We start from the raw sequence: 72,089 nt of genomic DNA, 5'->3' as shown, positions 1-72,089 counted from the left end.
TTCACAGCAGCGGCTGTATGGTTCACCAGCAGTGCCTGTATGGTTCACCAGCAGTGCCTGTATGGTTCACCAGTAGTGCTTGTATGGTTAACCAGCAGTGCCTGTATGGTTCACCAGCAGTGCCTCTATGGTTCACAGCAGTGCCTGTATGGTTCACCAGCAGTGCCTGTATGGTTCACCAGCAGTGCCTGTATGGTTCACCAGCAGTGCCTGTATGGTTCACCAGCAGTGCCTCTATGGTTCACAGCAGTGCCTGTATGGTTCACCAGCAGTGCCTGTATGGTTCACCAGCAGTGCTTTCTTCCTTAGTAGTTCGTTCCTGTGTTCATGATGGACATCTCTTGTTCACAAACATGGCTGGAAATATCTTCCATCGCCTTTTCGAAGAACATATGTCGTTTTCTTCTCAAAAACCCTTTTTTCCAGCATTTCATATTAACTGACCGAAGATGAATACATCTATCATGGGCTGCAACACCTTCCAGTAGCCCAACAGGGGAATTAGATCACATATCTCAAATACTTCAATCCTCTTGACTCTTCTGGGAGTAAAGTTTGCCCATCTCAAAAGGGGAGAAATATTTGAAATATGAAGGAATATTTCCACCGTGGGACAATATATTGCTCTGTGTTCCAAACATAAATATTCAAGGTATCAGAACAGCAATTCTTTTAGTACGATGACGCGATTCAAACTTTAGCTTCAGAGGAACAAGGCAAAAAAATCCCATTTGCATATTCATAGTTTGATTTACAATAGGCATATCACAGTACAGAAAATAGACACTATATACCATTATATGTCGGATCGATAGATAGATAAGTAGATAGACAGATAGATAGATAGATGAGAGTGAGAGAGATAAATAGATAGATAGAGAGATGGGTGAGTGTGTGTGTGTGTGTGTGTGTGTGTGTGTGTGTGTGTGTGTTGTGTGTGTGTGTGTGTGTGTGTGTGTGTGTGTGTGTGTGTGTGTGTGAGGTAGAGTTGGCTAATCGTTATCTCTAGACAATCACGACCTTAATGATCCTAGCAGTTAATATGTCTCTAACACAAGTAACCAAGCAAACAACTTCCCTTTGGATTACATGTATTACATTCGTTTAGAAATTACATTTGTCAACTCACCACAAAATATTTCGGGACACGATTCCCATATTGATCTTCATATGTTTGTCCAAAATGTATCTTTCCTCATAGTTGTACATCAGAATAACAGGACACAGTTCTGAAGGTTCTCAAATTAAAAGTAAGGAGGAAAAAATGTTGTAAAAGCAGTTTAAGATTAACGCATTATTTTGGGAAAGTTTCAGCTGATGAACTTCTTCAAAACAGAAACGCCTTAGGATCAGAAGTTATGTGTTTCCAGTGTTAATTTCTCGTTAATCACTTTCCTGGAATGCAGTGGCTCAAATGAAAGAGAAACAAACTAACCTTCAGTTTCCTTGTTCACGAAATAATAAAAAAATCTACGAATTTGGGGTAAATATATCGTCCTTCATCAGGCTCATTCTTTATATATATATATATATATATATATATATATATATATATATATATATATATATATATATATATATATATATATGGTAAAAAAAAAAAATCCTAGTTTCTCATTTCAAAATGTTACCGGACTAATTAACACACAATTCACAAACATAAAAATCTCTACCAGTTTGCTAACTCAAAATTCTGTAACAGAAAAGACTACTAACTTGCCAACCTATATTTTATCAACATACCGAAATATTTACAAATTTCCAACTCATATTTCATTTATAAATAGAATATGAACTTTAATCCTACATTTCACAAAATATTAAAATGTCTGCGGACGTGTATCTTCATATTTCACTGACAAAACTCTACGGGTCTGCCCACCCGTATTTCACTATCAAAACTCTACGGGTCTGCCCACCCATGTTTCGTTAACAAAACTCTACGGGTCTACCCACCCATGTTTCATTACGCGCCAATTAATCGACAGACTTACCCACTTTTCAGTCTTGTATAATCTGATGCTAAATTCCCTCATTAAAATATAACATCAGCGCATGTTTTATGTATTAACAAGATTTTTTTTAACAACAGCCTCTCACTTGTTCTTGTGTGGAAACTGGACATTATGGAACACGTCACGTTCTCTGCCCACAACTTTTTCAATTCAAGATATTTCGCTACGTACTCGATTTTTTTTATTTTTTTTTTTTTTTGAGGGGGTTTCGTTTATGACAGAGAGTCTTCCAAACTCTGAATCATTTGGGAGCTGGCTATGCCGTCTATGTGTGACAAGAATAACCACTGAAACAGTCATAGATATTAGTAACGTATTCTCATAGTCTAAATCTTTTCCAGAACTTCATATATCTCACAATTCTCTATTGGATACATTCCATCAAACAGAAACTATCTAACATTTCAGTTCAGGGAATATTGACCATTCTCGAGTTAGCTAAAGGTAATCGACAATATTCCACACCACAAGGTAATTCTTCGACGAGTTGGATCTTCTCAGCTCCAGCACTGAGGTCAGTCCAGCTCAGGAAATGCCTTCGGTTTCCTCTCCATAGAGATCAATACCAGCCCAGGGCAGAGGAGTCATGTCTATTGACATTTCCTTCGAAATGCGCCACCTCAGCTGGCGTTAGGTTATCACCCAGCACTTCATCCCAGGCTCCCTCATAGAACTTTCAGAAAATGTTATTCGGTTAGTCCACACTTCTGCATATTTGATTTAGTCGGTTAAGAGTAATTCCTGGATATTTAACGTCTCTCTTTATTCAAAAAGATATTTATCATAATGGTATAAACTATCATGATCACAATCTGGGTGGATATTTTGAGATTACGAGCGAATATTCCTTTGCCTTCTACGTCGTATTCGGAACTCCACTCCTCAGATTCTTTTTTCCATTTCGATACTTGATCTCCAAAGGATATTTTATGGCGTTTTTATATGGTCTTGAATACGATGACTATGATCTCCGTCAGTCTCCCGCGCGCGTGTGTGGCTGTCTGTGTGTGCGTCTGTTGGTGTCTCTGTCTGTGATAACTATTTGTGTGTCATGGATAGAGTTTTACGCTCGTGTTTTTTTTTTTTTTTGCTTTCCTTTGTCTTTATATATACCATGCTATCGGTCTTATGAGTATAGACACACACACACACACACACACACACACACACACACACACACACACACACACACACCAGCCTAAGCCACATGCCCATTTATCGATCAACTCCAAGGGGAGGATGAACAGCTGGGTTGGCTGTGGGTCAACCACCGTGCCCTGGACTCGACCCCCATGCGGACCCAAGAGGGATTCATATCAGTGACCATGTGTGTGTGTGTGTGTTCTTCATGGTATATCCTACTATCATTCGCTTTCCTCTACCACGTCTTTCCAATCACTTTACAAGCAGCGTTCTAGAAACCTCATAAATCTATTTAATAGTTCTTTACACCTCCTAATTCTCCCATTACTCTCCTCATTTCTCTCATGTCTCACACACTTCACCCAGTGCACTTAACACTCACAGCAATAACCTTGGACTTCTCACACAACTCACAGACACATTCGTTTTCAATTCCCTGAGAAAGCACGTCTGCCCCCCACGGTGGAGAGGGGGGGGGGGTCTGGGGGCTAGGGCAAGCCCCAGGTCAGCAGTGTCTGGCTGAACTTACCTGACCCAACCCAAGGAATAGGATGGATAGATAGGTAGATACTTACATACATACATACATACATACATACATACATACATACATACACACATAAATACATGAATACATACATATATATATAGACATGCATACATACATATAAAGACAGATATTTCTGTATAATGTAACTGAATTCCACATTGATCTATTTTCATATATCACACTTTATACATTATAGTTAAGGACTTATCCTATAACGTACGTTCTTCCATTGCAAACACAATTTCATCTCGTTCGTCTATATTTATGTAGTAGTCAGACATCCTTTCTATATTGCTGAAGGATTCTCACCCATCCTTCCTCCTGCACTATTGTCCTACTCCTTCCTCCTTCACCATCCTCCTACCTCTCTTAACAATGCTAATCTTCCAATCTCTTCAGTTCTCTATCCATTTTTGTCTCTTCAAATCTACATACCTTAATTACATTTTTGGAGTTCTGATTCCACTGCAGATGTTCAAATTCCACTTTAGATATTCCGTTTCCACTTTAGATAATGTAATTCCACTATTGATATTCTAATTCCACTTTGGATTTCCTGATTCCACATTCAATATTCTAATTCGCCTGTACATATTCTAATTCCAGCTTGGATTTTCTAATTTCACTTTTAAACATATTCATTCAGTTTTAGATATTCTGATTCCACTTTAGATATTCCACGACGGATATTTCATAACTAGTTTGGGTATTTTAACTGAACTCTCAACATGCTAAGTCGAAGTTATATATTCTAGTTTCCACTTCACGGAAATGAATTGTTTGAAACTCACTCAAATGGAGCCTACAAGGGGAAAGAATCTTCATTTTATTTTTCTTAACCATTGTTTTGTTGCAAAAACCATTCGGCACACACACACACACACACACACACACACACACACACACACACACACACACACACACAACACACACACACACACACAGGTTAACATAGTGATTAGCCAATCTCAAACCTTGGCACCAGTAGAGAGTCTTGCTAACACAGGGCAGAGAAGCGCCACTAACCAAACAGAGTTTGACTACTAACCAAACAAAAGTTCACAGCTAACAAAACAAGGGCTACTGCTAACCAAGGAAGGGTGAGGGGAGGAGTAATACTAACCAGAGAACAGGTCACAGGTAACCAAAATTAACGGGAAGATCCTTCCCATCGCAAAGTACCAACCACATATCAACAGGTCTTTAACCATCCACGAATGTCCTTCCTTAAGGATACTCCGTGGTCGGCAACACATTGAATCCTTTAGCAGGATTGCCCATAGGATCCCATGAACCCTACGGAGGCTGGCTAATCTTTGCTTCCTCTGGGTTGACACGGAGTACCAAAGGTCTCCCTAAAGATTCCTAAAAGACTTCCAGAAGACTTCCAAGGGAATCCCAAAGAACTTCCAGTTGAGCGAGTGCTCTGATCCAGACGTAAACTGCTAACTGATCGAGCGGACTCACTCCTAAGTTTGGTCATGAAAGAAAGGAAGCTGACGATTCTGAAGGTATGGAACCATCAGTATAAATCCTCTTCTTCCAGGCTTCAGAAGGCGTTTAAGACTACACATAAAACCTGAAGATATATATATGAAGAAATTCTGAAGCTTTTGAGTCTAATCCATAACTTTGAGTTACAATCTTTTTCACTTTAATCCGATATCTTTCGAAGACCAAAAGAAAATGGTAAAAAGTTTGTTGCGAATTACTCTCTGAGGCATCAAATCTGGTAAGCGACAAAGCCCAGTTTCCCCACCGTAGTACACGAAGCATTGAACCTAATAGTCATCAGGTTCAACACCTGTGGTTCATGAGCTATCGAAGCTTCGTTTCACATTTTCAAACTCATTGAGATATAGAATCATCCAAATAACATGTTCATTTCTTTGTAAAATGCAGTTTATTCATACATTATTTCAACTTCTCTCATTTTCTTTACGATATCCACGCCAGTTCATTATCATTTTACATTATATTATCATTAGATTTTACGTCAAAATTGATGATATTAGCTTCATTACGTACTACACCTGCTCGTTCGGTGACGGTCATAAAAGAATTTTATTTCTGAAATGTACTGTGATATTGGGTCGAGGGTCAAATTTCATCAATTGTTTGTATCATTTCATGAAACAGAGAACTACACCGAGAGAGAGAGAGAGAGAGAGAGAGAGAGAGAGAGAGAGAGAGAGAGAGAGAGAGAGAGAGAGAGAGCCGGAAAACTTCGAATCAAAAACACTAAAAGAAAAAAATATCGTGGAACACTTTGTCGTCCAGGTCTACACCTCCTTAAGAGGATACGAACTTGAAGCCTCTACTACTGGCGGTCCATATCCTAACACATGACTTCATCAACCTTACATATGGGGGGGGGGGGAAGTCAGCTGACATCAGAGGCTTCACCCCTACACTTGGCCTCATGACGTCTCCATACATCATCACACATCATGATATCATCCGCCGTACATCAGGAGTGATGAAGTCAATTAACATCTCCCCAGGTCAGACTTCATCTTCTATCGAAAACATCGTCTCGCCTGAGAAGTTCTCGTACCCAAGACCTGCTTAATTGGATGGTCGACATTCCTTTACGAATATCTGGCAGTAAAAACGCTGAACTATGCCAGTGTCTTACTAATACTTTTCATAGAACAAGACATATGTCTTTCCTACGTCCATCTATTGTCAAATTCTCTGTCACGTTTTGAATTATAATTCAGTGTAATACCTGACACACCCACATGACAACTTGAATTTCAGTATATCTTTAGTATATCTTAAAAGAACCTACTGGGAATATGCTTAAAATGGACTCCTCTGGTGTAGCGATTTAGCGTTCCTAACCGTGACGCATTCACGGACCACCAGCCCACGGTCGAGCATGGCATAGCTTCGAATCCTAATTGCGGGTAGTCAGTCCACAGTCAACCCAGCTGTTCATCCATCAAGGGTTTAATCGATAAGATGGGTGCCTGGCTCAGGTTAGGGTATATATGTAGAAATACATAACCTTGATGGGATGGCCTTGGTTAGGGCCTCAGCTGTCCGTGCCATCTCAGCTAACATAAAAAAAAAATACTTGAATTCCATCAACAGTTTCATTTCAAACTTTATAATATCCCAAAAACTTATTTTCGTGATTTCATGTCAAAGGAAAATTCGGAAAATAAGATTTTTTTTATATTCAAAATTTGAGTCAGTGAATTACACTCGCTCTTACAGGGAGGTAAGTGTCTGTACCATGTCCATATGGCTGTACTCAAGAAAATGTAAATGATTCTCCTCAAAGTAGCGTATATCATTTTCCTGTAACGAGTGTAAATGACTTTCCTGAAGCAATTGTAAACGGTTTTTGAGAATGGGAATCACCTTATCATATCTACTGCTTGAGATGTATTTGGGTGTTCTCAGGCGCTTGTTGAACTACAGCTGTAGGAGCATCGTCAGGCTATTGTATAAATACAGCTGTAGGAGCCTCTTCAGCTACAGTAGTGGACCTACAACAGTAGATGTATTATCAAGTGGTTGTAGTGGTCTTATAACTAGTAATTTGGTTTGGATATTGTAGTGAAATTGGATCCCAGGAACGATTGTTTGGGTGGTTAAGGGTCTGACCCTGTAACTACGCTGTTAGATCAAATTGATTAATTAGATTATATCATTTAAGGCAAACGCAGACTCAGTCTCACACATGATTACTAGATATTGTAGACGTATACCATACAAAACTAATTAACAAGATCATGTTCATTAATTAGATTATATTGATTAAGAACTTTCTAATTAAACTATATCAAAAAACATAGAAGTTTAAGAATCCAATTTAGTTCAATTACTTCAAAAGCTAATCTTACATTTTTCAAATTTACTTAGATTAACTTAGTTTTTCTAAAACCCATAGATATGATACACATCTAAAATACACATATCGCTAACCAATCACCGATAACATCCAGACCTATCCAATCAGCGTCGGTCTGTGAGACTGCGTATGCTTTCATCCAATGAACGCCAGGAGTGAGCAGGTTCTCTCAGCCAATCAGCGAGAGCGGTATTGGACGTTGAATACACTAACTGCCAAACGGCCTCGTGTATTATCCAGTGGTGTTAATGGCCTCTTCATAAATCTCTTTATTTACATCCATACATGTAAATATATAAGTAGACATGAGGTGAATATGGAGGTAAATGTACAGTGAAATATAAGGCGAATATGGACATAAACAAAGATATATATATATATATATATATATATATATATATATATATATATATATATATATATATATATATATATATATATATATATATATATATATGTGTGTGTGTGTGTGTGTGTGTGTGTATGTATGTGTGTGTGTGTGTGTGTGTGTGTGTGTATGTGTGTGTGTGTGTGTGTGTGTGTGTATGTGTGTGGTAAACAAATCCGTAGCCTGGAGTAAACTGTAAACCGGTTCCACCAAACTATCTTAAGATCACAACAATAATATTTATCAAAATGTAAGTATGATTAATCGCAGGTAAGAGCGGGACTACGTGATGTTTCCCATGGAACATCAACCATCTTTCGACAAGAAATTCCCGGATATTAAGGTCTGGATAGTGCTATACTCCTAATGAGGTTTAGAATACTCATTTTTTCTCCTAACAGGCGAGTAATGTTAATCCTGGACCTGTTATCTTCCCGTTATAAGAGCAATGAGATTTACGAAGACAAATGACTTCAAACAGAGTTCCTGCTGAGTTAATAGTAGGAAAACACAGTGTTGCATTGCCACAGGGTTGCATTACCACGGGGTTGCGTTGCCACGGCGTTGCATTGCCACAGGGTTGCGTTGCCACGGCGTTGCATTGCCACAGGGTTGCATTGCCACAGGGTTGCGTTGCCACGGCGTTGCATTGCCACAGGGTTGCATTGCCACAGGGTTGCGTTGCCACAGGCGTTGCATTGCCACAGGGTTGCATTACCACGGGGTTGCATTGCCACGGGGTTGCATTGCCACAGGGTTGCATTGCCACAGGGTTGCCTTGCCACAGGGTTGCATTGCCACAGGGTTGCGTTGCCACGGCGTTGCATTGCCACAGGGTTGCATTGCCACAGGGTTGCATTGCCACAGGGTTGCGTTGCCACAGGGTTGCATTGCCACAGGGTTGCGTTGCCACAGGGTTGCGTTGCCATATAGCAAATGGCGTGTTCAGAAATCTGTACACTACAAAACAGCTCAGGTGTGGCGTTGGGAAATTTGTTTGTTTTCAAGTTTTCTTTGTCCTCGTAACTTCGTGTCTAACTGTAAATTTCTTCGTGATATTGACGTGAGATCTAGCAAGTTACTATAGGAAGCTAGTAAACAAGTTCAATTCCTTGTATGATATATAATGGAATATATCTCTGTCTTTACAAAATGTCAGCTTTTACTTTGCACGTCGGCACGACCTCTGAACACGACAGTACGACCCTTCAGCATGTAGGAACGACCTATGAGCATGACGGTACGACCCTTGGTTATACGATGACCTGACCTTTAACAAGACCATTAACGGTCAGAGCTAAATGTAGGAGGAACTCTTTTATCTTTCTTCTTCCAGTTATAATCATGTGCTTGGCCAGGCTATCATGCAGAGCTACGACAAAGGCAAGCACAAAGCAGTGTAGATGTATCGTCTGCATGATAAGCCAGGACAGGAAGACTTAATCCGGGTCACATTAGCACTAGGAGACCCCAGGGTAACAACTGAATGGCTTTTGTCAGTACATAACCCGGATATTACAAGATGATAGATAAGTCAGTGAATAGATGATATATATATATATATATATATATATATATATATATATATATATATATATATATATATATATATATATATATATATATATATATAATCAGTGACGTAACATGTCCTGAAATCTCTATTCAATAGGGCTTTATAGAGCACCATTTTGAGCTCTATCTTGACTGGAGGAGCTCAGCTCTTGAAATTAAGAATGAGAGGTACAGCAGAAGAAGACAGAGGCAGCAAAACTAGCAGACAGAGGCAGCAGAAGTAGCAGAAAGCACCAGAAACAGCTGGAGCAGTTGAGAAAGATGGTGCAGTAAGCTTCGACAGAGGTATATATTTAAAGTGCCTGTGAGGTGAGAACATTGATTTGAATCCCGGCTTGTACCGCTCCCGTCCCCACCCCCACCGCAACCCCACACACTACCCCACCACTAACCCCAACCAACCCTCGCGTAACCCCCAACCCAGCCACTACCTTACCCCCCCACACCCAGCTGTGGGGAGCAACAGAAGAAGAGTTCCTCCTCCACTCGCGCCATCCACCGGTGTAAGCAATGTTCAAGATAAACAGTAGATAAATAGAAGTATTTTAGTGTCTTCAGACACTCGCTGCTTGCAAGCGGTCCATGTGCTGCTTGCTAAAGCTTCCTGTGCCTTTCCTCAAGCAGCGTATGTACTGCTAGGGTTAAGAAGAGGTAGCGCTATTCTGCTGTAACATCCTGCTGTTCTAGAAGGAGTTTTGGAAAGATCCAAGTCTGTACTTCCTCCCCAGAGGATATCCTTTGTCACTGTTCTACATGAAGTGATGTTTTACGCCTCATTTTTCCGTACATCAAAGAAAATCGTTTCTGCGAACTCGAGAAGGAGAAAGAAATATGAGAGAAATCCCGTGATCTGCGTGGTGATGACAGGCGTTTTGTAAGGGCCAGGTCAAAGGTCGGGACATCTTACGCACTGGGTCGTACCGTCGTGCTCAAGGGTCGTACCGTCGTGCTCAAAGGTCGTAGCGTCGTGCTCAAGGATTGTACCGTCGTGCTCAAGGGTCATACCGTCGTGCTCAGGAGGCAGTGCTACCACCGTGTTCACAGACTTGTACCACCTAACAACCTGGTTTCGTCCTTGACTGTTAAATAAGAAAAATTTTTTACAAAATATCACAAGTTATAACTGGCCATTCCATGTTTACCATCAATACTAGATTGCCTGCAATTGCTTCTGGTTTGAAGAGAGGTAATTTTCCATCCCCTGTGGGTTACGTCTCTTATGCTTTAAGATATATCTGCCTATATCTGTTTATTCACTTTTTTTACTACATATCTATCGTCTCTAACCCTCTATCTATCTATCTTTCTCTTTTCTATCTATTTGATTATCTAATTGTCTATGTAATTATCTGTCCGTCTATCTATATATTCATTCATCTATCTATCTGTCTATCTGTCTACCAATGTATTCGTATATCTATCTATCTATCTATCTATCTATCTATCTATCTATCTATCTATCTATCTATCTCTCAGCGTCTCGTCACCTTCCTCCCAACACGAGAGACGTTACAGGTGTGAGACCCACACCAACATTACCCCATGGTAGGAGACAGTGTCCCTGTATGTGTTTATGTAAATCTCTCTGGCTGAGGGACCTGAGCTGTTCCTCATCACTTTCACACTGTGTCCCAGCTGAGTGTCCCATCTGAGTGTCCCATCTGAGTGTCTCTCATCTGATTGTTCCATCTGAGCGTCTCATCTGAGTGTCCCATCTGAGCGTCTCATCTGAGTGTCCCATCTGAGCGTCTCATCTGAGTGTCCCATCTGAGCGTCTCATCTGAGCGTCCCATCTGAGTGTCCCATCTGAGTGTCCCATCTGAGTGTCCCATCTGAGTGTCCCATCTGAGTGTCCCATCTGAGCGTCTCATCTGAGTGTCCCATCTGAGCGTCTCATCTGAGTGTCCCATCTGAGCGTCTCATCTGAGCGTCCCATCTGAGCGTCCCATCTGAGTGTCCCATCTGAGTGTCCCATCCCCCTCAGTGCCCATCATCAGACTCCACAGTGAGAATCACTTGTCCTAACAGAAAGCTTAAGAATGTTTATCCCACTTCAGGTAAATGTGTTTTTGACCCTTAAGAACATAGCATATACTCCTGCAAGAGGGATCTAACCCTCAGTGTAAGGGATTTAGCCCTCCTGTGACTCTGTAAGGCAGGAAAACCCAACTTTATCGCCTTGGAATTTGGTCATTACGGTCGCCTTGAGGAGAGTGTAATGCGCTGAGTTTGAGCTAGCGAACTTCTGCTAATCTTTTCCTGATTACAGAGGTGATTGACGACACTGATCTCCAAGTTATTACTCGACAGACATTGGCAATACTGACCATCCTTCTTGCGATTAAGTAACTTGTTTACGTAAATTGTTTACGTAAACTGTTTACATATGTGTAAAATAAACATGTGCGGTGATATTACGTTGTGTGAGGTAGATATTCATACTGATAGATAGATACATAGACATACGATTAGATAGATACATGATAGATATAAAGTTACAAATATAGATAGATAGACAGGGAAGAAGAGAGAAAGATACACAGACGATGTTAGATAAATAGATGAATACAGAGACAGATAAACTGATATATATATATATATATATATATATATATATATATATATATATATATATATATATATATATATATATATATATATCACTGTAGTGAACTAATCTTCACCTTGGCTCTGGTCTCGCCTCTAATCACCTGGACCAACAGGACTCCTCCCATGGCAGGTAACTGAGCTGAGATTAGCCAATCAGACCAGAACTCTGGCTTATCAAAGTGGTAGGAATTTCTGACAATTAATGAACCAGACGCCCAGGAAGTGCTTGGCTGAGCTTCATTTACTTATACTTGTATATGTATATGGTCATAACGACCTACTTGAAGGTAACAAGGTCGTGTTCGAGGGTCGTACTGTCATCCTTAAGGGTCGTACCATCGTGGTCAAGGGTCGTGCCTCGATCCTCATTGGTCGTACCGTCGTGCTTAAGATAGCACTCTCCATGAAGTCATCCATCCTGACTCTACCGCTCAGTAGCGCCAGGAGAGTCGTCCTGCCATCTTGGACTCTACCCACACTTTTGATTATAGAACTAGAGGAGCGTCAGGCGTCCACACTGATCCACCAAGGGAACCCAACTCTCTCTCTCTCTCTCTCTCTCTCTCTCTCTCTCTCTCTCTCTCTCTCTCTCTCTCTCTCTCTCTCTCTCTCTCTCTCTCTCTCTCCGTTCAGCAGCAGATCCTCTCATAATTGCTTCTTGGATTCGAATGCCATTTTCGTCAAGCAGGACGACGGTACTTCACCAGCATATAATCACTCACATGCTACACAAGACATCCTGTGTGGGACGCGCAAGACAGACGTAAACGTATGGTTTTTGGAGTCACATCACCCGTTTTCTTTCATGTACGTCCACCGAGTCAGTTTACATGGAAGGGAGACTATCTTGAACCAGATATGTTTGCTACAGAGTTCTTGTCTGCGAGATAACTCAGAGATCACTGATCTCATCTTGTTCAAACTTCGTCAAAATATTAATGGACATTAGAGGTATAAAGAATTAGATTTTGAGATGCCTGCATCTATCTCTAACAACAATATAGAAGGAACTGACACTCGCATTACATTGTTTGGTGAAATAAATGTTTGCTGTATAGATTGCAGACATTTGTAAATAATTTATTCTCTGTAATTTCTGTAATACAAAACATGTCTCACTCAAACGTAGGTAGACCTCAGACTTGAGATATATACATATGATAAGAAATTACAGCATAGATGTATTTTGAAATCACTCCTATGTAATGCAGAGTTGCTATATACACCAGGCAATCAGATAATACTACTGTAGCAGGAGACATGCAAAGTTCAGCGAGGAAGATAAAGTCAAACATCACAAGAAGCTGCAGTTGGCTGCTCTCTCTGCTTTACTCAAAGCATCTTAGCCCTTAAGCCTAGCCTCACTCACAAGCAGAGGCAAGGGAGGGTAATATCAATGCATCAAACAATGTAATTAGTTTATACATCATTAGTCTGCGCCAGTCTAATGAGGCTTGATACCCTTTGGCACCAATGTCGTCCCGCGTGAGCGGAGATGAAGGCTCCTCCATCGCTCTACCACCGATACATCTCGTCTCTGGACGCTCTCTCTCTCTCCATCTCTGCCTCATCACGGGTCGCTAAGAAATCTATTGGGATTACATTAAGCAACGATGTTAACGGTAAGCCATTCACCACACGACGAGCGGCGGGGGCGCAGGGTGGGTGTTGATGGCACAGTGAATGAGACTTTCTTCACGTGGGAGACGCATTACCTAACGTGCAAAATGTGAATGAATTAGATATACGAGCAAACCATTGGTGTTTCCTTCGTTGTCTCGTGTTGGCTCAAACTACAAGCATGGTCGTCACTTGGTCACTAAGGGACCTAAAGTTAGAAGCTTTGTAGGAGATGATATCATACTTATACTTATTAATACAGACGACGTAGCTACGGAACAGCTGAGGATAAAGATAATGTATAGCCTATTTGATATATTGATCAGCATGTCAGGAAAGGCCACATGATGGGAACATATGACGTGTTCTACCTTCTGTGTGTCACACACACACACACACACACACACACACACACACAGCAACATTCAAGGGAAATTGGTGAATGCAAAACTTTCCCCTGCCTTCATCTGAAGTTTGAAAATGAATGCAAAACGAAATAATCCTTGTGCAAGACATTATAAAGGTGGGAAAACGCGATGTTATGTGACAAGAAGATGGGAAACACGGCAAGAGGATGGGAAATACGATGAGGGGTGGGTACATCAAGAGGATGGGAAACACGAGGAGGATAAAACAGGATGGGAAACACGATGGGAATACTGGTGGGAGATGGGAAACGTGATGAGGATATAAGAAAGTAGAATATGATTCTGTAACAAATATTGATAAATGAGAAACCTATGAGCAGAGCCCATGGGAATGTGGCCAGTGCCCATGGAAGTGTGAACCCTCTCTTAACACAGACTCACTGAGTGGGTGAGTGTGTGTGTGTGTGAGGTGCGTGAAGCATGATATACAGAGTGCGTGAAACTGTGGAATACATGAAGTGTGTGAAGCGTATGCGTAAGATGCATCAAGTGTGTGATTTGCACGAGTAAGGTGCATGGAAGGTGTCGAAGTGCGTGGTAGAGTGTGCGATACATGGGGAATGTCAGTTGTAGCGAGATTCTCTTTGGGGTTTAAGCGCCAGTGTGTGTGGAGGGAATTTACCGACGTGTTGCTGGATTGGCGCGCGGCCTGGGAATTGCAATGAGGAAGGCCTTGACTGTTGCAGAGAGAGAGAGAGAGAGAGAGAGAGAGAGAGAGAGAGAGAGAGAGAGAGAGAGAGAGAGAGAGAGAGAGAGAGAGAGAGAGAGAGAGAGACCGTGTCTCTCACAGACTGACCATCTGCACCAAGGATTTTAAAGCCCACATACAAATGCAATGTTCTCTTTGTCTTGCACCGTTAATAGACTTATGGTGTACAATGAAGGGTACAATAAGGGTACATTGGGAATACACTGATGCTATAATGGGGTACAATGGGGTTAGAATGGGGGGGGGGGTACAGCTAGTGCGTGGAATGCAATGGTGGATCAGATAAACCACATGAATATTTCTATGTACTGTCAAGCCAGAAATAAAACGGGAAGTTGTTATGTAATTGTCATGAACGAATTATTTTCCACAGATCAGTGAATTATTTGGAACGTAAGTAAACACCGTTATTCATATTGTAGGACTAGCGTTATATTTCCATTTAAAAACTGATTAACCAAACGCCAGGTAATACTGAAAAATCCAATTATTGTTACAACTACAAATTGGTTTGTGAAATTGATAACCAAAAATAGGGTAGACTTGACAAGCACCAAGTTGGCTAAATAACTTACAGCTGAAAGTCTGCTCTTTCGTCAGTAAGAAAAACATTATGAGACAATACAAAAGTGGGTACAAGAAAGTGCTTCCTCAAACAGTTAGAAAGAAAAAACTCACACCATATCCCAGTGTTGAACAGAGATGGTTGGAAATCTCCAAACATACAGTAGCTTCTGCAACCTCAGTGAGCCTTTTCATCATTATTTTTTTCAAAACAGTGGGTAAACGTGGCCAGAAATATGCAAATATTGAGGGAAACAAGATATTATGTGAGGGAGACCATCTCTGATTGACTTTAGTTTGGCTGGTCTGTGATATAGACTTGACCAACACAATGCGCTTACCCTCAGCTCATTGTCGAAGTGTTTCTTTTGTGTCACAGGAGAGAGAGAGAGAGAGAGAGAGAGAGAGAGAGAGAGAGAGAGAGAGAGAGAGAGAGAGAGAGAGAGAGAGAATCTGTGTTGCTGCAACACCCTTGTGAATACAGCCTGTCGAAGCGTTGGTTATATGCTGCGGGTATTGTAGAAGTCGGACTTGGGTTTGAAAGACATATAAAGGAAAAGTTTTGATGTGGTGTGGTGCGCTCTCTCTCTCTCTCTCTCTCTCTCTCTCTCTCTCTCTCTCTCTCTCTCTCTCTCTCTCTCTCTCTCTCTCTCTCTCTCTCTCTCTCACACACACACACACACACACACACACACACACACACACACACACAGAAGAGGAAAAAAAAGATTTTCCAAAAACTTCAAAATTTTCAAAAATTCCAGAGAATAAAGATTCACAGTCCAAAAGTTACAAAAAAAAATGTAAGGTCCGAAAAGGCCAAAAAAAATCTACCAACGTCTAAACTGTCGAAAAAAAAAGGAATAAAAGCGTACCGGAAAATGATATAGAAAAGATACAAAAAATACAAAAATGTCAACAAAGTCAAAAAAAGCAAAGTGCTAGAAGTGTAAACACATCTAATAATTTGTAAAAAGAAAAAAAAGTACAGTTAAATGATAACGTTTATAAACATAATTGTTTGAAACAACGTCAACTTTCCCAAATTTTGCAGACTTCATTAATTATTCCACTCTCGATTATCAGAATTTCCTCCATACTTGTATCTTTTAAAGCTTCAGTAAATCAAATCACATTATCACTTAGCACAAAAAAGCGTCCTTGTGTATTCTTAAATTCTTATTATCTAAAATAAAGCAGTATATCCCTTAATCATCCATACGTATAGATCTATCTTCACTATATTTTCCCAGCAGGCACCGAAAGTTCTTAAGGTCTACTATGTCATTGTGATGTAGGGCGGTCTTAAACCTAAGGAGACTAAAGGTATATATTACAGAGGCAAAATCACTCCGCTGGCCGGATAAAACCGCTTTAAAAAGGCTATATATTACACAGAGGGGGAAAAAATGGCATTTGCATTTGAATCTTGAATTAGAAATTGAAATAGAGTGGCTTAAGGTACGTGGATCAAAGGAGATAAGGATTTTACGGTGTTGTGGTTTATTGTTCGTCTTTTGTGTTGTTAGTGAAGAGTAAACCGTATATCAGGGTTGTGTGTTGTTGGTCGTGTTAGTGAAGGAGGCCCTTATAATAGGGTTGTGTGTTGTTGGTGTTGAAGGGGAATCTTATAGCAGGGTTGTGTGTTGTTGTTGGCGAAAGGGAAGCTTACATCAGGGTTGTGTGTGGTTATTGGTGAAGGAAGGCCTTACATCAGGACTGTGTGTTGTTGCTAGTGAGGGAGGGACAATTATCAGGGTTGGAAATTGTCTATGACGCAGTGAAAACCTTATACCAGGGTTGTTTGTAGTTGATAGTGGTGGGAAAAACAATATTATCACAGGAATAACCTTATACTGAGCCTTATAACAAGGTTGTGGGTTGGCTGAGTGAAGAGAGAGCCTTACACCAAAGCTGTGGCAGTAGACGGTGTGTACCACATTGTGGAAGAGTTCCCAGTTGCAATTTGCATTTAGAATGAATGTACGTGAATACTGGCGGCTGAGACGGCTCATTTGCTGTGAAGACATGAGGAGGAAGAGGACGACGAGGCAGCTGAGACCAAAGACTGAGATAACTTTATCAGGTCTCTTAAGATCTTGCCTGAGGAGAGACTGATTTTTGTGGAATTATTTTTTTTCTTTTTTATTTTGCTAAGGACAAAGTAATTCCTAAAGGACCGTTTAGCAGAGAACAGAGTGATTCCTAAAGGAACGTTTGGCTGAGAACAGAGTGATTCCTAAAGGAACGTTTGGCTGAGAACAGAGTGATTCCTAAAGGAACGTTTGGCTGAGAACAGTGATTCCTAAAAGAACGTTTGGCTGAAAACAGAATATTTCTCATGGCTTCGTTCTTTCTTCCGAAATCTACTTTTGTAACAGATTTTTCTTTACTTGGGTAAATGAATGGTAGCCGTAGTAAGTGAATGACAGCTGAGGCTAATGAATGATGACTCATGAGAAATGAATGATAGCTGAAGGAAACAGTCATAACTGTTGCTGCAATATGACCTACCAAACTTTGATATGGTTGTCATAACATCAGTGGAAGCTAGAAATGACAGCACATATAGAAAAGCCACATTTGCTATAAAGTATACACCAATACGGTGATTCCTATATTAGTATATGTATAGAAAGTTGATAGTATAATTGATCCATAATATATTCATATCTTCCAATCATCTTATAATATAATCCTCACCTGAAATTACCCCATAGAATATATATCACCTACAATTATACCATAGCATATTATTTACCTCCAATTATCTCATAGAATATTCTTCACCTGTGATCAGCAATTACCTACACTGTCTTGTATCATGCAATGAATGTTATTCTTCATGCTCCATGACAATGCCTACAAAATCCGCATACAAGAACATAACACAAATTCTGCCGCACACACAGAAACCACACAACTCCTACTTGCGCTGCGCTCGTCTCGTAAGTTGTATGAAGGAAAATGTTATACACTCTCTATACTCTACAAGAATATATATATATATATATATATATATATATATATATATATATATATATATATATATATATATATATATATATATATATATAAACCGGCTCATCCTATTCCTAAGCACCGTTAGATAAGGAAATCTATTTATCTAATATTTATCATGAAGTCTTTACTCGCCATTATAGATGTTGGTTGAGTGACAACATTAGCCTAGAAATTGGATCTTATACACTTTCAAGCCCTTTGACCTTACTTGACCCAACCTACAGTAATGTGACCCTTCATGAAATGTCTTTTTTCATGTGGGAAATAATTTGTATTCATTTATATAGATTTTATGCATCTGTAGAGAAAGGATCATTATTATGAACACAAGATTCATGTACATAATAAAGCAAATACAAATACATATGTTGCTTTGCAATAATAATTATCAAATTATACATTTGGAACAACCTGGGCGTGTAGGTTAATCTACATATGAATTATGTAGACAGCTTTATGCATATGTAAATGCACGTATGAGCGTTTACACACACAAACACACACACACACACACACATACACACAATGTATTTTTAAAAGTTACATAATACATGGCTATATACGCATACGAGTTTTTGTAAGTAATTCGTATATATATATATATATATATATATATATATATATATATATATATATATATATATATATATATATATATATATATCTTCTTTTTCTTTCATACTATTCGCCATTTCCCGCATTAGCGAGGTATCGTTGAGAACAGAGGACTGGGCCCTTGAGGGAATATCCTCACCTGGGCCCCTTCTCTGTTCCCCTTCTCTTTTGGAAAATTAAAAAAAAAGTGAGAGGGGAGGATTTCCAGCCCCCCGCTCCCTCCCCTTTTAGTCGCCTTCTACGACACGCAGGGAATACGTGGGAAGTATTCTTTCTCCCCTATCCCCAGGGATATATATATATATATATATATATATATATATATATATATATATATATATATATATATATATATATATATATCAACATCCATATTCATCGTGGTCGCTATTTGCAGCTAAAGTTAGCTAGATACACATAAACTTAGCGGAAAATAGAATTAAGATGGCGACGACAAAACTAAACTTGATTTTCTCTCACTGTTTCAGGTTGGTTAGAGCAGTGACCTCCAGTGGACATAAAAAGCAGTGAAATCACATGAAAGTTGATCCTGTGAAGCAACGTTAAGACAGCATAACTCTACCACAGCATAACTCTACAACAGCCTAACTCTACCACAGCATAACTCTACCACAGCATAACTCTACAACAGCCTAACCCTACCACAGCATAACTCTATAGCAGCATAACTGTATCACGGCATAGCTCTACCACAGCATAACTCTATCGCAACATTATCACAGCATAACTATCACAGCACAATATCATAGCATATCTTTACTACACCATAACTCTATCACAGCATCGCTATCACAGCATAACTCTATCATACCATAACTCTATCAGAGCATAATTCTATCACAGCATAATTCTGTCACAGCATAACTCTGTCACATCATAACTCTATCACAGCATAACTCTAATACGGCGGAACTGTCTTATCCAAAAAAGTGGTAAAGAAATAAACTTCATGTGATACAAGACGGAAAATCCCTTTCAAAAGACTAGAAAAACAAGACCCTATGATCAGCGAGGAAGAACTGTGACCAGTCAGGAGGAAACACACACACACACACCGGGGAATACTCGGAGGATAATACTTATATTTACGACGATGTTCATCTCACACGACTGGTGACGTCTTTCCAGCAGGATGGTCAGGGTGCTGCCCCCGGGCTGCTGCTGCTGCTCCTACCCCGTCTGGTGGCTCCTGATCTGCTGCTGTCTAGTGGGTGAGTGTCCTACCCATCCCACCCCACCTCTCTCTCTCTCTCTCTCTCTCTCTCTCTCTCTCTCTCTCTCTCTCTCTCTCTCTCTCTCTCTCTCTCTCTCTCTCTCTCTCTCTCTCTCTCTCTTTTTCCTCGGCCACAGACCCCAGAATTCGAACCCATGCTGACACATGGTCAGCAACGCTAACCGCTACACCACGGAGGCCCACAAGAGAGAGAGAGAGAGAGAGAGAGAGAGAGAGAGAGAGAGAGAGAGAGAGAGAGAGAGAGAGAGAGAGAGTGCCGTCATCTACTATAAAACTGTTTTCTACATTTTCTACTCTTGCTCGGTAAATGTTTGGTCCAGGTCAACAACACTAGTATATCCAGACTACAGCTGTAAATGATCTATTTACAAATTAGCGAGAAAGATGTTGTTTTACAGGTAGACACGTCGTGTCACTATGGTCGAAATGCCTCTTATTAGGCGTCAGAATAGCATTATAGTCCCCCATAATGTTTGTATATATCATTTTTCAATTGGTATGGATTTCGGTGTTTGCAGAACTTTATGGACCATGAATTAATGCAGATATATCGCTTTTATTTTTCAGGATATGCCTCACGTAAACATTAAATGGTCGAAATGAAAATCTATTTATATTTAGGACATTTAATTGCAATTGTCTTATGGGGAACTATATCAAAGTCTGATATGATACTAAGTGTGTTACCGGACTCCGCCTACTTGTCGTTACACCGCAACTGAAAATTCACCTTTGACGAGGATGAATCCTCGTTAATGGATTGAAAGAGACACACAGCCTTGTTCATTAACTCTCAATGAGTCCACCACTTCCCTGCTACTGCGTGGAGTGCAGCCTCGAAGATACAGAGGTCCAGCTAAGTTCCTCTGTGATTGTTTAATAATGATAATGATAACTAGTCATAAGTTAACGGGAACGTTCCGTTTCATTTATAAGGGACGCACTGAATGGTAAGGAACAGGCAAAATGCAGGGGGTTGAATATCTGGTTGGCGAGAGAGAGAGAGAGAGAGAGAGAGAGAGAGAGAGAGAGAGAGAGAGAGAGAGAGAGAGGGATGACTACTAAGAGAGCACGTCTCTAATTCTAAGAAATTTCCCTAAGAGTTATGAAGAGAGGACTAGACTCTGGCTCTCGCCGAACCATCTTTCCTTAATAGAATAAAAACACGAGACGGAACTTCTCTACAAGCGAGCGTCTCTTACTTAGCTCTGATGGCCAATGATGGAGAGGGGCGGGTTTTGGGGCGCGAACGAATTATGCAAACTTAGAACCACTTCAGGATATCCTATAAAACAATTTCCCAGCTAAAATTGGAGAATTGGAACCCATATACCAGCGTCTATTGTTAAATGATTTCCTTAAAGCCAGACTATGAACGCCCAAAGCGTACGACGGATAATTCGTATATCAGATAATGGTTGGCTTACGACCAACCCATCTGAATGGTATAGCATTATCTGCCCTACACTGTGTACTGCCAGTTTGAAACAGTCAAATACGTCGAGCTGAAATATACCTGATGGTCATGGTATTCCTCAACGAAGAGACACATATGTGTAGAACATATCCTCCAACATTATATAAAAATATATTCATATTCCTTTTTGATTGACGTCTGGAACTTATGAGACGTAGTTTTACGTGCCATCTGGATTGGCTTAAGTGTACCGATAGTGGTACGTGTGCCATCGGTACGATAGAAAACATAAACTGATACATGAAAGAAAATGGGGTGCTGTGCATGGGACAAAAATGCAATAAGGTTCACTATAGTACATAGGCTGTGTCTCTGGAACTATAATCATCCTCCTTCTCTATTCTCGTAGCTTTCTCTTCCTCACCACACTCCCAGGAAGCCCTCCAAAATAGAACTCCTCCAACGTTCTCCATCTCCCAGAACATCTCCCTCCAAACAACAGTGAAGAAAGAGTTCTGAGGCGAGTCACCGGTGAACAGTGCAACAGAGGATCATGATCTTGGCATGATCTTAAACCCATGAAGAAGGGGTTCAAACTCATTATCAATAAGTGGTTATGTCTATGAAGATGACGTCATAAATTGCACTGGCAGGTGATAGGCTTAGAGCCCAAACAAGCAAACGACCAGCTATTACACGAAAGCTTCTCCTTCAACACTCCTAGAATCAATAGACTAAAAGAATTAGTCATGAAAAATATATCATTATGTAATTTGCATGAATGGTTCAGTGGATGTTTCTATAAACATGTCGGTAATTTTCTAGCCAGAAGAGATATACCCTCGTTAGAATTTCCCTCTCTTATGATTACATTCAGATTACAATTAAGTGTATCATCCAACTTGTGGTGTATCGAATGATATAATCATAATTACCGGTTTTATAATTAGGGATGAGGCTAATGATTGATATCTTAATTGATACAAGTTGGTATCATAAATCCAGAATACATATGATCAAAGAAGATTACAGCGTATCTATGTATAAAGAAAGGCGAGAGAGAGAGAGAGAGAGAGAGAGAGAGAGAGAGAGAGAGAGAGAGAGAGAGAGAGAGAGAGAGCGTTTTCTTTCATTGTATACATAGTACTCACAACCCGTTTTTTGTCATATCACTTTTACCTCCTTTTTTTTTTGCAGGCAAATTCTTGCTTCTTTTGAATGGAGATTTTCATCTATTGTAGAAATATCACTTGCTAGTATTTGCACAAAATTCTTTACGCAAACTTTACGATTTCCTTTCAAAAAAAAAAGAATTCTAATTCACATAACAATGCTTACCACTGCAAATTGGAAGCCAAAAAAGACAATAAAAGCAAATAACAGAATCACTTGTATCTTGTTTTCATTAGAAAATATAAGATCCAATTCTCATAAAAAATGGGATCACGTTTCTGAAGTTTGATTTTCATTTTCTTCAGCAAACACAGCGTGCCAGGATGCACTATACTATAACGTATTTCACCTTACCCAGGCTTCTTTCTATCCTGTAGGAACAGTTCGGCTGAAAATAGCTTACAAGAGCTGAAACTCATTGTGAATTTAAAGAAAACATCATCTGGAAATTCCATTGATTATTCTTATTGATGTAGAAACATTTCTTGATATCATTTTTGCTATCTAAGTATGTAGAAATATTTCTCAGTATTGGCTTTGCTATTTAACTATATAGAAATATTTTCTGATGTTGGTTTTGCAATTTAACTACGTAGATATATTTCTCGATATTGGTTATGCTATTCAACTATGATGAAGTATTTCTTAATAGTGGTTTTGCCATTTAACTCTATTGTCATGTACATGGAAGATATCACATAATTCCAGCCTTGTAATCATACTTTCTCATACGTTGAGCCTGAGTGTGGTAAAGCTAACAACCTCTTCTACATTTCTCCAGAATATTTTCTGTACAAACACTTAGGTAAAGGCGCCACAGTGGTGTAGAGGTTAGCGTTTCTGGTTTTCTAGTCCACTGGCTTGGGTTCGATTCCCGACGCGGACAGACTGAATTGGAATACTGGAAAGGAGTATTCTGTGTGTGCTGCATTGTATGCCTTGGGTAACGAATCTCCTTTACAGCTTACCTTACACTTTACCTTACAGCTTACCTCACTGCTTACAGCCTACCTTTACGCCTGCCTTAACACTTCGCACTTGGCTGGTTTGGATGAATCTTAGGTCTGAATAGTTAACTACAGAGAGATAGAGAGAGAGAGAGAGAGAGAGAGAGAGAGAGAGAGAGAGAGAGAGAGAGAGAGAGAGAGAGAGAGAGGTAATGATAAAGGAGATAGAGAAAGTCAGAGAGAGCGAGTGTGTGGACAGACTGGTAATACTGAGGGGGAGCAGCCCGTCTAGTGAAGGAAGAGGGTTTACCTCGGATGTTAACACAGAGGCATCAGGGTACAGTTAAGTTGTCCACATGACGACTGTCATCCTTCAGCCACAGCTGCTGTCATCCTATGACACACCCCCGTCTCTCCTGCCAATTACCACCCTTCCTCTGACAGCTGCCGTCATTTCTTGGCAACACCCAGCCTCCATTGACAACTGCCACCATTTCCTGACAGCTGCCATAGACAGCAATCAGTTTTAGAATTCAGTTCACATAAAGGCTTCTGACCAATCAGGATCGAGTCCACTCTTAAAATATAAGTTTTATCATCCAATTCCATGAGCTGTATTGGACAATTCTTAAAGCTTTACCGTCTAATTCCTTCTCATTTAGATTAATTCTAATATTAATCTAAGTATCTTAAGATTCTATACCTTCAATCATGTCAAAATCAGCAGTAAAAACAGATTTCTGTCATCATGATGTGATTTAGTAAATTAAACAGAGGGACAGGGAGAGAAAATAAATAGAAGGATAAAGAAAGAAAATAGTGCAGGAGAGCAGGGAACTGGTCAGTCAGAAGGTGAGGCGAAGCACAGAGGAGAAAAATGATTGGGGTAGACAAATTGAAAGAGAAGAACAAAAGGTGGGGTGAAAATGAAAGTTAGGGTCATTAAATGGAGAGAGAGAGAGAGAGAGAGAGAGAGAGAGAGAGAGAGAGAGAGAGAGAGAGAGAGAGAGAGAGAGAGAGAGAGAGAAGGTTAGGATGTCATTATTGTAGAGTGATACATATCTCTTGTGTCTGCAGCTAATTACTTATACTGTATTTCCTTGTCACACAATTGTTTCTATAGTTATAAAGTCGTTTCCAAGCCCATGTAGCTGAAGATAAAGCCATGAATACCTTTCTTAATTGTTGACTGGAGGATCAGATTGCATGAGGTGAGGAGATTAGAGAGGGTTTGTTGAAGGGGTCTTTAGGGTGTCGGTTGGAGGGACGGGTTCTTGGAGTTGAAGAATCTTGAGGGGATCAATTGAAGGGTTTAGGGAAGTTTAAGGAAGTTTAGGGAAGTTTAGGGAAGTAGATGAAAGTACAGGACTGTAATCGATAATTGACTGTGCCCCAGTCCTTTATTATCAATAAGTCACATAGTGTGATGTTCGAGGAGGATCTCATGGCCAGACTGGCATTGTAATTAACATGGAAGGGCTCATTAACTACAGCCAAGCTCGTTGAATAGAATTAGGACCCGAAGACAACTTAATTTATGGATGGGGTTACCTAACTCTACCTAACCTAACCTAACTCTACTTAAGATACTGTCATTCAAACTGCCACCAGGGTAATCATCACCAGGGTAGTCATCATATGGTAGATGCATCGAATTAATAACTTGGTACAGCAAATATGTTTGAATCTTTCCGTGGTTTGGGAATGATTCAAATTAGCGGAAGAGAATTGTCTAAAATTTCGGGTTAGTTATGCAAACTTTCAGAAGAGGTTCTGGCGTTTGAAGCCCCCAACTTTTAACGAAATTCTGAAATTGGCGGAATGGCTGAGCATGACGTGTTAAAGTCGTCCCCACCACAGCTATAGAGGGGCATCCTCCCCGCTAAAGCTAAGTTCACAGCAAAGCTATGGAGGCCTCCTCTCTACTACTACGTCTCCCCTCCACAGCTATACGAGGCCCCTCGATAATGATACGCCCCCACCACAGCTATAAGACGCCCCCTCTGTAATGACACGTCCCCACCACAGCTATAAGAGTCCCCCCTCGCTAATGATACGCCCCCACCACAGCTATAAGAGGCCCCTCTGTAATGACACGTCCTCACCACAGCTATAAGCGGCCTCTTCGCTGCTGATACGCTCCCACCACAGCTATTCCTATATCCTCAAAATAACTATCACAGGTAAGCTATTCAATCGTCTCCAGGATACCCTATTTTGCCGTCTTTTTATTTCTTTTTCGTTGTACTTTTCAATTCTTCATACATTCGCCAACATTTAAAAAGTGAGCAATTATTATTCATTCTCAGTTCATTAACTAGTACCATCTTTGAATAATCAATGTCTTACTCTCTCTTCCTTCACATCATTCATTCATCATTCATGACCCTCTTCACATTCATGATGAAAATGCAAAAAGTAGGTATTTCAATACTTTCTCCAGTAGTTTTAGTAGTTCTAACAAAATCTATCTTCAGTATTTAAAAATAGACGAAAATGCACCCCTTAGCAAGAGTCTATATCTCCTATTTCCCGTCTACACCATCTCAAACCACGATAGATATTGGCCATTCTTGGTTTACATAATGGTTGTGTACGTCAAGTTTACCAAGTTGTGTGGCGGCAGAGAAGGTTTTGCTCTGGGGGAAAAGTTAGTGTAGCCATATGCTCCAGGCTTCACTGTCAACCAGGAGGAGTTGGCTGGAAGCTGAGGTATATTAGTCTGTCTTTAATGTGGTTCCTGGGTAATCCAGAGTGATGGTGGGCAGTGTGTCTCTCGTGGGATAGGCTTTCGGGGGTCCAGGAGAGAGAGAGAGAGAGAGAGAGAGAGAGAGAGAGAGAGAGAGAGAGAGAGAGAGAGAGAGAGAGAGAGAGAGAGAGGGAGAGAGAGAGAGAGAGAGAGAGAGAGAGAGAGAGAGAGAGAGAGAGAGAGAGAGAGAGAGAGAGAGAGAGAGAGAGAGATAACGGAAGGTTGAGAACCAAGAGGAGATTTACCATGATCATTATCAGTTCGCTTCCTTCCTCCACCACACCTACATATACTGGAAAAATTCTCGAAGTCTTTCGGGGAACTGCTCATCTCTACGTCATCAAACTGGTTTAAAAACTTAAATGTCACACCTTGCTCTTCTCTCTTCCATGGTGGACAAATCTAAGCCCTCTAACTTGTTCCTGTAACTCAGTTGTGTTAACTCTGGTACCATATGTGTTGCCTTCCTCAGGACTTTCCATGTTAATGTTTTGTGCTTTCTTACGTCTTGCGATCTAACCTTAAAAGTATTGTTTAGTTTCATCATGATGTGGGATACGAACAGCTTCCTGCGTATATTCGCATCCAGATACCTGAATGTAAGTTGAATATTCCCCATCAGACAGTTTGGTTCCTTTACTGTTCTCTTACAGTGAGATTTTGGCGCTAAGACGAGGACGAAGTCGACCCCCAAGACCAGTCTTAGGTCTTGCTGGAATATATTCCTATTAAGGTCTTCTTTCCCTGTGCCCCATCTTCATCCCTGGCATCACTCGGATTCCGTTTCATACATCAAACCAATTTTGGAGATTGTTTAGATTGCCTTGCAGGAGGTTGCAGTCCTCCTCATCATCCGCCAACACATTCAGGCAGGACTCCAATCGACCAGTCGGCCATTGACATAGATCAAGAAGAGCAATGGAGGCAGCACAGAACCCTCTGGCACCTCACTTGTGTGTCTGTGTCTGTCTCCTCACTGCCTGCATCCCTTCCTCCCATCTGCTCACTCACCCCTGCGTGGCCGTCCCATGCCATAACTTCCTCTGTCGTTGAATCAACACACATTGCAGCAACTCATATCCCGAGTGAGAGGCCTCATCATTCATCCACGATGAGTATTCCTGGAAGCTTGGGTATCACAACATGAGTCAAGGCTCATCACCCAGCTCGATCAAGTACTCATTTGTATTTGATTGTTGATGGATTCGACCATGGAAATTCTCCTAATGATATATATATATATATATATATATATATATATATATATATATATATATATATATATATATATGATCAAGGGGTGGTATTATCGTGTTCAAGGAGCTGGATATTAAAATTCCTCATATCCACATTATGCTCACTGAGTACGCTGTTTACCCCCACAGCCTGGGTAAAATTAGAGTCCAATCATTTAAGCTGACACCGGAGTTCCTTCACATATCACAAACTGAACCAAACAGTTTTCTGCGGTGAAGGAAATAATATGTTTTCTTTCAAGAAAGTTCTGAAATAAGTTTACGTTTCTCTACAAGTCAACTGAGCCGTATTTTCTCGCCGGCAAGAATGATATTTGTAGTCTATCTAGTGTAAACATTGCTGAAGATAAGCTTTCTCAAGGGCGAAAAAGCTTAATATGGGTCAGATCGCTCGATAGATTACATTGCTAATAAATGCAAGAACCTAAACTAATCACGAATAAGCATTTTGTGGGATTTATGGTAACATTTTGGGGTGGGGGGAGGTGATGATAGTGGAGAGAGAGAGAGAGAGAGAGAGAGAGAGAGAGAGAGAGAGAGAGAGAGAGAGAGAGAGAGAGAGAGAGAGAGAGAAAAAAAAAGCTACACCTCGCAATAGACAAGACAATCTTTCCTCCCCCGCTATCCTCCCTCACCCCCCACCTCTCTTCCCGTTGACCTTACCCCCCCCCCTCTCCCCTACTCCAAACATGAGGCAGCCTACAACACACCTCCAAACACAACCTCCCAGGGAATCGAAGCCGCGGATACGACGGTGTGACTAAGACCAGCAGCGCCAGGTGCTACAGCCAGTGTCACAAAACCGAATTTCCCAAATCAGTCCTCCATCTGCGTCCCGACCTGACCTTGTTGCTGAGATGGAACACAAATACATGGCTTCGGTAACGGCGTCCCCTAAGGCAATGTAAACAAGATTTCCGCCATTGAGAGACAGTGGATGATACCCTTTATCTCGTAGTCAAGACAGTGACACACAAGACTAGCGTAGCATACCGGTAATGTGAACTTATAGACGCAGAACTGGTGGTGTATAGAACCACCCCGGTATTATAGAAGGCTTGGCTATAGAACCGGTGATGTATAGGGACCATCCTGGTACCATACAAGACCTGGGTATAGAACTAGTGATGTATAGAGACCATCCTAGTATTATGCAATGCCTGGGTATAGAACTAGTGATATATAGAGACCATCCCGGTAATATACAAGGCCTGGGTATAGAACTAGTGATATATAGGGACCATCCCAGTACTATACAAAGCCTGGGTATAGAACTAGTGATATATAGAGACCATCCCAGTACTATACAAGGCCTGGGTATAGAACTAGTGATATATAGGGACCATCCCGGTACTATACAAGGCCTGGGTATAGAACTAGTGATATATAGGGACCATCCCGGTACTATACAAGGCCTGGGTATAGAACTAGTGATATATAGAGACCATCCCAGTACTATACAAGGCCTGGGTATAGAACTAGTGATATATAGAGACCATCCCGGTACCATACAAGGCCTGGGTATAGAACTAGTGATGTATAGGGACCATCCCGGTACCATAGAAGGCCTGGGTATAGAACTAGTGATGTATAGGGACCATCCCGGTACTGTATAGCTGGTAAGGTACATGTGTCGTCCTGGATGTATTCCAGGCGTGGGCGCTGGTGGCAAGTGGCGAGGTCGACGACCGGAGTTTGGAACGGCAGACGAGAGCGTGACGGTCCGGGAGGGTCAGACTGCAAGGCTGCCTTGTGTCGTGTTGCACCTTAACGACAGGGCGGTAAGTGTCGTTTTCCTCCTCAGCGACAAGACGGGTAAGTCCCATCTCAACGACAGGAAGGTGAGTGTCGTCGTGTCCTGTGTTTTTCATATTCATTATTTCATTTACGTGTCGTCGTTTGGTTCTTCTTCCGTCTCAACGACAGTCATTACCAACACGGTCTGTGTCTCATGTCGTGCTCCCTCATCCTTGTTGTCGTAACCTATGTGATGTTATGCACTTTCTTGCTCCAAGTTTTGAAGATGCAAGAAAGGAGTGTTTGTGTTCTGTGGTGAATGTGATGGCGTTTCTATGCATCGCATTCTTTGTCCTCAGTCGTTTCTTTTTTGTGTGTTCTGTCTTTGTCGTCAAACTTTTGCCTCGTGTTCTGTGTTCTTTGCTGAGTTCTATGTTCCTAACTCTTTCTCTGAATTATATTATGATAGTCCTCTGTCTCACAGACAGGCTGTTCTCTGTGTTCTGTGTTATACTCTGTATTCTCTGGTGGGTTCTATGTCGGCCGTTCTCTGCTCTGTGTTAAATGTGTTTATTCAGTTACGGTTTCTAGTTCTATGTTCCCGTGTTCTCTAGTGTATTTCCTATCTTCTGTGTTATATTTCATAAACACTCTTGTATTCTGTATTCTTTATCGTGTTCTACACATTTTGTGTTTTATACTTTAATTACTGTTGTATTTTGTATTCTCTATCTTATTTTGTATCTTCTGTGTTGTATTCTACACCTGCAGGTGTATCACGTGTTCCTTAACTTCTGCTGCTCATAGTCACAATGCTCTTGTCCTTAGTATCTAAGAGTGCGTCATAGCGGTGAGTGCGTTTTGTCTCCCAGTAAGTGAAGAAAATGAGAGAGAGAGAGAGAGAGAGAGAGAGAGAGAGAGAGAGAGAGAGAGAGAGAGAGAGAGAGAGAATAAGTTCTAACAACGCTCTCTGATTACGCAATTTGAGTAAATTCACAAAAGTCCCCCACCCCCCCCAAAAAAAAGATCAAAAATTTTAAAACTTTTACCTGACTGGAATGCAGAGTTCTATATTGAAAGGCAGCTTATCTAATCAGAACATTTCTTTCATGGGCCGTGTTATCAGCCATAGTATACGATAAGAGTCATATATGATAATCATCACAGATCACTCGCGAACTTTGGTTTCCATGGACGCAAAGTATATAAAAATTCACCGCCAAAATATGAAATTTATTACCAAATTACAAATTTTATCACCAAATTTATTACCAAATCACAAATTATATCACCAAATTTATCACCAAATTACAAATTTTATCACCAAATTTCATTACCAAATTACAAATTTATCACCAAATTATGAATATTATCACCAAATTTATTACCAAATTACAAATTATATCACCAAAATTTAAATTCCACCACAAAAGTATAAATCTTATCTCTAAGATATAGATTTTTAGGACGGAAGTATAAGATCTATCACCAAATTATAGATATCATCACAAAACTATAGATCTTATCATCAGTGTACACACAGTGGAAGTTTTCTATTGTTTTTATTAGAAAAATGACACAAGCTTTTGGCCACCTTTATTGATATATTTGCAAGATGTTCCGGCAAGAAATTTATCGAGGCCACAGATGCAGCAGAATGCAATTTAAAATTCAAATTGTACTATCATGCAAGGGTGTCAACGAAGGCGGTAGACACATACATAACAGGCAGATACTATTTTCGACTTTGGGGTTCAGTTAGGTTAAGATGTTTGCATTGTGACCTTGTGACATTCCTCTGTGTGATCCAGTACGTTGCTGGAGAGGACTTGTTTGTACAGATGAGGGAAGCGTAGGTTGAAAGGAGTTTGTTGTTATCAAACTAAGCGAGTTAGTCCTGAAATATATCCATTTACATATGCTGGAACTATAGCTTAGATGTCTGAGCAATAGACGTGTATTCTATCAACTGATGTGAATAGACAATCTATGTAAATTAGGTATTTCGTTACCTATACTATTGTCTATTGTCTTCATTCAGGATGATATAGATATGTGGGGGTATATATATATATATATATATATATATATATATATATATATATATATATATATATATATATATATATATATATATATATATATATATATATATTTGGGGAACAGAGCGAGGCCCAAAAGGTTGGGCAATAGAAAGGTATGTAGGGAATAGAACCAGAGTCAACAGACTTGGTAATAGAGGCGTGCGTCAGACAACACCATTCCCATAAGACTGAGCAACAGAGAGGTAAGTGTAGAACAGAACAACCTCCTGCATTAAGTGGGCAATAGCCAGGCGTGTGCGGAACAGCCCTGGGGGACCTCAGAAGACAACAGACATGCGACAGGCGTCCTCAAGCGACGGTATTGAGTCGATGTGTAGGATGTTCCCCAGCTAATGTGTTGGCCTGACGACAGCATCGCTGGCAGGAGGCGACGCGGGAAGCAAGGAAGAGGAGGAGGAGGAGGAGGAGGAGGAGGAAAGGAAGGAGGAGGAGGAGGAGGAGGAGGAGGAAAGGAAGGAGGAGGAGGAGGAGGAGGCAAGGATAAGCAGCCACGAGGGTACAATACAAGATGATGGAACAGGACAAAATGTTGGCAAAGTTATTAAGGACGTGACTGATGTGCAGAAGGTGGAAGAGAAATAGAATGAATGGGATGGGAAGACATGGGACAGAGAGGAACAGGAGAGAACAGAAGAAACAGCGATAGATATACTGAACAGGTGTCACAATAGCAAATGATTTCACGTTACGGATTTCATAAAGTAACGAAAAGCAATGAATTAGGATGAACGAAACTTAAATGGATGTTGGGAAGTAAATGCATCCTCAAAATGTAGAGATGAAAGAGAATAAGATAGATAGAGAAAGCAAAACTACGGAGAGTGAGAGAGAAAGAGAGAGAGAGAGAGAGAGAGAGAGAGAGAGAGAGAGAGAGAGAGAGAGAGAGAGAGAGAGGTCAGTGCGGGTTTAAAGCAACAGTCCAATCTCGGCCCAACATGCCCGCGAGAAATGAGATTTCCCGACACGAGGGAGTTGAGTACTTTATAACCTGTGTTAGGTGCCATCACCACAGGAATCCGCACCGGGAGATGCCGGACAATATGGTGGGAGGATTGGGTAATCCGGCATGCCTCAATCCTTAATCCGGCACACCTCAATCCTTCTAACCTACATGCCAGAAATTCGAGGTAAAAACGCTCCGCTTTTTTTCTTTTCCTTCCTTTAACTTCTGTGCATCAACAATAATTCGTTAGCGATACATTTGTGAGGGAAATGGCGTGTAGGCGAACCATTTCGGCGGAGGAAGGCAGGTCATGCGCGAAGGGGCTGGGTCAGGCAGAGGCATTGCATGTGCTCGCCCTCCCTCTATCTCTGCCATCTGGAGGATCATCGTTCACAGACGATGCAGGAAGGAGGCGTGACCTGTTCTCCTTCTAGAACACGCGAGAGATGTTTACCTCGACGTATTAATGTCTTATTAGTCGGTCAGGGAGTAGGACTTCCCTGACGAGCTTGAAGATCTGGGAGGAGGGAATCCACGACACAAACTCTGTAGTGGGAACTCAAGAAACGGTTGGGACAATATCATCCCACATCCCAGCCAATGATCCCGTCCTTCCGGCGCCAGACCTCGCACAGACAGACATTTCTCTGTCGTTAAAACTCTTCTAAAACATGTTCTGCCATGGTCTCTTGTGATGTAAACCTGTATTGTCTTAACTGTTGTTTGATGTAACATATTCTCTCATTCGTAGTGATGTCTCCATGATGTAGGTGACTGAAGTTTACAGTACGTTAAACCTAATGTATTACCAGCCTCCAGTAATAACACTCTTGAGTACACACTTGTGTTGAACGTTCAGATATCTTTAAGATTTCTAGAATCATATTTACTTGAGGAAACACAGGAAATAAAGATCTAGAAGAAGGTGAGGAAATTATAAGGAAGTAATATGGCAACCAGGGTAAAGTATTGTATATTCTGAAGGTATAATGTCACTTCTATTTTCTCATCTCATTATACTTCTGTACGTGGAGTATATTCCTGGTTTAATACCTGCTTTAGAAAAGCACATAATTCTGTTCGTTTCCTTGTGTTTAGTTTACGTCTGTGGCTTCTTCATGAGTAGGAGTGACTTCAAATCTATTTCAACACGAACAGTTGAGTTGAATGATAGGAATATCACAGGATCTGCGTGTCTTTCTCCACTGCACTGACGTATCATCTGTATTTAGATAAATATAGTAATTCTGTAGGACACGTGATCATTATCTAATTTTCATACTGCAGACTCATAAAATAGATAAACAGATAAATAAGTGCAGGTCCGTAGGTAGATTAACAGATAAGCTGATATGCATATTATGAACATTCACAAAACGACATTGGTCCACAAAGTTTGCTGATGTGAATATGTATTCGTTTTGATCTCTGTACATCAAAAGTTCAGTATTCAATCTGGAGTTCCCGTATATCAGCACCTCTCATCTTAATGACATTCCACAAACTCTATTTCACCAGAAGTTTGCTGAGAGAGAGAGACTCTCCCTTCTTTACAAGCCGTGCGCCAGCTTCCAGTAACGCTCTCTGTCAGGTTCCAGAAAAGCCCAAGGTGTTGGGAGATAAGGGGAAGATAAGATCCACATTTTTCACCTTCGCTGGAAATCCGTGACGCCAAAATGACTGAACTTCGCTGACCTCGATTGGGTGCTCGGAAACTCTTTAACCTCTCAGAGCGAGAGAAAGAGTTCGAACCCTGCCCAGGGGTCGTCCAGTCGTACTCAAGGGTCGTACCGTCGTGCTCGAGGGTCGTGCCGTCGTACTCAAAGATCGTACCGTCGTGCTCAAGGATCGTACCGTCGTGTTCAAGAGTCGTACCCGTCGTGCTTGGAGACCATACATTCGTGCTCAAGGGTCGTACCGTCGTTCTCAAGGGTCGTACCGTCGTGCTCAAGGGTCGTACCGTCGTCCTTAAGAATACAAGTAGGTAAGGTGGCTCCCCGCTCAGGGGGGGTGGGGGAGCTAGAGAAGATGATGGCCACCAGGGGAAGACAAACCCACCGAACGATGACCCAACTTCCGAAAAATATCGAGAGTGAAATCACGACACATTTCATCCGTGATTATATAACCCGGGAAACAGGAACTTTGGCCAGTCAGAGATACCGCCTCCGAATGGCCATCCGGATCACCTCTCCGAACAAAGGAGCTCACCTCAAGCTGTTACGAAGCAGGAGGAGGCAAAGCAGTTCCACCACAATCGCTTCAGACCAGGAAAAAACAGATCAGGTTCACTCACGGTGATTCAGACGAAGGACGATTCAAAACACCTCGATTCTTGAACTGTTTCATATCAGGATGAAACAAAGCAGCTTCATCTGAACTGTTTCAGACCGCGACGAAAAAACAAACCAGCTCTACTTACACTGTTTCAGACCACGACGAAACAAACCAGCTTTTCTTGTACTGTTTCAGACCAAATCAAAACAAAACAACTTTCCTTGTACTGTTTCAGAAGAAAACGACCCTCGAGGCAACGAATGATGCTGTTTTCTTTCCTTCAATTCCCCCAACCGAAACAATAAACGAATAAACACCGTCCACGTCCTGAAGATCATAAATACTGGAGGTGCGGGAGGAGATGCGGTAGGGGAAGCGGGAGGGGAGGCGGGAAGAAGGGAAACAAACAAAATAACAACAATGTGAGACGGTTCTGATACAGTCGACGGAGACGGGAGAGTGTGGGAGGACCAACACAGAGTGAACATGGAAGAAAATGGAGGAGATGAAGGAGGAAGGATAAATCGCTAATGTATAATAACACAAAGAAAGGAAAGGAAAAAAGAAAGAGTGTTTATACGAACACTGACTCTAACATACTTCATCGCCGGCCACAGTGAGACTGATTATCCACACCATCAGCACCAACATGACCCTCCATGACCCCCACCATCACCCCCACCATCACCCCTCCATGACCCCCACCATGAGCCCCTCCATGAGCCCCTCCATGACCCCACCATGAGCCAAGACATTTACTGATAACGCTTAACTCATGTCCGAGGATCGGTCTGACGTCATGCGGTGTAGCTGACACAAATTCATGGGCGAACTTTTCACCAGGAGTGAGGCGAGGTATACATTCTTCTCAACAGCATCGTTAAAGAATATGATGATTTACCAACAATACTCGTTAAAAGCGATGGCATAAATACGGCTACAAATAAACCACACAAAAACTTTAAGAAAAAAAGATATTCCTTTCTTTCTGTGTGATTACTGGGGAAGTGTCTCCCCACACCACTACACCCCCTGTGTTCTCTGATCTCTCATGCAGCACACAGCCTCACAACCAGCCACTGTTTATATTCCTTTTTATTCCTTTGTTCCCTGGCTGGTGGCCCAGGAGTTGTGACCACCACAACATCGGAGGAAACTCGTGAACCACGGCAAACCATCAGGGTCATAAGTAAAGAGGACAACAAAAATCGTCAGGTGGTCAAAGAAAAACAGACTTCGACAGCTTCCGCAGCCAACTTCGACAGCTTCCGCAGCCAACTTCGACAGCTTCCTCAGCCAACTTCGACAGCTTCCGCAGCCAACTTCGACAGCTTCCGCAGCCAACTTCGACAGCTTCCGCAGCCAACGTCTTGAACTACACAGATGACTTCCCCAAAATGTGAACACTTGTTATGAACGATGAACACAAGACACGTGAATGACGTTATCAAGAACGAGTCTAGCCCAGGGACCTCCTGAGAGACAGAACAAGTTACAGGTTAATGAGAAGACGAACCAATTGGGATGATGAGGAAGTCTCCAAGGTCACCTTGCTCTTCACTCCCTCATAAACTTTACTTCTAAGACTTTCCTTCCAAACTTCACTCATCACATCTCCTCACTGACCTCGAATATACCATTTACATTGAGGTCACCTGTCCATTGAGATACAGATCTGGTATCTTACAATTTACATACCAAGGGAATGCAGAAGATATAGTCACAGTGAGCATATATATATATATATATATATATATATATATATATATATATATATATATATATATATATATATATATATATATATATATATATATATATATATATATATATATATATATATATATATATATATATATATATATATATATTCCAATTTCGCCGTCGTCAGTGTTGTCAGGCCTGCCACCACCATTACCAACATTCCCAACCTAGCAGTTTATACCACTGTGGCGCGCTACCACCGCTGCCACCAGTGCCAGAATCATTGTGACTTTTGACATCACTGACAACACTAGCGTCTCTCCTATTCACTGATTCACCATTGACAACGCTGGTGTCATCGTCTGCATCTAATTGCCACCATAAGACAACAGTGGTGTTATATTTTTCCATCATTGGTGTCACAGCAGCCAGCAATATCACCCGTCATAATCACTGACACCACGTCTTCCACCACCACTGCCAACACCACCACCACCACCAACATCTCCACCACAACTCTCCACCACCACTACCACCACTCCACCCCTCCCCCTTGCATCTGGTCCACCAAGCTGTTCCGCAAAGCATATGGAAATACGAAAAATTCCATCTAACTCGAATGCGATGCGGAAGCATCCCAAAAAAAGAAAGAAAAATAAAACTCGCCTACAAACATCTGGCGAATATTTCCCCTCCTGTTCTCCACAGTGGACGCTCTTCTCTTCGACATTATCCAAATAACTCAAAAGTAAAGTTTGGGAATGTGCATCTGAACAGAGACGGGAGGAAGGCGCAGGTTCCGCCAGTCTTCTTCGTCATTTTGCATGGCGGAAAAAGATAAGGAAATGTGCATTGTCTCGGACATGACTAGTGTTGAATGTGAGTTGTGTAATTGAAAGTCTTGTAAAATGCTACAGAAAATTTTACTTGACGTGTGTACCAAACTTTGACTGCGAATTACTTTCAAAACAGACAGAAATCTAGACGAAAAATATTATCAAAGACATTTTTCCTCTTAACAAACTTTCTCATCATCTTCAAAGCCTCTCGTGTTTGGACCTCGCAGATTACCAAATAATTTCTTAATTGACCCAATTATAAACTCGCTATATATCTTGAAGAAACCTTATTAACCCTGAGAGCAGAGTCTCGTCCCTACCAGTAATCATCAACCCTTACACTAGGATACATCATTACGTGACCTCCTGAAAATAAATATCCTTCAGCCTTATCCTGAAACCTTACGTGCACTGGGGAGGAGGATAATGGTATCCTTTGAGCAGACGTCAAAGACATGAACATCCCGCCTGAATATATAAGACTTCACACCATAATGACATCTGGCCACCCTGCCGAGTCTTGTGTAAAAGAAATGTGAAATTTTCTGGTGTATATGTAGGTAGGTGTTATATATGTGGATGTGTGGAGTGTTGGAAGGGTGTGTATGGCTGATGACTACTTGAATCCACTGATAGACTTGACTGAACTAGAGATGGAAGCGGCTATAATCCCTCCACAGTCTACTGTGATTTTGTAAGTAGACATTTACTGTCGTTTTTCTGGCGTCTGGTGTGTCAGTAGATTGGCCCACTTACTTTATTGCTTCCGTTCTCGAATCCAGGAAAGCTTCACCAGTTTTGTTATGTCTTTATTGAGAAATGTCCTCAAGAGAGGTTGAGAAAGCTGACTCATCTTTGCTTAGTTACGTCCCTCGAAATAATGGCCAACTTGGTCAAGATTTTGCTAAAGTAAGTTGGCAGCAGGACTGATTATTACGTCTACCCTTTATTAAGTTTGTTCCTCGAAAGGTGGGCCAACTTTGTCATGTCTCTGGTTCCTGTAATGACTGCCCATGTTCCACAAGTCAAGATATCCAGAAAGCACTGGCTAGTCTGTGTCCAGTCTTTGCTGAGGTAAGTCCTTAGAAAGACTGTCCAATTTTGTCAAGTCTTTACTTAGAAAGTTTCCCTTTGGGCAATGTTGTCAACGACACGTCCATTAACCTTAACCTGTGGGTGAGCAGGTGTGAGAATGCAGGGGGATAGTGTGAGATGCTTTCCCTGAGGAACGCCTTTGGAAAAAAAAAATTATAAAGAATCAAATATTGGACGAAGATTGAGACGATATAGAGCCTCCTTGTGAGGAAATGCAAGGAAGGTGTCCAGAAGAAGGAACGTAATCTGGCTGAATTGTGGCAAAATGTTTTTTGAAGGAGTAAATTGGATTTGAAAGATTTTGGAGTAAGGCTAGATGAGAGAGAGAGAGAGAGAGAGAGAGAGAGAGAGAGAGAGAGAGAGAGAGAGAGAGAGAGAGAGAGAGAGAGATTCTCGGTGTGGTTAGGCATAGATGAAAGAAAGAGAAGATTTGGCAGCTGTTGTTACGGGCGGATGGAAGATTTCTTATCATAAGCATGGATTACATTTAGATTAAAGTGTATTACATTTAGATTATAGTGTATTACATTTAGTTTATAATGAATTCCCTTTAGATTATGATGAATCACATTTAGATTATCTTGGATTAGAAAACATGAAACAACTTAGGCTGAAGAAAAATTATTGCATGTGCATTGACAGTTAACCAGTGAGATACGATACACAGATAACAAAAGGAATGAAAGACTATAACAACCATTTTCCAGCAGTCTGACTGACGTAGGTGAGCTGATGTGGACAGGGAAATCATCAATACAGTAAGTGAGCAATGCAGTGGATACAGAGGTGGGAAGTTTACTATAACAAAGCAACGGTCTGACAGCAAATACAGAAATACGAATGGTGAAAAAAATGATAATTTTTGGAGACTAAAATCATTGGCATATCAAAAATTAACTTTAGGCAGATACATCCATTATCATGAACCATAATGAGTTGATGAAAGATATGGAATTTCTCTGTATAAGAAAGTTATGATGAATATGACAGAATGAATACCAGGCTGAATGAAGAACGCAAGAGTTCATTGAATGAAGAACGCAAGAGTTCATTGAATGAAGAACGCAAGAGTTCATTGAATGAGAAAGCATAAAATGATGAGTTGCTATATCACTAGAGTAAACCCCACCATCCTAAACCCCCATTAAACCCGTTCGTCTCACGAAAACAAACCATCTCGTTTCCTCATAACCCCCCCCCCCCATTTTAAACCCACCTTAAGTCTGAAGCGACATATCTCTCTGGCTACACCCCGTTAAACCCGGCTTGTGCCTCTATCCACTAATCTCGTCATGCTAAAACCCGTTAAACCATATTTGCATTTAAAACAACTGTTCTCACAACCTTACATTCCTTTAAACTGATTTCACTTTTATTTATCCCATTAAACCAGGTATTTGCCGAGAGCAAAAGATCTGAGCGGCTCATAGCCTGATAAACCAGGTTTATATACAAGAAAATTGATTTTGCCGTCATAAAGCTCGTTAAACCAATCTTGTTCCTAAACTATTTAATTTTGCTGATCTATAATCTGTTTGAACCATATTATCCCGCTACCCAAACGCCTGTTAAACCCAGACTGCGTCTAGAAAAGATAATCTCGCCATCCGAAACCCTATTAAACCTGGCTTGCTTCTGAGACAGCTGATCTCGTAAACCCTACAGCTCGTTAAACCTGGATTGTATCTCAAACAACTAATGTTGTTACCCAACAGCAGTTATTTCTCAAACAAATGAATTCGCCACCCTACAACCAGTTAAACCCGGTTCACTTCTAATACAATTGAATTCGCCACTTTACAACCCGTTAAACCAGGTTTCTTTCTCAAACAATTGAATTCGCCACTTTATAACCCATTAAACCAGGTATATTTCTAAAACAATTGGATTCGCCAATGTGCAACCTGTTAAACCAGACTTATTTCTAAAACAATTGAATTCGCCACTTTACAACCTGTTGAACCAGCTTCATTTCTCAAACAATTGAATTCGCCAGTTTACAACCCGTTAAACCAGGTTTATTTCTCGAACAATTGAATTCGACACTTCACAACCCGTTAAACCCGGTCTATTTCTCAAACAATTGAATTCGCCACTTTACAACCCGTTAAACCAGGTTTATATCTAAAGTAATTGAATTCGCCACTTTACAACCTGTTAAACCCGGTTTAATTCTCAAACAATTGAATTCGCCACTTTACAACCCGTTAAACCAGGTTTATTTCTAAAACAATTGAATTCGCCACTCTACAGCCCATTAAACCCGGTTTATTTCTCAAACAAGTAAATTCGCCCCTTCACAATCTGTTAAACCCGGTTTATTTCTATTATAAGTGAATTCGCCACTTTACAACCTGTTAAACCCGGTTTATTTCTAAAACAATTGAATTCGCCACTTTACAACCCATTAAACCAGGTATATTTCTAAAACAATTGGATTCGCCAATGTGCAACCTGTTAAACCAGGCTTATTTCTAAAACAATTGAATTCGCCACTTTACAACCAGTTAAACCAGGTTTATTTCTCAAACAATTGAATTCACCACTTTACAACCCGTTAAACCAGGTTAATTTCTCAAACAACTGAATTCGCCGCTTTACAACCCGTTAAACCAGGTTTATTTCTCAAACAACTGAATTCGCCGCTTTACAACCCGTTAAACCAGGTTTATTTCTCAAACAACTGAATTCGCCGCTTTACAACCCGTTAAACCAGGTTTATTTCTCAAACAACTGAATTCGCCGCTTTACAACCCGTTAAACCAGGTTCATTTCTTAAACAATAGAATTCGCCACTTTATAACCCGTTAAATCAGGTTTATTTCTCAAACAACTGAATTAGCCACTCAAACAACTGAATTAGCCACTTTACAACCCGTTAAACCCGGTTTACTTCTAATTCGCCACTTTACAACCCGTTAAACCAGGTTTATTTCTCAAACAATTGCATTCGCCACTTTACAACCCGTTAAACCAGGTTTATTTCTCAAACAATTGAATTAGCCACTTTACAATCCGTTAAACCAGGTTTATTTCTCAAACAACTGAATTCGCCACTTTACAACGCATTAAACCCGGTTTACTTCTAAAACAACTGAATTCGCCACCCTACATCCCTTTAAACGCAGCGCGTCATTTCAGTTTAACGTCGGGCCATTTAAACTCATTCACACCCATTCAAACCCGGCGCGTCTCCCACATTCATTCTTTGATTGCTTTGGACATTTAAATTCACTCAAGACAGCTGTATTTGCCTGATGCGTACGTTCTCTCATTCTTACCGCGCTCCGGACATTTAAATTCACTTACGACAGTTGATTCTACTCGACGCCTACGTTCATTCATTTTTGGCGCAATCCTGACATTTAAACTCATTGACAAAGTGTTTTTACTCGATATCCATTTAAAGCGCGTTCCAAACATTTAAATTCATTGATAACAGCTGTGTGTATCTGACGCGTTCATTGACTCATTCTTGGCGCGTCTCCAGATATTTAAATTCGCTGATGACAGCAGTGTTTACTCAAAATGTACGTTCATTCATTCTTGGCGCGTTCAGGGTATTTAAGTTTATTTTCGTCGGCTGTGCTTATGTGACCTTTAATTTCATTCATCTTGGCGCGCTCAGGGTATTTAAATTCATTGATATCAGCTGTGTTTACGGGACATTTACTTCCATTCATTCTTGGCGCGCTCAGGGTATTTAAATTCATTGATATCAGCTGTGTTTACGGGACATTTACTTCCATTCATTCTTGGCGCGCTCAGGGTATTTAAATTCATTGATATCAGCTGTGTTTACGGGACATTTACATCCATTCATTCTTGGCGCGCTCAGGGTATTTAAGTTTGTTTATTTACATCATCAGCTGTGTCTGCTCGAAGACCTAACGTTCATTCATTATTTGGCGCGCCTTGCCCATTTTCTGTGAAAGAGTCTTAGGTATTTAGGTATAACTCATCTGATATATATATATATATATATATATATATATATATATATATATATATATATATATATATATATATATATATATATATATATATATATATATATATATTTACATATATATATATATATATATATATATATATATATATATATATATATATATATATATATATATATATATATATATTGTCACAAAAAAAGCCAGAAGAGCAGGGCCTTTATATGCAAGCGAGGCATATTTAGGCACCTTGCCTGCCTTCTTCCCCTGGACATAATTCTTCTATTCAGATCTCATGGTGAGACATTCACCTTCTTCCATCTCCCTCCCTTGTGTGTGGGCTCAGCCCTTAACCAATCATACTCCTCTACACATTGATAGACGTATTGCCTATTAGCCCATTGGAGGAGATCTGCTCGGAACGAATGGTTAGTGAGACATGTGCCAGAGATATTTATTGACATCATAAAGTGGCCAGGTGTTTTTTGTGAATATTTGCATATTCTTCCTAACAGCATCTAATTTGCATACATTGAAAATGCAGTACAACAGGTTCTCCCTGGTTAGGCATCTCAGCTGCCACATCTAATGTTTAAAGAGGCGACATTGGAATACATCTTTTGCAGCGCACGGAGCTAAAATGTGTCTATTTTCTAAGAGATATCAAGATTACTTATCATATTCATCATATCCTTCTAACCTAGTTAGAGAATAAGTTCCACAATGTCTGCTTAAACCTAAATATATTCCTTCGAAACTAGTAATCTCGTACCAGACACCATTTTTGCTACTAGGAACCCAATACTTTATAAGAATGTAATATTCTTTTCTCTGCTATGCTACAGTACATACAGTATACCCGAGGGAGACAAGCAAGCCTAGCACAAGCCACCACACCGACGTTTACTATGATATTTGCATAAAGAAACAAAGTTAAGATCATTTTCAGAGGACAACACAGCAGCCCAGGCCACCATCGCGAAAGATAGGTGGCCAGCCAGTATGACGCGCCAGTAATACTGTATTTCTCGGTACACAATAGCCATCCACCTAACCACATATATTCCACCACAATACTTGCTATCTCCCGCCACATGAGTACCACCACAAGAAATACATTTCCCAGGTCTTCTTCATCATCAGTCCTCGACCAAAAGAATATTATTCCATAGGTATTCAAGCCTTTAACTTAGATAGATAGGTTATCAATCTTCACTTCTGTTATCTATTGACACATAGGCTTGTCAAGCCTTTCATTACCTGTGACAGATTCTCATATATCACTATCATATTTATCCTTTATGTATATTATCCAACATTATCATTTGTAAACTAATTAATCCAGTCGTTTATCAGTTTGATGGAATGATTTTGTTTTTTTATTTCAAAATATTTTGGCTCATTTGTAGACACATTACTATTCCTATTGCAGTGCAAAATAACAGATATGCAAATACGATCTATTGCAAAAATCTCTTTATGGTTATAAATTCGATAGAATGATTACATTCATATTATTTGCCTGCTCATTTGTGAAATATTTTCGTAAATATATTAGCACACATTTTACAGTATAATTTGTTTGTGACAATTACGTAGTGACTTAAAGATTATTGTTTACCTTGACTGAAGAAATCTCGAACTGAATTTTTTTTTTTTTTTAGTTTTGATTTTTACGTGAAATTTCACGATAAAAGACATATCAATTTCTACACTTACTGATCATTATGTTGATCAATATATTGAAATGATTTTTTACTTCAAGGAATTTTGGAGTCAGGATTGTGGTAACTTTCACATACTATCGTTGAATTTATGTTAGATCATAAAATTATGGATTTCTCTAGTTAGTCGCTTTAAATAAATGGACGGAAGGCGTGAAACATCATTCTTGGAGTGAGTTTCCTGTACGGAGTTACGTCAAATTATGACATATACTTTTTGGTGTTTACTGGGGAAAAAATGTATTGACCAATATTATCTTATTTACGTTTAGCTTCCACTGGAGAGGGTAAGCTGACCCCAGCTTGATGCTGTGTACAGCTAGGATTTAGAAAATGCTATGTTTACGGGTGTTTCGTCCCTGATCATCACTACGTACACACGCTAAATTGAACCTAATTATGTTAATTGTTAGCAAACTCTGCCTGCATGAAGTTACCTTTGGCCTGGCTTAATTACCATCAGGAGACGGGATCAAGTATCTTCACACCCAAAAGTTGCCCACCTTACCCTGATACTGCGTGGAGCGCAGCCACGAAGATTAGATTATAAATTGGCATTTGAGGATGAATGATATAAATAATAAATATGATAATGATAATGATAATAAAGTGATAAAAAATGATAATATATCACTAGATAAATAAAATGTTCACATGATAACATACCATATGTGCATATGCTTATTTGCAGGACCATTACAAAATCCGTCAAATATTTTGGAAAATGATAATCAAATGTATTGTATTTACCATTGAGTCATGATCGCCAATTATCTACAATATAGGCAAAATACGTTCACATAGCACTCCAGAAATTCACCCTAGGCATTGGAAAAAAGCGTCATATTCTAGTTTATGGAAATATATAAGTAAACGAGATTTATTCTCTGTAGGAAAAAATCTGAAATGTTGAATATTCTGGTTTGGTCAGACTCTCAAAAGAAAACACAATTTGGCAACACTTAAGGTAAGCGTTGCCATAAGTCGCCAGACACCGTGTATTGACTGCACTGGTACCTGGATTTGTTGACAAGAGTCCAGTAATGCGCATGGTACTTGCATGAATACTGAGTCATTTTCGCAAGTGAGAGGGTGGAGAAAAGAAGTCAGAGATCTGGAGACGAAGAGATGGAATAAATGTTACAGAAAACATAAAAGATATCTAGAAATATCTGAAAGAATAGGAAAAATGATGGTCGAAAATGCTGGACGTAATACATCCCCAGAAATCCTCTTTACGAACTCTATATATATATATATATATATATATATATATATATATATATATATATATATATATATATATATATATTAAAAGTGAAGAGATTGTATATGAAGTATTTGTTATACAGTATATACAAACCAGGGGTCACTCGCTACAATAAGACAAGAAAGATTTACCATTTGATATTTTGGTCTGATGGCAGCAGAGTATTTTCATCTCTTTGGGTTACGAGATTTTACTGGGAAAAAAAATATGAATATTCAAATTTCTATCACAGAAAAAAGAATTAAATTTCGACAAAATTTGAATAGATAGAAGTGGAGGTGGAGGGTGTGTCCTTTTAAAAAAAAAAAAAATACTTAGATACAGTTGAAAGTTGATGGAGAGAGGTGGGTGATTATTGGTGCATATGCACCTGGGCATGAGAAGAAAGATCATGAGAGGCAAGTGTTTTGGGAGCAGCTAAATGAGTGTGTTAGCGGTTTTGATGCACGAGACCGGGTTATAGTGATGGGTGATTTGAATGCAAAGGTGAGTAATGTGGCAGTTGAGGGAATAATTGGTATGCATGGGGTGTTCAGTGTTGTAAATGGAAATGGTGAAGAGCTTGTAGATTTATGTGCTGAAAAAGGACTGATGATTGGGAATACCTGGTTTAAAAAGCGAGATATACATAAGTATACTTATGTAAGTAGGAGAGATGGCCAGAGAGCGTTATTGGATTACGTGTTAATTGACAGGCGTGCGAAAGAGAGACTTTTGGATGTTAATGTGCTGAGAGGTGCAACTGGAGGGATGTCTGATCATTATCTTGTGGAGGCTAAGGTGAAGATTAGTATGGGTTTTCAGAAAAGAGGAGTGAATGTTGGGGTGAAGAAGGTGGTGAGAGTAAGTGAGCTTGGGAAGGAGACCTGTGTGGGGAAGTACCAGGAGAGACTGTGTACAGAATGGAAAAAGGTGAGAACAATGGAAGTAAGGGGAGTGGGGGAGGAATGGGATGTATTTAGGGAATCAGTGATGGATTGCGCAAAAGATGCTTGTGGCATGAGAAGAGTGGGAGGTGGGCTGTTTAGAAAGGGTAGTGAGTGGTGGGATGAAGAAGTGAGAGTATTAGTGAAAGAGAAGAGAGAGGCATTTGGACGATTTTTGCAGGGAAAAAATGCAATTGAGTGGGAGAAGTATAAAAGAAAGAGACAGGAGGTCAAGAGAAAGGTGCAAGAGGTGAAAAAAAGGGCAAATGAGAGTTGGGGTGAGAGACTATCAGTAAATTTTAGGGAAAATGAAAAGATGTTCTGGAAGGAGGTAAATAGGGTGCGTAAGACAAGGGAGCAAATGGGAACTTCAGTGAAGGGCGTAAATGGGGAGGTGATAACAAGTAGCGGTGATGTGAGAAGGAGATGGAATGAGTATTTTGAAGGTTTGTTGAATGTGTCTGATGACAGAGTGGCAGATATAGGGTGTTTTGGTCGAGGTGGTGTGCAAAGTGAGAGGGTTAGGGAAAATGATTTGGTAAACAGAGAAGAGGTAGTAAAAGCTTTGCGGAAGATGAAAGCCGGCAAGGCAGCAGGTTTGGATGGTATTGCTGTGGAATTTATTAAGAAAGGGGGTGACTGTATTGTTGACTGGTTGGTAAGGTTATTTAATGTATGTATGACTCATGGTGAGGTGCCTGAGGATTGGCGGAATGCGTGCATAGTGCCATTGTACAAAGGCAAAGGGGATAAGAGTGAGTGCTCAAATTACAGAGGTATAAGTTTGTTGAGTATTCCTGGTAAATTATATGGGAGGGTATTGATTGAGAGGGTGAAGGCATGTACAGAGCATCAGATTGGGGAAGAGCAGTGCGGTTTCAGAAGTGGTAGAGGATGTGTGGATCAGGTGTTTGCTTTGAAGAATGTATGTGAGAAATACTTAGAAAAGCAAATGGATTTGTATGTAGCATTTATGGATCTGGAGAAGGCATATGATAGAGTTGATAGAGATGCTCTGTGGAAGGTATTAAGAATATATGGTGTGGGAGGCAAGTTGTTAGAAGCAGTGAAAAGTTTTTATCGAGGATGTAAGGCATGTGTACGTGTAGGAAGAGAGGAAAGTGATTGGTTCTCAGTGAATGTAGGTTTGCGGCAGGGGTGTGTGATGTCTCCATGGTTGTTTAATTTGTTTATGGATGGGGTTGTAAGGGAGGTAAATGCAAGAGTCCTGGAAAGAGGGGCAAGTATGAAGTCTGTTGGGGATGAGAGAGCTTGGGAAGTGAGTCAGTTGTTGTTCGCTGATGATACAGCGCTGGTGGCTGATTCATGTGAGAAACTGCAGAAGCTGGTGACTGAGTTTGGTAAAGTGTGTGGAAGAAGAAAGTTGAGAGTAAATGTGAATAAGAGCAAGGTTATTAGGTACAGTAGGGGTGAGGGTCAAGTCAATTGGGAGGTGAGTTTGAATGGAGAAAAACTGGAGGAAGTGAAGTGTTTTAGATATCTGGGAGTGGATCTGTCAGCGGATGGAACCATGGAAGCGGAAGTGGATCATAGGGTGGGGGAGGGGGCGAAAATTTTGGGAGCCTTGAAAAATGTGTGGAAGTCGAGAACACTATCTCGGAAAGCAAAAATGGGTATGTTTGAGGGAATAGTGGTTCCAACAATGTTGTATGGTTGCGAGGCGTGGGCTATGGATAGAGATGTGCGCAGGAGGATGGATGTGCTGGAAATGAGATGTTTGAGGACAATGTGTGGTGTGAGGTGGTTTGATCGAGTAAGTAACGTAAGGGTAAGAGAGATGTGTGGAAATAAAAAGAGCGTGGTTGAGAGAGCAGAAGAGGGTGTTTTGAAATGGTTTGGGCACATGGAGAGAATGAGTGAGGAGAGATTGACCAAGAGGATATATGTGTCGGAGGTGGAGGGAACAAGGAGAAGAGGGAGACCAAATTGGAGGTGGAAAGATGGAGTGAAAAAGATTTTGTGTGATCGGGGCCTGAACATGCAGGAGGGTGAAAGGAGGGCAAGAAATAGAGTGAATTGGAGTCATGTGGTATACAGGGGTTGACGTGCTGTCAGTGGATTGAAGCAAGGCATGTGAAGCGTCTGGGGTAAACCATGGAAAGCTGTGTAGGTATGTATATTTGCGTGTGTGGACGTGTGTATGTACATGTGTATGGGGGGGGGGGGGGTTGGGCCATTTCTTTCGTCTGTTTCCTTGCGCTACCTCGCAAACGCGGGAGACGGCGACAAAGTATAAAAAAAAAAAAAAAAAAAAGATACAGTGTACGCATATATCAGTATTTCACCGAATACATAGTGTATATAACATTATTCATTTCCAATGTGATTATTGTCATATATGCAAGGCAAAGAATAACAATGAAAGATTATGAAAATATAACTAAACTAGATACAAAATGAAATACCTGAGCACAATTACTGATACACACACACACACACACACACACACACACACACACACACACACATATATATATATATATATATATATATATATATATATATATATATATATATATATATATATATATATATATATGTATATGGGCTTCTCCTTTTCTTCGTTACTTTGAAGGTGTGAAACCTTTGGCTCCCGTTATCATATGCTAATTGCATCAACGTACGAAGGGAAAGGGGATCTGTTAAATTGAATTACCAAAGGAGTTTGCACCTTATTATCAATTTATATATTTAGTTAGCCTACCCTCATGGATTTTAACGTGTTAAATTTTTGGCCTGTAGGCTAAAGTTAAGAAACTACATAATCTGATAATTACATTTTAACAGATATTTATGGCTGGGTAAATAGAAGATTATAATTTTACTGGGGGATTACATGCAAATGATGGAGCTGTAGTTGGCAATATCATAAAAAGTGCTGAAAGTGGCAGGATTTATATTTCCTGATTTAATATGGGGAAAAATATTGTTACTTCTCCTGAGTATACCATTAATATATAGATGAAAGGCCAATAGTCATTGACTAGCATTATCAACAAACTCATGAATAGGTATAAAAAGGAAATTGATAAATTTGAGGACGACATGAGAGAAAATTTAAACAGATCAACCATCTGCTGGCAAATATGTGAAATGAAGTAAATGTACGAGGAAATATGTAGCAAGTTGTCCACATCCAACATAAGGTCTAAACTAGAATGCCTCACCAGTTGGTCACCAAACCTGAAGGTGTTCAAACAACTAACAGAGTCTAGACAAGATAATGATGATGGTATCAGAACAAAGAAAGATGTGTCGCAACGAAAAGTTAGAGGCCTCAGATTTGTCAGCCATGGAAGCAAGAAGAGTAAGGGGTGACCTGATCACGACCTTTGAGAATCTAAACCAGATTGGTGAGTTTAACTGTGATTGAGTCTGAAAAATTGAGAGAGAGAATAAACACATGATATAACATGAAAGATTCAGAGAGAAAACAACTAGAAGACTTAACACGAAACAGAACAAGAAAATTATAAGATGAAGAACAGCACATGTACAGTATAGTGTGGTGGACCAGTGGAATAAACTGGGTTATAAAACTGTTTTATGAGGAAAGCATAAAAAGGATTAAAAGGTTGTATGATACTAATGATGGTTTAAGAGATAGTGCCCAACGAGTGTGGTACTCCCATATAAGTAATCAGTAAAGCTCAAATTGGTAATTACCAACATACGGTTGCCACACATAATCCCCTATTTCCCCACACATTACCATCTTCATCTTACATAAATGTCATTTCGAATCGTGTCCAATTTAGATCCGTAAGATTTATATAGACGATATAGATTCCCATGTTATAGACACGATTACGTCTATCTAGCTTTATAGTTCCATAATTGTTTACATAACGAAGTCTCTTGAGAATCATGTACTTGTCCAAACGTTGCTGACGTAGAGAGCTGATAAGAATCAAGATAAGGGTTAGATAAGGACCAGACAAGGACCAGATAAGGACTAGATAAGGATCAAACAAGAAACAGATAAGGAGTAGATAAGGACTCAAGTGAAAAATGAAAAATCCTATGATTTATATTATCATTTCCAGAGACCTTATGACTGGCAACATTTGGTCTCAGTTACCAATCTTGTCAGAATAATTAATTCGGGAATTAAATCAAGCATTCGTAAAACATCAAGCAATGCTATAAACCCACAAAGAGTGTTCAACAAAGAGTGTTAAACCAGTTCATATACTAAATATATATGAACCTATTTCCTATATGACTGTGTCTTAAACAGTCCAGTAACTGTTGGCGGAGCAGTTTCACTCCTCGATGCGTGGAGCTGGTTCGTTTGTCTCGGGGGTTCGAAGCCTCGTTCTCGTGTTGGCTAATATTTCCCGTTTTCTTTATTGGCTCAGGTGACGTGGCTCCGGAGACGTGATCTACACATCCTCACTACCGGTCACCACACTTACTCTGCTGACGACAGGTTCCAGGTGAGTGGCTCTCTCTATCTCTCTCTCTCTCTAGTCAAGGTTAAGGGCCGTCCATTTTTTAAAGTGGGTACCTTCTGCGAAGGTAAACAAAAGCTTCGAAAAAGGTATCATCAAGGAAGAAAAATATATATCTTAAGATCTCGTCTCCTACATGGTCATTATGAGCCATCACCTCACGAGGTTATGAGACTCAAAACAAAGAAGGAAAACTCAAAAAAAAAAAATCACATGGGAAAAAGATGATTGAAACAGAGGCTTCACAAGAGCAACCCAGACTGTGTGTATGCAAATTAAAGCACAAGAAAATATGCAAATTTTTTCCCTTGGTTCATTTGAACCGAGTTAAGTGAAATCATTATTGGACTTGATCTCTTGTGCTCATTAGCTTAATTATCCTCTTGTGGAAACTTCAGAATATGTTCCTTGCCAAAGATGACGTCAACGAAGGAAGATATAGATTATACTTCGTGGTGAACTGGAGATAGATTATACATATATATATATATATATATATATATATATATATATATATATATATATATATATATATATATATATATATATATATATCTTTCGGTTGACTAAATGTATTTGAAATATCGTTATATTTCTTCTTTTTTATCTTCCCTGATGATGAGATTATTACACGAAAGTGCACTTGGGAACTTGTGTTCCATTTCCCCGTGGACTCATAGGAATATATATATATATATATATATATATATATATATATATATATATATATATATATATATATATATATAGATAGATAGATAGACATATATAAACCTTCTCTCCCATCAGGTGGTGCACAGCCCAGGTAGTAACCAGTGGACTCTGGTGGTGCGCTACGCTCAGCTGCGGGACTCGGGGATCTACGAGTGTCAAGTGAATGCAGATCCCAAGATCTCCAGACCCATCACCCTCAACGTGTACAGTAAGTGTGAGATGGAGACACTGACTCACACTTCTACATCTTAGATATTTTACACTTGATACACAGGCACACACACACACACACACACCACACCACACCACACACACACACCACACACACACACCACACCACACACTCACTCACACACACACACGCGCTCGTGCGCGCTTACAGGAAAGACAGGTCGCAAAGTAAACACCCACTTGCCTCCTGGTGTCTCCTTACTGTAACACACATCACTGTAACCTGCTCCACGAGGCTGCTGTAGTTATTACAGCCGGATACAGTACCACCAGTAACCCCCCCCCTCCCAGGACGGGATCATACAGGATGGCTTTCTGTAGGTCTTACCTCACTCCTCCTGTAGCTGGTGTAGAACTTTGTAGCTGTCGTCCTGGTGTTCACATCCCCTCGCTGCTGCCTCCCGTCATAAGATCAGCTCAGCTAACGAGCGTGTATTAGCTTGCGAGGTCAAGCTGGTGTGGGTGTAAGGGCCTCGTTCATCTGGTTGTAGATTACGTCACTAGCTGAGACCAGCAGCTGAGACGATGGTGGTGTTGTCCGCTGAGTCAGTCCATTTGTTTTGCTCTTGGTTAGTTCAGGTCACCTCCTGAGCTGAGAGAGCTAGGTATGACGTACACAAAGGAGCTGAGACAGCTGGGTATGACGTAGACACAGGAGCTGAGAGAGCTGGTTATGACGCAGACACAGGAGCTGAGAGAGCTGGGAATGACGCAGACACAGGAGCTGAGAGAGCTGGTTAAGACGCAGACACAGGAGCTGAGAGAGCTGGTTATGACGCAGACACAGGAGCTGAGAGAGCTGGGTATGACGTAGACACAGGAGCTGAGAGAGCTGGGAATGACGTAAACACAGGAGCTGAGAGAGCCATGTATGAAGTGGCTCAGCCAATACGATTTTTCTGCCAGGAATGTTAATGGCTTCCCCAACACCAGCAAATTGCCTCGTGTTTACATCAATAGCCAGGTCGATACTTCGATGCCAGACGTATGCAGTGGAAACACGTTAATCCTTTGACAACATAAGTGTATCAGTAAACTAAACCCAGACATAAACCTTCTAGTAATGCAGCGGAGGAAGGGAAAATCCTGTTTAGATTTCTTTGGTTAAACCATAGATCAGAAATATAGCAATTATAGCCAACTATAGTAGAGTAACTGTCTTCATTCTATCTATATCGACTTTCAAACATAGCTACCAGGGTATAGAAATGGCGGTATAGTATGTATGTCCCTGGATCATCTGGTATACAGACATTAACGAGGAGGCTCGAGAAGAGAGGAGGTGTATAATTCACGTTGATAACATCTTCCTTTCGTAGAATCATTCGTCAGGTAGTGCTGAGGGAACCCCGAGAGAGAGAGAGAGAGAGAGAGAGAGAGAGAGAGAGAGAGAGAGAGAGAGAGAGAGAGAGCGTGTCTCCTAATAACTAAAAACTTTATAGAGATCAACAAGCAATATCTGTTATGAGTTCAGATATCAAATGAATGAAAACAATCACCGAAATGCATTTCGTGTTATGAATTACTCTATGATTTACACTTCTGATAAACTTTCAGGACTGAAAGTACAGTGTGCTCTGGACAACACAGATCCACATCTGGTAATATCAAAATATCTCCGTCAGAAACATAACACTGTAAAGTAATGCGTTACTTTCTAAGTTCTACGTTCTTCTCTGCTGTTGTAGTCAGCCCTGTCGACTTTCTAAGTTCTACGTTCTTCTCTGCTGTTGTAGTCAGCCCTGTCGACTTTCTAAGTTCTACGTTCTTCTCTGCTGTTGTAGTCAGCCCTGTCGACTTTCTAAGTTCTACGTTCTTCTCTGTTGTTGTAGTCAACCCTGTCGACATACAGAGTGCATGACAGCGGAGTTGTCGAGCCTGAAGATCGATCTGTCGTTTCTGTAGGTCGTCTTAAGTGCGTCGAGTTAAGAGTGGATTTTTCGATATGTCCAGAAGAGCGAGAGTGCAAAATTGCCCAGCCTGTTATTGAGCGTAGGACGTTTTAGGATGTGTGTGTGTGTGTGTGTGTGTGTGTGTGTGTGTGTGTGTGTGTGTGTGTGTGTGTAACATTTCTGAGATATTTTCATAAAATCTATCACAGTCTTTTAAAGATTTTCAGAGTATTGATGCCAAGTTTGTTTGTTTGTTTGTTTGTTTTCTATCTAGCTATGAGGGTTTATTCTCACTTGTAAGTCTATCAAACAGGAAAAGATCTGGTTACATCTAGTTGGTTTTAGATAAAATACTTTCAATGTCACATATTCCAATTCATGGGATAGAGCGAATTGGAACTATATGATATACAAGGGGCGACGTGCTGTCAGTGGGCTCAATCAGGACATGTGAAGCGGCCAAAGAAAACTATGGAAAGGTTTGTGGGGCCTGGATGTGGATAGAGAGCTGTGGTTTCGGTGCATTACACATGACGGCTCGAGAATGGATGTGAGCGTATGTGGCCTTTCTTAGTTTGTTCTAGGCCCTACCTCGCTAACGTGGGAAACGACAAACAAGTACGAAAGAAAATACAAGTTCCATTAGCAGCGTTTGTTGGGAATATCTGCTGAAGACAATTAGAAATTATTAGCACTAGTGAACGGAGAGAGTTTCTAATCCTTCTATTTCATTTCATCAATAATCCTAAAAAGAATTTCATGATACTTCATAACTAATGGCGTTAAAGCTATCTAATTACATTATGATTATAACGCAAGTCATATAATTCATTTTTATGCAGTTTGTTTCATCACATCAAAAGTCATTTTCACGATCCAGTGTTGAACATTTCATTGTATATTAGGCTGCCCTATTTATAAAACAGCTTGTAGCGATCACCATCACAGATGACAGAAGGAGATTAAAGCAAAACCTGGACTGAAATATGCCATATTATTTTGATGTAAATAGCCGGTCAAAATCATTTTGAAGCAAGCGAGTGTATTTGTTCTATAGGCAATTCAAATTAATCTGGAAAAAAAAAAGGCGGATTATCATTGATATGATAAAGCATTTGAACCAATTATAAGTTACAATGTTTGTGGCTTATATCCTCTTACTCGTGCACTTGCAAAATGCCACAGTACTCGAACGCATCTAAGAATAGGCCAAACCATTTGCTGTAACTGGAGGAAGATGTAAGACAGCGAAGGTCTGCAGCAAAATAAGTTACGTTCATCCTTCTGAAACACTTCACCATTTGAGCAGAAGGAGGCAAAGCAATGCCTGGCACCTGGTGCAGCCTCTTGGCACCAGTGTCAAGGATACAGGAGTGTCATATATCCAATTTGCTCGCTGGCTGGGCGCTACTGAAGGATTTCGTCTCCTTCTTAACGACGCCAAGGATCAGGTCAGACCACCAGAATGGAGAAGGGAGTAAAATTGACGACAAATTTGACTAGATAGTTGGAGAAAATTGTCCCTGTGGCATATATATATATATATATATATATATATATATATATATATATATATATATATATATATATATATATATATATATATATATATTAGTTGATCACTGTTAAGCGAGGTAGCGCTAGGAAACAGACGTAGAGTGACCCATTCACTCATATACATAAACTCCCATACATGCACATATACATATACATATCAACATATACACATACATATATACACATACATATACAGACATACACACATAGATACACATGTACATATTCATACTTGTGTGTGTGTGTGTGCGTGTGTGTGTGTGTGTGTGTGTGTGTGTGTGTGAAGCCAGCCCAGGCAGACACCTTAACTTTCAGTACAGAGAACGACACATATTCCCCACCGTTAACCCCACGTCGTAATATTTATCATCATGGCCGATCATGGAAGCTGGCGATCATGGAAGCTGGCGATCATGGAAGCTGGCGAGGAAATATTTCAAAACGTCTTCGAGTTCTTTGTGTGGGAGGAGACCCCTTATCCCGAACACCTGTCTTGTGGTGGGGGAGGACATATACGCTAAGTCGTCCATACGGTCTGGAAAATGGGCTACAAAGTTGGACATTGATAAAAGTCCCCTATGGAAACATGTTCATGGGGCCATTTAGGGGGGCCTTTTCTTCCCTTTAGGGCATGATGGAGCGTGTGTCAGCAAGATGGAGGGCGGTGATGCCGGGTTATTATAGAGATGTGGCCTCTGAAAGAGAGAGAGAGAGAGAGAGAGAGAGAGAGAGAGAGAGAGAGAGAGAGAGAGAGAGAGAGAGACGTGGGAAGGTTATTCAATGATCATGTTCTGTCTGACGTAATCTATGTATTAATGATAAAAATGTTGACCACATGTGAAAAAAAGTTATTTTGACGGAAAAAATGGCATGAATATTAGGGAGGGAAAATGATTCACTGTCTCATGCACGCTGATCACTGTCTCATGCACGCTGATTCAGCGAGACATGGGTATTGATTTTCCATTGATATCAATCGTCTGTTTGTTAAACATGAAACAGGTATGTGTATATGTTCTAGTATACCATGTTGATGGTGTACGTCCTGGGTATAATGGTCATCATGACTAAGACATTCTCTCTTCAGATGTGAGTCATGCTGTAAGTTGACAGATACTAAAACATTTCCTTTTGTCTCTTGTTTGGCAGACTCGTCCCAGCCCATCAGCGTCAGGAAGACCAAGGTGTTCGTCGCCAACAACACAGCCTCCACCAGGGACGGTAAGGCAACACAAAACCTTCACGTAATACATGGAACACAAGAGATCAGCTCCCAGTGTTTGAGCGTGTGAGGGTGATGAGGATTAAACTTTCATGTGGCACACGAGGCACACTGGGCCAGGCAAGCCAGCTTCTCCAGTACGTGGGTTCGACCACCCTGATCCTTGAGTCTAGCAGTTCCCCTGATCCATGGGTTCTTGACGCTACCTTGCTAGCCCATGCCATGCTCGACCTTGGGCGGGGGCCTATGAAAGCGTCGCTGAGGTTGTTAGTTTTGTTACAGTTTTCTTTTCTTCTCTTATTTACTTCATCTTGCCAGCTTTCTCATAAACTCTGTCATTGGAAAACTTATAACAAAGATATGAACTTTGACACAAGTTACTGTTGAACACGAGGGTCAAGTTACCTAGAAATTACTGAGCGAACTTTAAGTGATGGTCAGTTATGGTAAAAGAGCCGCAATTTGTTATCAGTTATGAAAGCCGAACTGTAACTTGTTATCATTTATGATAATCACATTTGGCTGTATGATAAGGCCAGGATGTTGGAGGAATTAAGAGATGAAGGTGTGTAAGTCCAGGACTAGCGCAACGGTCTCCTGTAACCCCGTTTTCTAAGACCTTCCTTGTCACTCATTCCTCGTTTTCCTTCCCTTTCCAGCCCATTCTTGTGTATCTTTACGTTGGCATCAATTGTCCTTTTCGCTTTAAGAAAAGCAGAGTTGGTTATTCTTGGCTTATATTCTTACTCGCCCGGGTCATTTGGCTGAAGAGAAACTGCAGAAATTCTCGAAGAGACAAGGAATAGAGAAGAAAACGAGAAACGATATAGTTCAGAGATAAGGAAGAAGGTGATCTATACAATGAGGTCATCGGGAGGTGTTAGGAGATAGCAAGTGATCACAGAGGGCGCTGGCAGGGAGACACACAGCTGTATAAATAACGTCAGGACAACCCAGAAAAGATGGCAGACACAAACACTCCAAGATGAAAGACTTCGCCAAGAATGAGGCATTGTAAGACCTCACCAGGAGAGAGGCTCTAGAGGATTTGGAGGGTTTGAAGAGCTTGGAGGACAGGTAGAGCCTTTGCGGAGCCCTAAAGAGAATGTAGAAACAGTGTTACAATTTTCAAGGTGAGTTTGAGGAAAGCATAGACGCCCTAGGACACACATCAGGCGACATAGAAAGGTGGCTCAGAGGGTGATATACATAACTGAGAATGTGATAGAAAGTCATACGGTTACATACAGGAAAATCCCACATGATCATACAGGAACTAATTGCGCCAAAAGACGTTAGCTGTGGCTAAAGTTTTTATGCGACATCTGAAAGAAAAAATTCGCAGAAGGACTATAAAGAAATCGTCCAGATCACCACAAAGGACCAGAAACTGTTACTTAGAACCGAATAAGAAGGATCGTAGAGACCGGAAAGGATGGATAGAGGTTAAGAGAGACGGTGACATAAAAGCATCTTGGATGGTTCGACATGAATATGTAGTATGGAACAGAAACACCAGGGGATAGGAGGGTCTAATTGAGGTGGGACAGACGGGAGGAACAAGTAACGAAAACAAAAGAAACAGATCAACGACATGTGATACGAAGACTGGAATAGAGTGGTATTGACTAGATTGGACCTGAGATGATGGGAACGGGACTGTAGTGGCTGGAATGAAACTGTGATGGTTGGAATGAATCTGGGAAAAGGAAAGTGAAACAACGGAATGCAACTGGGATGGTGAGAAGGAAGCTGGGATGAACGGAATGTAACTGAGGCGATAAGAATGCAAGTGGGATGACCGGAATGCAACTGGAATAACCGGAATGCAACTGGGGTGACCGGAGTGGAACTGGGAATGATGTGGGGAGGAAGGATGGTGGAGAAATTGACACAAGGAATGGAATCATTTTTTCATTGTTACATATGGGTAATCAAACGATCGTTACCTCGTTAGTCCTTCTCGTTTATGCCTTTGAGAAGCTATGGTGGCGGGGAAGGATATAGCGAAGTGGTGGCCTCTGATACTCTCCCGTTCGATGCAGGAATTAAATGTCATAATCCTTATAGATAATCTCTGAGAGAAGTGATTAACTGTTCCATTAACCCTAGCGTATTGGGAAGACAGTGAGTCATTATTAGTGATTTGCATTATTTTGAATAAGTCTTGTGCCTTATATCTATGTTACTGACCAGTGTTTTCATTGTATGTGTGAGAATGGCAAGAATATCAATATCTTTATCGTTATCTTTGATACTGATAATGATATTGCTGTTACTATCTTCACTGTTAGTGTACCTTTCATTTCCATTATTTCTACTAATAACGTCATTATCACCATATTTTCTATTGGCATCACTATCATTCACTGTCTCGACTGCTGACATCACTACCATCATCACTATCATCACTACTGACATCACTACCATCATCACTATCATCATCACTATCATCACTACTGAAATCACTATCATCATCACTATCTTCACAACACAGGCCACCTGCGCGTAGAGATCCTGGGTCCGCGTGAGCGGTACATTGAGGAGGGTTCCTCGCTGACCCTCTCGTGCCTCGTTACGTCATCATTCGGGCCGTCGACCCTGGTGTACTGGTACCACGACACCAGGATGATCGACTACACCTCCCCCAGGGGAGGGATCAAGCTTAAGGTACGTACCGCCAGGAGTACCAAGATGTGTACCTCGTTTCCCCAGTGGGGTACCGTCACATTTAGGTCACATACTGACTTGTTGTACCATCAGAGGTCGACCATTAGCTAGGACAAATGGCCACTAACCACCACTAACCACTAAACTTGATCCATAATTAGCACAAGACGCTTCTAACCACAAAACAACCCTTACACATGACCCATAACAGGAAAATATCACCTTTACTTAACAAGACCCACCTCCCCCTTAACTCCAAGACTCTCCCCCTTACCCCAAACTACACATGACCATTATCAACCACCAACATGTATCGTCAGCCTCCATTAACTCTCCCTCTCTCCCCTCTTCTCCCCCCCCTCAGATCGACCACGAGCGAGGGGAGACGACCGCTCGCCTGATAGTGGAGACTGTGGGAATACAAGACTCGGGCATGTATTCTTGTGTTCCCAGCGGGTCTCACCCAGCCTCTGTCAGGGTCCACGTCCAGCAAGGTGACTCCTGAGTCTCTCTCTCTCTCTCTCTCTCTCTCTCTCTCTCTCTCTCTCTCTCTCTCTCTCTCTCTCTCTCTCTCTCTCTCTCTCTATCTATCTATCTATCTATCTATCTCTATCTCTCTCTCTAACAAACAACGAAAAATTTTACAAAATGGCTACATATATATCTATATATATGAATACATTGCATATTTCTATGTATGTATATATTCGGTATGATTTATGAATGTATATTCATTACACGATCTATTTTAATTGTTTGGATTCCCTCCTGTTTTTCCCTGCAGCAGGGGAGCAAGAGGCTGCTATTCAACAGGGAGGGTTGAATGTCACCAGTTCTTCTGTGGGAGTTACGCCGCTGACGGTCCTTCCATGTCTGCTGCCGCTAATATTACTCTGTATTCCTCACATCTTGCTCAGTCTTCCTCTTCCTCACTCCTATTTGCCCCTCTTATTAGGCCTATATTCTACATCCTCATCTCAGGGCTGTAGACTCCCTCTCCCTCACATGTATGTTTGTATCACCATTATTATCCTAGCTAAAGAGACCTACTCCTTACGCTCTTCCCTTAAAATCTTTCGCCTTAAATACTTTAAAGACCAGATTGCTCACCTGTCCTGCTCCTTAATTGGTCACCTGTCGTGCTCCTTAATTGGTCTCTGTTATCCTTCGTCCACCTCCCGTTCATGTAAGATACGTTATCTAACTCTATTCTCTTGTCTTTCACTTCATATATTCACTCTACTAAACATTCAACATTTTTCTCTCTCTCTTGGTTACATCCAGATCCTGTGTTGGGTAAACATTACCCTCATCTTTATCTATATTTACTTACATGTTTCACGCTCTTCCCTCTCCTATCCTGCTCGTGTTTTCTCACTCTATCCCATCCTCTCACTCGCTCCCTTTATCTCTCACTTGCTTCTCCCACTACCTTCCTCCTCACTCTCCTCTCTCACTCTACTTCTCTCACCTGTTGCCAGGATGCCTCATTTTTCTCGCTCTCTCCCAACTTTTCTCTCATCCATTATTAAAGACCAGCTCTCACCTACTTCGTTAGTACTTCAGCTGTTGATATACAAATGTCTAACACTATATATCTAAATTACCTCTCACTTCAGATACCTCATAACAAACTCCCAGCTCTCTCACTTCACTATCTCTCTCTCTCTCTCTCTCTCTCTCTCTCTCTCTCTCTCTCTCTCTCTCTCTCTCTCTCTCTCTCTCTCATTCCATTCATCTCTTTTCTTGTCTCTTATTCAAAGTTGGAGTGGAGGTGGTAATGTCTTCTTATCTCTCATCTCTCATGATCTCAATCATCTCTCAATCTCATGAGTATGACATGAGGATGCACAAGACCTGAATGAGGAGACAAACAACAAACAAAGACACCCAGAGTTTGTAGAAGAGATACAGAGATATTGTTTGCTATTGTTTATGAATTATTGTTGTCACCGTCTGTGCGTTAGACATTGTTTGCTATTGTTTGTAAGATATTGTTGGTTAAACATTTGTTTCACTAAAAGTCAGCTGTGTCATCACCAGAAATGGTTTATGTACATTTGCTCTTGTTGTTGTGTCTGCGTTTTGGATGAAATATGACAAACTCACACGAAGAAACTCGTGTGTGAGGGACGAGCCCGGCATTCTGAACAGGTCTTGGAAGATGACAGGAACATTTGCACACACACACACACACACACACACACACACGCACACACACACGCACACACACACACACACACACACACACACACACACACACTGTACTGGATTAGCTGAGATGACAATATACAACAAACTCACTTGTTGTAACAAAGTAAAATACAATGGAGAGAAGAAATTGTGGGCTTTGAAAATGGAAATAATATAATCACATAACAGAATCAAAGAGAGGAAATTCACTTTTATGTTTCCAGTACTGTCAGATTCACTTCCCTGACCTGACCAAGCCAGGTCTGACCTGCCTTGACCTGTTGATTTTTCCAGGGTCATCACCATCACTAGCGTCGTAACCCTGAATTAACTGGTCATCTGGTCAATGACCTGTTTACCTGAGGGCATCTCAGAAGCCTGGAACTTGTCTGGTTCACGTACAAAGAAAAAAATAGATAGTCTCCAGGGAAGTAAGATAAGGTCACTTAAGTAAGAATAAGTTAAGCAATTGTTCCTATAAATAATATTGGACTGAGAGCATTTTTCAGAATTATGACCGTAATGTGAAAAGTTTTAAAAGTTGTTGCCACTATAAATATATTGATGGTGCAAAAAGGGAAAAAAATATATATATATATGACAGGTATATATATAAAATATAAATTATTAACAGGAAATTAATATAATGAAACGAAAATATAAACATACTAAGGAAAACATATTCACTGACCTTAAGAACATGGTAAATACTAAATAACCAAAGAACATAAATATGAACCTCGGAAATGAAGAAAGATTTAATAAAGGCAAAAACTAATAGAGGAAACATATCAGATATTAAAAACCACAGGCAAAAATATCATGAAATAACACCAATTATGATTGAGTGGTTTGCTTGTGTGTGCAAGCAACATGACCAGCTGGTGTAGTCACAGCTGGCCAGAAGTCAACTTAACCTAGTCTCCAGCTTCTGTTTAGTGACCTTTTCATCATAAGACTCTACTTACTTCGTGGGAGGAAAGATTATATTTTGCTGCTCAACCTAAACTTATAACAAAGTTCGTAGAGCCATCATTTAGTTCGGGTCCTATCGATCTATTTATAAAGATTATGGAAATGTGAATATAAATCATATCTTGAAATATTATAAGATGTGAGAATATGATATGATTAATGGACAAGACACTAAGTTGGGAAGACAAGAATGATAGTGAACCATCCGCCAGGTTCTACAAAAACAGCTGGGAAAGTTGTTCTCCCTACGACACACGACCAAGTATATATATATATATATATATATATATATATATATATATATATATATATATATATATATATATATATATACATATATAACTTTACCCCTTTTTTGATTTCGTTAAAAATTTGGCAGTGAAAGAAATTTTTTTTCTGTGGAGATGTATCGAGACAGGAGTTTCTGGCTTATGGTACCACAGCTCATTAAGGTTAAACTCATTTCCTAAAATGATGTGACATAAAACCTTACGTTCCTTAGCATGCTCTGACGTCATAGCACTATACAACACCTTAATTTTCAGTTATATTATCAAGGGTGATAAACACAGTCTGCCAACTTTCCTGTAATAGATAGATCAGACGAAAGTTAAGAAGTCTCAAAATATCATACAGTATTTTGGGATTACTCTCAGATGACCTCTTTGATAAGGTAGATGAAGTTCACTTTGTATTGTACAAAGTGTATGATGCATCATACAAGTTTAATACACCTATGCTGTACATAATACACTATATCCCTGTATTCATGTTTGATATAAATGTATATATTTTCAGACACTGTACATAGATATAATTAAGAGTTTAAGATGCATTATACAATGCAAGTCTTTATGAATAATACAGTGTATATAATACAGATTGGGAATGTATGACACATTATGCCATACACTGTAAATGATCGAGCTCATGATGTATTATGCAGGTCTCTGCACAATATACACTGCATACAATACAAAAATGCAATATACCATTATAAAGGTATGAGATGGAAATAGAGTAAATGTAATACAACAAAATTGTATATGATATACACATCCGTGATCTCGTCGGAGCAAGCTAATACAACTAGAGAATATATGACACATAATACAGTTCTATGATCTTTATACAGCATACAAAATACAATTAGAGAATTTATGATACACTCAAGGTCTATGATTTTCTTACAGTATACAAGATACAGCAAGAGGTTGTATGAAATATTCTGTATACATGATACAACAAAATGATTTATGATACAATATAAAGTTCTAAGGTCTCTATGCGTTATACATTATACAACAAGGGTATGCACAATACAACAGCATATGGCACGATGCATTATACAGCTCCATTAAAGGTGTGCATTATACATAACATAGATTGTAAGACCTTACCAAGCACACTTCACTACATACTCAGTCTATGAGAATTTCCCGTATGTATTGTAAACTATTATGGAAACCTTGTCTCATATAAGGTCAACCATTATGAGAAGTTCCTTCGAATGATGTATTCCAATATGAGAACATCTTTATTTAAGGTATACCATTGTGAGACCTTCCTTTGAGTGAGGTAAACCAAAATGAGAACTACTTTATGTGAGGTAAACCAAAATGAGAACTACTTTATGTGAGGTTAAACTTTTGTGAGACCTTTCTGTATGTGAGGTAAAACCTTATAAGAACTTGCTCCAACTAATGTAAACTATTATGAGAACTTCATGTATAGTAAATGTAAACCACAGTGAGAGTTGTGTGGAGTTGATCTACCTGGTCTACACAAGTGTATACTCATCTATATTTGGTATGAACTCAGGATTTTGTATGACTAATCAATAAACAATGATAAAGTTGTTGATATTTTATCTATGTATCATCCTTCCTTTGGTGCCTCGCTATACAATCATACTGTGAGATTACGTATCAGAAAATAAGAGAAATAAAAGAGTATATATATATATATATATATATATATATATATATATATATATATATATATATATATATATATATATATCGATATATTTTTTTTTTATACTATTCGCCATTTCCCGCATTAGCGAGGTAGCGTTAAGAACAGAAGACTGGGCCCTCTTCTCTGTTCCTTCTTTTGATTTGAAAAAACAAAGAATGAGAGGGGAGGATTTCCAGCCCCCCGCTCCCTCCCCTTTTAGTCGCCTTCTACGTCGTCTTTACTCTTACAATATGTGTATACACGTACATACACCCTAGCCTAAGCCAGGTGTGTGCATATGTATGTATACATATACATATACATATTCAGTTAACCTTATATCTGTTAAGAGAACCATATGAAGAAAAATAGATAGATTGCAGGAGATCGATAGATAGAGGATTAACACAAAACATCGTTGTTGATCGATGTATTAGTAAACACTACAGAGAAATTAACCGGCTTCAGACTTCAGGAAATTACGTTAAATCATTTATGATTGAGTTCAACAAGTCATTAAGCATATGGTTGATAATACGGTAATTATCATCCCAAAGTTTAATGTTTGCTGAACAAATTCACATAATTAAAAAGTGCTCTCGAGAGAAAGTAGATAATTAGTTATTGTTAATGAACACTTAAGGTAACTCACACACACACACACACACACACACACACACATACATACATACGCACACACACACATATACACACACACACATACATACGCACACACACACATATACACACACACACATACATACGCACACACACACATATACACACACACACATACATACGCACACACACACATATACACACACACACATACATACGCACACACACACATATACACACACACACATACATACGCACACACACACATATACACACACACACATACATACGCACACACACACATATACACACACACACATACATACGCACACACATACATATACACACACACACATACATACGCACACACACACATATACACACACACACATACATACGCACACACACACATATACACACACACACATACATACGCACACACACACATATACACACACACACATACATACGCACACACACACATATACACACACACACATACATACGCACACACACACATATACACACACACACATACATACGCACACACACACATATACACACACACACATACATACGCACACACACACATATACACACACACACATACATACGCACACACACACATATACACACACACACACACGTCACTTCGAAGCACCAGAAGCAACACTAGAGAGATAGCAATATAAGACAATAGCTTTAGGTAATTTCTCCTTAACATTCACAAGCTCTGCTCCCTACAGGGAAATTCTATTTGCATATTTTGATACGAGAACTTCAGAACACATAACAAATTCTTAGGATGTCGAAGGGAAATAAATGTATAACATTTTGTAAAACTTTCACGTAATCTACACATGTATGAAGATAGAATATATATTTCTAATCTAAATAAATATATATATATATATATATATATATATATATATATATATATATATATATATATATATATATAATGGTAATGCTACTTGTCTTTCACAATTCTTTCATTTATAAAATCCTTAAACTTAATGAGAAATAAACGAATTACGTGAATAATTCAGTTCATCAAGAAATGACCTAATTCACACCTCGTGGGTCAGGTCACCTAAAATCCCATAACGAGGATAAATATCTATTTACATTCAATTAGCTGAAAATGAGTCTATGACGTCATAATTTCTCCTCATTACCATACGTGTGCTTGAATGTATAAACACATTACATTATTATTCATTATGCTTTCACTGGGAATTTAAGCGTAATCAATAGACATTGATTGAATTAAATCTTTGATAGATTAGGTGTTGCTCACGGAAATAGACTGAGAATAGAACAAGTACAGAAATGATTGGATGTTTTTATATGAACATCTCATTCCGTCACCAGTGAGGAACAGAAGACCATCACCAGTGAGGAACAGAAGACCATCACCAGTGAGGGACAGAAGACCATCACCAGTGAGGGACAGAAGACCATCACCAGTGAGGGACAGAAGACCATCACCAGTGAGGGACAGAAGACCATCACCAGTGAGGAACAGAAGACCATCACCAGTGAGGGACAGTGATAGAAACATTAATGACTTCAGGAACAATAGCTTAGAGATGGTTCTGGGTCAGAATGGAATGCTTCAGTTGAATTACTTTCACGTTTCAAATCCTGAGCGCAGCAGTCGTCCCACAGCCAGCCTAGGTGCTCATCCTCCCTTCGGAGCTGGTCGTTGAATGGGCACCTGGCTCAGGCTGAAGTGTATATGTGTGTATGCACATACAGGAGTCAAGACATGGTACATATACATACAAAGTTAAGAGACAAGTATAGACCTCTTTCTCCTCGTAATACATAAATAGTATTCATACAGACGTATACATACACAGCTCTGGTCTGGGGATATGAACTCCTTGTATCATCTCATGTATGACAATACTCTCATGTATCATACGAAAACCCAAAGGTATTTAAGTAACACAAAAATCCCACACCCTTCTTGGAGGTTCCTGCCATCTATAGCTAGCATGCACCAGCAAATTACATCTAATAAATGTAAACAAAACTTCCAAAAGATCTTTTCGTAGGTGTTCAAATAAAATTTCACTGAATAAAATATCTAAACTGCAGGCGTATGCAGATGAGACCGAAGAAAACGAAGTTGAAAGAATTTTTCAGGAAGAGCTTTTTACGAAATGCAATTCCCATTTCCTTTGGAAATAATAGCGTTTTTTTTCGTGCATGCCCGCATGCTTGACTTAGCTGTAGAAGCTCTATATAGCTTAGGTATATGAAAGCTTTCTGTAGCTTAGCTTTATAAAAGTTTTCTTTAGCTTAGATATATATAGGAGATTTCTCTCTATGAAATATGTAGAAGCGTTCTATAGATTTAGTATATGAAAGCTTTCTATAGTTTGAATATATGGAGGATTCTTATAACTTTGATATCTAAAAGCTTTCAATAGTTTAGATATATATTGTGTTTGTAACGGCATTTCTTGCGTCATAAGAGAATACCATCTGTTCTTAAGTTTTCTATTAGGAGAACGTTGTCCCCTGTATACCCCATCGATCCACTTCATTCTATCCCGTGCACTCCTCTCACCCTTCTGAATAGTCAAACCCTAACGTCCCAAAGCCTCCCCCACTCCATTCTTCCCCTTCCTCCCTCCACTTGGGACACAATCATTTTAGTCAGTCTTTCGTCGCTCATCCTCTCCAAACGTCCAAACAATAGTGAGCTCTTTCAGTCAGACCGCATATGCAGTATGCCACACCTCTCTCTCTCTCTCTCTCTCTCTCTCTCTCTCTCTCTCTCTCTCTCTCTCTCTCTCTCTCTCTCTCTCTCTCTCTCTCTCCTCTCTCTCTCTCCTTCAATGGTCACCTCACCCTCCAAGCACCACATATTGTCTTCAGACTTTTTATTTCCAACATATTCACCGTATTCCGTTTTCTTTTTGCTTCCAAGACTCACATCTTCTATACCACACCGCTGTGACGACTGTACCTTTGAACATATCCATCCTTGCCCGAGCAGAGAGCGACCTCTACTTCCACGTTCTCCACAGTGCAGCCAGGACGGACGCTCCCTTACCCACCCTATGACTCACTTTAGACCCCAGGGTTCCATCCGCTATCACGTCTACTCCCAGGCACCCGAAGCACTCAACATTTCGTATCGTATGTTCGTATGTGTTTTATGAACTGATATATCCTCGAGAGAGAGAGCTAGAGAGAGCTAGAGAGAGAGAGAGAGAGAGAGAGAGAGAGAGAGAGAGAGAGAGAGAGAGAGAGGCTCACTCCTATTCATTCATTCATTCAGTCATATGTTTATCGAAATCCCGTCTTGAACACACACACACACACACACACACACACACACACACACACACACACACACACACACATTTCTATTTATCCCATCATTTGTAGACACAATCATGAGAGATGTTTACAACATGTAAACTGATGGGGGAGAAAATCAGTATTTTTCCGCCAGATTCAGTGTTGTGAGCTACTGAAAGAAATTATTCAAATTTATTTATGAAACAAAATGAAGAAAATATATTCCCATAAGACAAGAGTCCAGCCAGAGTGTCTTTACTGAGTTATGTTGACATTTACGCTTCTCTCTCTCTCTCTCTCTCTCTCTCTCTCTCTCTCTCTCTCTCTCTCTCTCTCTCTCTCTCTCTCTCTCTCTCTCTCTCTCTCTCTCTCTACGTCAGAACGATCCCAGCTTTCCATTTTCCCATCCCTCAGTGTCTGTTTCCCTTCCTACTTCCCACATATAAGCAAGCACATCTAACTACCTCGATACGTTCTTCCTCCAACTCAATCGTCGTACGTACACTAGATTTGCATCTCATCAACGCCAAAACGTCTATAGAACAATCATGTGTCATTAGTCCAAGAAAGGAATTTAGGAACCTAAATTGACAAGTACATCCAGCCCAATATACTCAAAGTAAGGTTCGAGTTCCTTTGATTTGATAAATCGACTGATTCACTTGACCGAGCGTGACCTGGTACACACATCGCAGCTGTGGTGTTGTTCTGGGAGACTTGTTGACCTCAGAAGAGTCATAAACAAGCTGAAAGGTCATGACACATGATTAAGGTCATGGCTTGTTAGTTACATTTCTGCGATCCTCAAAAAGTGTGTGTGTGTGTGTGTGTGTGTGTGTGTGTGTGTGTGTGTGTGTGTGTGTTAAGTGTTGGCACGCAGGCCATGTTCTTTTGCTATGTTAAAAGAGATGACTATGATAAAACAATGCAATCAACCCCTATGTTAGATCAAGTGTTGTTCAAGGTGCAATATTCTCGTTTGTTAACTTCATACTCACTATGCAATATGGTCCTTTGTTACCTTCGGTGCTATGTTATAGCCCACTTAACACTTGAGATATTTCCTATGTTCTCTCTAGTTTAGCTTGCTCCTGTGTTATCTAGCGCCAACATCAACCTTAACATTCTCATTCAAATCATTGATTCTGTATCTTCTTATTATAATTTGCATACTGAACATTTTCCATTCGAAATGTCTCCCTTACGACCGTGTTAAAAGCAACATAGCCATCCTAATTCACTCTAATGTGGTCCTAATTCATGTATAATGTGTTCGGTATTTTACCCTCCACTTACACCATCCTAGAAATTATTGATACTTTCTCATTATCAGGGAAATAATACTTTTGTGCAGTTAGCGCTCTGTCATGAGGGAAATTGGGTTGCTTGCCTCCAGTACATACGAGAACTGGGGTAATTAGGGGGAATGAAGTACTCCATGGATGATGAGATAAATGTGATGATACATATGATAACATGATGTGATGTTATGTTACAATGACGAAGATATATGTGATGATACATATGATAACATGATGTGATGTTATGCTACAAACGAAGATAAATGTGATGATACATATGATAACATGATGTGATGTTATGTTATTATGTTAAAATGAGGGAAACATACAGGAAATCAGTCACACAGGCAGTGTTATTTCATCTCATACAATTTAAGAATTACGTGTTCTTGCCAGCCAGATGACATGAATCGTCATGAATCAGTGACAGTTTAGAGAAAAAAGAGCATCCCAATTGGCTGGGAAGTGACATGATCTTCTCTAAGTCAAATTCAATATAGAAAACGGTAATGTAAATAAATAAGCAATATTACCAGCTTAGACACGACGTCAACCCCATAAATATTACCCTTTTTATCTTATCTTTTTCCCTTTATTTTTCAGTCTCTTTAACTGTAAGTGACGTGTTTATACGTGAGAATCTATTGCATATTAAAATTTTTCATTAACTTTAATGACACCTTAAACATAAACCATAAACACGCGAAAATGAATTTAAAGTTCGTCCTGATAACGCTGAATGACAGAGGCCATATCTTACAAGGCAAAACAGTGCTAAAGAACAATACTGGGCCTTATGGCATGACAGATATTATACTCGGTACTAAACACAGGGGAGAAAAAAGCTATTTCTACGATGCACGTTTCTGTATCAAGGACAGGTTCTTAGACACACAATATCAGATCACCAGCTTGGTGTGACCTGATGACCTGGTGACCTGGTGACCTGGAGAGCATCATCAAGGGGCAGCCACAGACGAGGACACTAGAAGAACACATCACGTGACTATTGGCCTGGGGCGAGGTGACCTGCGGATACTGAACGAAAGGCATATGAATGAGAGAGAGAGAGAGAGAGAGAGAGAGAGAGAGAGAGAGAGAGAGAGAGAGAGAGAGAGAGAGAGAGAGAGAGAGGTCGATATCCCGACTTGCCTGTAAGATACAAGAGGCCAGTAGGGAGGGTAGTTACCGGGCTCAAGCCGCCCATACCTCGCCTCTCTATCGTCTATGAGTCGCGTTTTAAGCGTGTGGCGAGTGAGGCGAGGCCCTCCCTCCCCCGCGTCCCACATAACTCTGCTGGTGTGTCTCACTCGCCTCCTCACTGAGGCAACGGGTAAGGCAAAGAGCTTAAGCTGGAGGCGTAAAGAACCCCATGAAGGCATTAAAGTCTGCGGGAAGGTCTCCAAGCTGGGAGTTATCCTCTCTACAAAAGCTTATCTGGAACGGCAAGTTAATCTTCTTAATGGCCTGCTTAAGCTAAGCTGAATATTACGTGTAAAGATGTCTTCATGGTTCCACCTGACTCACTCACCTTCAGAAAATATATGGAGCGTCTCTCTCTCTCTCTCTCTCTCTCTCTCTCTCTCTCTCTCTCTCTCTCTCTCTCTCTCTCTCTCTCTCTCTCTCAAGCCCGAGAAGGGAGCCTAAGGCTCTAAATCCATCAAATATCTTGCTTTTCTAACATAAAACAGCAATGGAAGGGGGGCAACTCGGTTCTAAGTTTCTATCATAGACTGAGTGTAAACAACAAGATGCCGTTGTTGACTGGCAACACTGACGGCTACGTAACCTCCACTCACACCAGAGCCACAGACTGGCAACACTGATGGCTACATGACCTCCACTCACACCAGAGCCACAGACTGACCTCGGATTATGACTGTTTACAACCAGTGAACATCGCCGGCATTACAAGAACGCAGTCATTAACGCTACGCTACGCAGAGTGTACAAGACTGCAGCGTCTAACTGGCGTATCTTCCGTAAAGAAGTGAAGCGTATTAAACAGACGCTTACCATCGACAACCCAAAGAGCTTCGACTTCGACACACAGCTTAAAAATTTCTTCATACAAAACACGTTCACGGTGGTAGAAACCATGACAAGCAAAACAACAACACGAATATATCACTAAACAACAAAGTCGACATAGTCATCCACCGCAGTCATCCACCACAGTCATCCACCGCAGTCATCCTCCACCACAGTCATCCACCACAGTCATCCTCCACCACAGTCATCCACCACCACATTCATCCATCACCACATTCATCCACCACCACAGTCATCCAACACCACAGTCATCCAACACCACAGTCATCCTCCACCACAGTCATCCTCCACCACAGTCATCCACCACCACATTCATCCATCACCACATTCATCCACCACCACAGTCATCCAACACCACAGTCATCCAACACCACAGTCATCCTCCACCACAGTCATCCTCTACCACAGTCATCCACCACCACAGTCATCCACCACC

General features: G+C 40.3%; 1 protein-coding gene across 2 annotated transcripts; it reads left to right on the top strand.

Moving 5' to 3' along the window:
• The first annotated feature begins 19,598 nt into the window (after window positions 1-19,598).
• On the top strand, window positions 19,599-64,260 carry LOC139766098 (uncharacterized). Of its 2 annotated transcripts, none has more exons than XM_071694256.1 (8): window positions 19,599-20,338; window positions 29,557-29,684; window positions 50,856-50,933; window positions 51,738-51,870; window positions 56,492-56,563; window positions 59,062-59,234; window positions 59,599-59,728; window positions 60,022-64,260. In XM_071694256.1, exons 1-8 carry the CDS (start codon window positions 20,260-20,262, stop codon window positions 60,834-60,836), a joined length of 1,608 nt encoding a protein of 535 aa, XP_071550357.1. In that variant the 5' UTR covers window positions 19,599-20,259; the 3' UTR covers window positions 60,837-64,260. The 2 variants fall into 2 exon arrangements, with proteins under 2 accessions (XP_071550357.1, XP_071550356.1); XM_071694255.1 differs by having other exon boundaries at window positions 60,019-64,260.
• The last annotated feature ends 7,829 nt before the right edge of the window (window positions 64,261-72,089 follow it).

This window comes from Panulirus ornatus, chromosome 57, assembly GCF_036320965.1.
Source record: "Panulirus ornatus isolate Po-2019 chromosome 57, ASM3632096v1, whole genome shotgun sequence".
Lineage (NCBI taxonomy): Eukaryota > Metazoa > Arthropoda > Malacostraca > Decapoda > Palinuridae > Panulirus > Panulirus ornatus.
Note: the sequence above shows the minus strand (reverse complement) of the source record. Positions and strands in the feature narration are given on the sequence as shown.

Coding starts and splice junctions, on each gene's coding strand:
- LOC139766098 (XM_071694255.1), top strand. CDS start 20,260: ATGGTCAGGGTGCTGCCCCCGGGCTGCTGCTGCTGCTCCTACCCCGTC. Junction 50,934..51,737: donor CTGCTGACGACAGGTTCCAG/GTGAGTGGCTCT, acceptor CTCTCCCATCAG/GTGGTGCACAGCCCAGGTAG. Junction 59,235..59,598: donor GGGGAGGGATCAAGCTTAAG/GTACGTACCGCC, acceptor CCCCCCCCTCAG/ATCGACCACGAGCGAGGGGA.